Genomic DNA, 60948 nt, shown 5'->3' with positions numbered 1-60948 from the left:
TTAAAAAAGGTGTTTTACCAAACCGGTGATGAAGTGTAACGCACAGTGGTGCAGTGTTGTGCTTTGGAGTAAAGCGTCTCGAACGCAATGAACAGTGGCGCACGAGAGGATCAAGTGCAGGACTACAGTACGGTACGGTTCGCTTGCCCCAACAGTTAGGACGTACGCGACCCAAGATCAAGCCCCGTGAAGTGTCACGCAGAGAGTGTGCAGCGAAGGTCGAAGATTATCAGCAAAGTCGCGTCAGCATCAGCTGGGTGCTAGTGTATGCCTTAGTTGTGCTAAAACAAAAAAAAGGGAAACAAGGGGCCACAATCCAGGCAAACACTAAAAGAACCTCGAACAAACTGACGAAGTGTGCCACACTGCTTGCTGATAGCGCCAACAGTCCCCGGGCCAACCTTATCAGTCGGGGCCGACAAGAAAAAAAAGACAAGCAGTTCGCAAAAGCTTCGCTGGATTCACTGTTTGTCCGGTTCTTACGGTCACTCACAGTGGTGGTGTCCCACTGCTTCTATCTCTACCGCCGCGAAATTTTCCTTCGAGTAGCATCCAAAACCCCAACGGAAGGTTACCGTGCGGTCGCGAATTACAGTCGAGTTACAGTCGAGTTGCAGCCCAAATATTCAAAGTGACGAACAATCAGTAAGAAAAAAAAACCTTTGGAACCCGCGATTAAATCAGCAATTGGAATTGCATTGAAGACAAACAAATCGTACCACCTCCGCAATTCATCTTTTTTGTTTTTGCTTTGTGGTGAGGAGATAATTAAAGCAACAGCAAAAAAAAACACCATACGCGATCGAAGTGAAAGGTGAAATAACAACGTTCTCCACCCCGTCGTTAGTGAGCCAGCCAGCGGTGGGTTTTAGTGCTTTGGTTGCGCGCGTGCTTATCAGTTACTCCCGCGATTTGATAACGCATCCATTATACGGTCATCAACAACCATTCCACTCCTACACCCTTCCCAATCGCACCTTCTCCCTCACACCTACTACCACCAGCGTGCAAACGTAAACAAAACAAACACGCGCCCAGTATCGCCCAGTGCCGACCGAACAATAATGGCCTACGAAATGATGCTGTACCCGAAGGAAAAGGTAAGCGAAGATACCAAGCAAAGAAACAAACAAAACCCTCCAACCCTCCAGGCAGACAGCCTTTCTTTCTCTTTCTGCATTTTCCCTCCCCGAAACGGAGGTTTTTCCACGCCTGCTCGATCGATTACACCTGGGAAAACTGAAGCGTACACCAGCGGTGGGTGATGTAATTTTCACGCGCATCTTCAAACGCCGATGACGCACTTTTGCTCCAACCCCTTGCGCGGGTTGTGGCGTGGATGTGTACGTGCCATTTTTTTTCATTTTTCGTTTGTTTTATTTCGCGCCTCCACAGTTCAACTGACATGGGCAATCCACCGATTATCCAGCGTGTTGCGCTCCTTCACCTGCCTTCACCCGCGCAAGGCAATTAAAACGCATTTATTCCATGCGACTTTTGCGCACAAAAACGGAACGCGCACGCGCACACGCGCCTGGCGGAGAGCGGAATAGTTAATTTCGGTGCAAATACCTGCGAGATCCCACACACTTCTTGGTTGGTTTACCAATACAAAAAAAAAAACGCAAAACAACGTCAAAAAGCAACAAAAAAAAACCACGCCTGAAACAGGAACGTATCGACAATCCGCGGTTTTGCGGCGCATTACTTCCAAGCGATTGAAGCGCGGACGATTGTTTACCCAAAGCACCGAGCGCAAATCACAACACAAACATACACAGTTTGCTTTAAATGTACGCTTTGGTGAAGAGGAATTAAGGTGATTCCCCCTCAGCGCAATGCAGCAAAATCAATTTGATTGGCCTTTTTATGATGGTGCTAATGTACTTAGTACAGTCTGGCGTTGTTTGCCTTTTTTTTCACTCTACGCTGGAAGGTAGATTTGTGTGGTAGAATTAGCATGATTATTTCCTCCAACTATCACACACCAATGCTTTGAAGGGGTTAGAAAATGATTTAAGCCGGCTGCTGGAACGCTATGGCATGATTTGTGCTAATTGCTTTATTATTGTACTAAATTCGTTTTTAGTACAAAGGTGCCAATTAGCGTCTGCCATCGAGGCCAATGTTAAAACGATGAATTTAAACTGTTCTATCAGCTTGCTAAATGTTTATTAAATTTAAAAATCGTATCAGGTTTATTTCGAAGCCTAAAACGTTCAACATTCTTAAAATATAAAAGTGAATTTTACAAAAGACCATGCTGCTCCATCGACATTTGACATTTTGCAAGGATTTTGATTTTTTTTTTGGAATTATTTTTATTTTAAAAAGATGAAATAAAAAATTCGATATAAAAATGATTAATCAAGCTACTCGCATCCTTCACGATAATTTGACTCACATATAAACTTTGATGATTAAACAACTCATAACCACCTGGCTGTCGGACTGGCTGGCTTTTTTTTTAATAAAATCCCACCCGATCGTGGAATTAATTTTCATTCCCTTTTTGCGACTGAAGCTGCCTGTTCTGCAAAACCCTACCGAAGGTGAACCGACGGTATGGGAGACCGGTTTCGTGCGGACGTCATTAGACGGGTGGGCAATAGTTACTCACTCACCCGCAATTCATGTCCTGCCCGGTTTCGCGATCGACGGAGAGTCATGAGTGATATGCAAAAATGATTGCTACACCCTTGCTAAGGCCGCTTAGTCACGTCCAACGGTGGAAAAGCACCTTGAACGGATGGCGTCCATACTACCGTGGGCTTTCTACTAGCGATGGAATCCAGCAGAAAGGCAAAGGCAGGGATCTCGTCCGTTCGCCAGCAGGAATGTTACACCATTTCACCAGGTTTGTCCAAGTCATTAGCGACCGTGTGACGTTTGCAAAAGCACAAAACAAAATCATCTACAAACACCTGTCTTTTACACACGTGCATCGTGATCGTTATGGGACAGTTTCGTTGAAAGGAGGAAGAAAACTACTGGAACACTCGTGGAAGGGTGCGGATTCGTCAAGGGGAGGCTCTGTTAAGGGGGGATGGGAAGTGAATTCGCTAACGGGGTAAGATCGCCTACAACGTGCAACGTCTACAAGCACCGGGAGGCAGCTCACCAACACTACCGTACCATCCTAATCCAATATGGCCGCATGTCGCTTCGATGACATCATCCACGACGAATGGCCCTTTTTTTGCAGACTGTGTTGCTGTGTGTATGTGTGTTTTCGCTGACTGAGCGAGGCTGGTCAAAACACGTTAGCTCTAGTTCGGACGAACCCAAACCCGTCCATCGCGCTAAACATGCCACCTTTTCGAAATGTTAGCGCTCTTGGGCGAGTCTGTGTTTTTTTTTTGCTTGCTTCTGCACACACCGTCGACCTTCACAACACATTGTTCCGCCGCGTAATGACTTATTTATGATCGCTTGCCGCGCTACTTGCGCCGTGTAAATACAACAGCTTCTTACGCTTCTCTTGCGCTTGGGGTTGTAGCGCAGCATCGAGTCTTTTCCCCCGTACTCGACACGCGACGTAAAATTGCGACACCTTCCTTTTTCTCTCTCTCGGCCCGGGACACACCGGACTACAAACAAACTTTCACTTTTATCCGTTTTGCGTTGTTTATTGAACGAATTTACTGTTGATCTCTCCACCCGCAAAGTTGATTAGGGGAGGGATGTTGTTGGGAATTGAGGAGGTGGGAACCAAAAAGGAAAGCCCCGATGCGATGTTTCGCATACAAACAGGACGATTTGGCTTTGTTCTGTCCACTTTACTGAGGGTGAACAAAAAAAAAGAGAAACATCCAATCAAAGGATTTAACGATCGTACTAATTTGCATTTAATCCTCTAATTTATTTCTTCTTGAGGGGGAAAACAAAAAAACAACATCACAAACCAAGCAGACAGGTAGAGCTATTTTTAGCACCCTTTCCGTCCAGCAATGAACTTGAATGTTTGCTTTGCAAACATCGAAATTCTACCCGTCGGGATGAAGGGCGCACCACCACCAGAACGCGCGCACCTTTCGATCGTGCGTCAATCTACCGATCTGCGATAAAGATCGTATTTTGCGATCAATAATGAGCGAAGCTAAATATAGCAAAACGGAGGCCGCCACTACTAGGAAACGATCTGTTTTTTATTATTTATTATATCTTTTCACTCCAGCCAAACCCGTCTGTGTCGTGACACTTGCAATCGGTACGATCGTTTTATAAATCCGGCTTAGCGATGGTAATACACAGCGTGGACAATAGCAAGTCGCCACAAGACGCCAATGGGCCAATGGTAGTAGCTTAGCGTCGGTGAGACGTTACTAACGTTCTATCGAACGGCAGCTGTGGCGTTTGTAAAAGCTTAAGAACACACCTTTTTTCCCCCTGCTTTAAGGACTTCCACGTTTCCCTGATGAGAATTCTCCCATAAAGTCCACACAATACCAATCTAACACTGCCCCGGAGGGCATGCGGCGACCTTGAGAGTGGCGTTTTATGTAAAACATTCGATGTCGGCGGGCTACTTAAGTGCCTTCTGTAAGTCTACAGACTATTCTCCGTTCACTGGCTCAGAATACCGCGAAGTTTCATGCAAAACCCCTTCACAACAAGGTGCGAGACCGTGAGCTAGTAGAAGCATCAAGCACGGGAAGAATGGCATTCAGGCCACGGGTTTCCTGGATATCCTTGCCTACCCCGAATGGTTGATCGCATTTACACGGAACCGACAACATCGCAGTGGTTGAAGCATATCGCATATCGAGATTGCTCAATTCACAGGCAGCAAAACGAGTTCGTCGCTTGCGCGTCGCTTCCATTGAGCAAGTCACTGACGACGAGTACACGGACTTCGTGACGACTCTCCCTTTTTGCGAACGGCACAGGGGGTTTTTCCTCCCCCAGTCATCTTAAGAAAGAGAATTAGCAACTCGTAGTTGAGATTGTTTCTTCATCGTTTTTCCTCTCCTCGCCTCGCGGGCTCCACCACAGCTCTCTGTGAGTTCAGTGGTGGTTCAGGTGGCCTTATGTAATTGCAGGAGGTTCTTGCAATGCGCAGCATCGGTATGTGGGTTTTGGGTTTTTCCTACCAATTCGACTCCGAAGGCGAGGCTGCTGCGCTTCATCGCTGAAGGTTAGATTCGCTGACGTACACCCGCGGCCCCGTTTGACTCACGCGTATGCGCCCGGCCAGCTTGTGCAATATCCAGCCGAACTGGCCGTGTCCGAATCTGATTCACTACCGTGCAGCGCTTTCAAATGTTTGACGTCACAGCATGGTGTGTTTGGTGTGTTTGCCGCCTTTCACTTTCACTTGCCCTGCGCGCAGGTTGTGTGCTCGGGCCGTCTCTACCCCACCGAACGGCGACGGCGAGTGACCCAAAAAATGCAGTTTGCTAAGCAAAAGCGACCGAAGCGAAAGCCTTACGAACGGTGCAAGGTAGTTGCGCAACTTAATCCAGTTGTGCGCCTTCCGTCCGTCGATCGTCCGCTTGATGCAGCCAACCAGGAAGATGCTGAACCACAGTCGTCAGTAATCCAGGAAGTTGTGCCCTGGTAGCTCCGGCTAAGCTCCGGGACAACACTTCATGCACACCAGCGACCGAACGGGGTACGGTACTCCGTATCTGTCAGCGACAAGCGTGACTTGTTCTAAAATCGAAAGTGTTGTTAGTTCGTTTTACCCGATTTAGTGCCCTTATTGCGCCGCTGAACACTGCAATGGCGTTGACTAGCCATTCTCGTCCAATAAATTCTCGCACAGCTAAACGGCGATCATGATCGTACCGAACCACCAGAAACACACAGAACCTGCTCAAACCGGTATTGGCGTTCTAAAGCGGCTTCTTCGCTTTGCAAATAGAACCTTCACACACACACACCCATTCGGAGGCACACAATAAGAAGAAATAAACACAAACCGGTAAACAAAATGGCAGCGACGGGATGGAACGAATAATGCTTCCGCGATCACAAATTCGCCAACCGACGGGCAGAACCGGTCGTCGATCGCAAACATTGTGCCAGGAGGGGAGTGGTGGGGGCGATTTTTTTTTATTCGCCAACAAGCGCGCTACATACACGAATTCTCGAACTTTTCTGGCCTGCCCAATTCGAGATGGAACATTGAATTTTTTTTCGTTACTACCACCGCTGTTGCTGCTGCTGCTGCGTGTCGAATGTCGACGAAATCCAGCTTGACGCCCCGATATCGGTAGTTAATTTTGCATAATGTTACCAGATTCCTGCATACTAATGGGTTGGCCAACCAATGGTTCGAAAGGTTACGCGGCTTGAGCTGGGCCGTTTGGTTTTTTGGATGTATTGTCCATTTCGCTCCACACGATGCGCGTAAAAGCTTTAAGCTTTAAAGTTGAGACCCTCTTGCAGATGGTAATTTGATAACCATCGCTTCGAAAGAAAAGAATGTAGCAGGCTTTGGTTTTTTTATGCGTTTCTAGTTGATGTTGTGTAATGTTTTTCCTTTCGGAAGCTAATTGTTGGAGTTTTAAAGGATATACTTGAACAAGTCCGACTAGAAGCGGGAGTTCTGACGAAGAACACATAAAAGTGACGTGACTTGGAAAGAGCGATCAAGATCAAGACCGTTCTCAGCGTTCCAATTAGATCCGTGTATTGAAAACCTCATCATAGTTAATGCAAAACGTATGCAAATGTATTTATTCTGATCTGCCATAGAGTAGTGCAAAAAAACAGCTGCTGACTAATCACAATGACATACCTTTTGTTCCACTTTGAGCTGCCTGGCAAAACATGACGCTGGGCAACAAAAAGCTCTGTAAAGGAGGTGGCATTTATGAAGGGGTTCTAAACCAAATATGCATGACTTTCATGACCGTAAATAAACAGAAGTTAAGTGAAGCCTGACCCGGTTTTTCCCCGAACTTCTCGCTCAAGAATGGATTGATCTTGATGTGACATAAGAGTTATGCCTTGTAGATACAAGGTGTCCTCTAATATCCTTGAGGAACTTTTGAGTTAATGATGAAAATGTTGAAGCCTCCCAAGAATATATTAGGAAGAAGAATTCAAGATGATATGATCACTAGGACACCCTTCGAATTCTATACACTTTCAACAATTAAAGTCCCATATCCACTTCCAAATGGTCCACTGGCCAGGTTCAACATAGTGTATAGGACCTACGTTCCAGGACATGAGAACCTTTGAAGGACCTGCGAATTGATGTTGAATTTAGGCTCACGTTTTTACATTTTAATGATGGAAATAAACATTTAACACTATTATAGCCGAAGAAGGGCGTCCCTGACCTGGTTTTTCCCCGAGCTTCTCACTCAAGAATGGATTGATCTTGATGTGACATAAGAGTTATGCCTTGTAGATACAAGGTGTCCTCTAATATCCTTGAGGAACTTTTGAGTTAATGATGAAAATGTTGAAGCCTCCCAAGAATATATTAGGAAGAAGAATTCAAGATGATATGATCACTAGGACACCCTTCGAATTCTATACACTTTCAACAATTAAAGTCTCATATACACTTCCATATGGTCCACCAGGACCAACATCGTCTATGGGACCTACCTTCCGGGACATGAGAACGTTTGAAGGACCTGAGAATTGATGTTGAATTTAGGCTCACGTTTTTACATTTTAATGATGGAAATAAACATTTAACACTATTATAGCTGAAGAAGGGCGACCCTGACCTGGTTTTTCCCCGAGCTTCACGCTCAAGAATGGATTGATCTTGATGTGACATAAGAGTTCTGCTTTATAGCTACAGGATGTCCTCTAATATCCTTGAGGAACTTTTGAGTTAATGATGAAAATGTTGAAGCCTCCCAAGAATATATTAGGAAGAAGATTTCAAGATGAATTCCATATGGTCCAACATCGTGTATAGGACCTACCTACCGGGACATGAAAACTTTCGAAAGACCTCAGAATTGATGTTGAATCAAGGACCTGAAGCTCAAATCTTTCCATTTTAAAGATGTAAACAAACATTTAACACTATTAAAGCCGAAGAAGAACGGCCCAGAGTCCCAGACAAATAGGGGACTCACTATGGGACAATATCTAGCCTGTCAGACTAGCAATAAGTAGGGTGTAGACGAAACCCGCCCAACCCAATCAATCGACACCACTGACCATATTGCACACAGCAGGTGTCCCCACATCTGTCCGTGTCGCAAGATCCCATTCATCATCTGCTGCCCCCTCCCATACATGGTCCGATTGAAGCCGAGAGTTACTTCCGCAGTGTTCAGGAATGGTACGGCCGCACCATAACCCAACCAATCGCATAAGGGAATCGGGGACTTGGGTCTAGTTTAATTGCTCCAGATCGGTTTCCAGTTGCACGCGGCCTGGCAGCAGGGAAAGTTGAACACCGCACCCAAAGAAGACCTTGGGAAACTGGACGACCAGAACCAGTCCCGGCCATACCGAGGCCCATGGCCAGCCACATTCTACTGGATGCGATTCTAGCGCATCGCATCGCACCTGGGACACTTTCTTCGCTGCGTACTTTTGCCCTTATCGGGGGGGTAACACGGCGCAGCATCATTCTGGTCGCGGGTCGCGATTGCCTTTAATTAGAAACGGTAAGCTACGGCACAGGTACAGTAAGGGACGCACCTCTGTGCGTGCTGGAACTACCGAAAGCCGGGGGGGTGGCCGTTTGTCGAAAGTGTGCAAAATGGTTTATTGCCGCTTTTTAGCTTCATTAGATTTCTGCGTGCGTGCTGCCCCCACAGGACGGGAACAGAAAGTTGGTCGCTTCTTCAGAAAGTCCATCCAAAGCGCAGTCAGACAGGCGGGCAGAAAAAAACGCCAGTAGGTAAATTTGTTTTCTGCTCTTGCTGCGCTCTGTTCGAATGCAAACAGTGTGTTGTGCTGAAATGCACCCTTTTGAAGCCATCGGGCGAAATCGGCCACCGTCGCCGGTGTGTGTCTGACGCTGACATAAATATTTATGGTGTCGCGTACACCGCACCTTGCGTACCCCTGAGCTGGTGCATGTCACGCTCGTTGCTGTTACTTGCATAAACAATCGGCCAACTTTAAGGTGTGCCAGCAATAGAACAATCGCTACGTGCAGTGAGCGTTCCCCCTTCGGGGTAGATGGAGCAAAATTTGCAATGCATACATTTTCACTCTGTCAATACGGTGCGCGAAGGCGTTCAGCGTCAACAATATCAATGATCCGTTTTCGAGTCAAGCGCGAACATCATCATCTCGCATGCAAACACGCATGCAGCGGCACATGACTTCACTGGAAATTGTACTAAATTAACACAGACAGAAAGAGAGACGCTGACCCAGCAGGTCTGAGAACAGCAGGTCAGTTTCCTCGAATTCGCCATAATATAACCGCACGGAAAAACGTCATTCTAGCGTTTACGATTTTCCCACCGAACTTAAATCACCCAACAATGCCTTCCACAATGCTTTGCCTCGCATGGGGGTTTACTGTAAACGATTTCGCCGTAATCGACACGGCATGATCTAGCCCAGCATCCTCAGATGCGCACAGTACTTTTCCAAACCTCGTCACTACCGATCAATGAAGCTCAACACTGACGTCAAGCGGAGCCCGGCGAACGATATTGGACGACGACAAAATGGCCACCACGATCACATGACGTGATCGATCGATCCAGGTGTGCAGTTTACGCTCATTTTCGCTCAACAAAAATCGCGCTGGAGGCGGAATACCGATCGTTACCGATCGAAAGATCAGTAGCAGTAGTACGCACGCTGGACAGCCGATGAGGATGATGATGATGATGATTGTGCGATTATTTGACGTGCCGTGCCCCGGTTGCCGGAGTACGCGAGCTAAATTTAGATCATTACGTTACCAAAACCGCTCGAAGCTTGGCGAAACAAGTTTGCACGGTGGTACACACGCGATCGACCTTTTTGCCGTTGATTGGCTAGCCATCGGGGGTTGCCTCGCTGTACCGAGGCTCCATCGGAAATTCTAGCCCGCCCCCTTTGGTTCCGATTGGTCCGTTTCCTGTGCGGACCAATCGTCACAATTAAGGTGTTACATAATTATGACCGCCTCTTCCAGGTGCAGCAACAAAGTAGGCAGTGCCAGGACTATTCCACGAACGTCTTATCAGCCACACGAAAACCCCACATGTGTGTTCGGGAGTCATTTATTTAATAGATCCCGACAGCCGAACCTCTCCGATACCGATCGGATGTCTCGGTGGTATCGAAGTACCCCCCCGAAAAAACAAAAAATCCCATGCCCGATAACGGATACATGGGGCTGATAATGGTCGATTAGATGTTTTGATTAGTGACAGTCAGTGGTTTTTGCTATAAAAGGCACTGCCACCACTGGGTGGGTTGAAGCTAAACAGTTCACTGCAGCAGTTCACTGTGATACGTCCAAGCGTGCGTGGTACTATGCCGCATCGAACTTGCCACGGTGCGAAGCGAGAAACGACCGCCATGGTGGAGCAACTGGCACGCGTTGCCGAGCAGCTTCTGGGCGAGATACTGAGACAGGTGAGGAACTGCGAAATGTTGCCTAGAATTTTGGCCAGTGTTCTTGGAGTGTTCCACCAGAGTTGTTATGTCGGACGTCAGCTTCCTGAGCTTTATTCGCGTGTGTCAATCGCCAGTGAAGCGTGTAGACCTTGAGCAGCGTGCGGTGATGGCAGTTTGGCGTGTACTAATGAAACGTGTGCTCAAGCTCCATAATGTTAGGCAGCGCTGTGTTCTGCCAGGCTCGTGATGACGCAGACCGTACGGATGCTAGAACGCCGGAACTCCACGAGTGGCCTAGTGGGATAACTGTCATCATCACACAGCTCCACCAAGTCACCGCGTATCCGAAAGCTCCCAAGCTCCAAACGTTGTAGAATACGCAATTTGTTTGCAAAACCTACGCCCCACAGCCTGGGGGAGCTGTGGTTTTTGGGAGGGAAACAGGCGGGATACCGGTTGTACGATCGGTAGCAGAGCCGTAGTGCCATGAGAACAAGACGCGCGACCATTCACGCAAGCCTTGAGAAGGTGGAAAGCGAAGTGGGTACGGGAAAAAAACGTGACAGAGAACGGCAGAGAGCAGGAAATGGCAGTACAGCGAAACGATGGCGTAGTAGCATGTTTATACCTAGGCCAAGTAGTACACTCGTCCATTTTATTGGCCTGCGTTAGAACCCGTTTGCGTGTGTGTGTATGTGAGAGTTTTTTTTGTTGCTCAGTATTACCTGTGCTGACGTTCCTAGCGACGTCAACGATGCTGACTGTATAAAGCTCCTCCAGGGAATCAAACCAATTCGGGGGAGGGGACGGAGATGGCTGAGGGGAATGTTGCGCAGATGGAATTCGCGTAAAACTCAGCTTCACAGCGTGCTAGCGTGTGTGTGTTGGTGTTGGTGTGTATGGCGGGGATGGGTCGAATAGAATCTAGAATCGCCACCGGCTACGCTTTGCTGTGCCTTGTTCTAGGTCTAGCAGCGTGTGTCAGTCTGTGATATGTTTCGGAGGACACGATACACGCTACCCGCGGGCGCGTGCAAGATCGTCTGTCTGATCTAGTTTTGTAGTGAGTGTCATCATGCATCGTGCTCGTTTGCCGTGAAACTAAAAGTCGCTTTTTCTTTGCCTTGTTGTTTCTCTACTATAGACGCCCCAGACCGTACCGGCCGGGAACTATACGTCGGACGTGTACGCATCGTACGCGGAACTGTTCGATCTGTCGGTGCTACCGAACGACGGTGAGGTCCCACTGAGTCCCCAGTCACAGCAGCAGCAGCAGCAACAGCAGCAGCACGGTTACGGTGGCCCAGCCCAAAGCCCGGAGTACATTCCGGCCACGATCTTTCACGACGTGCCGACTGGGGGTGGGCCGATGCAGCCGATGAAACAGGAGCACCCGTCGACGACCTGGTCGGACAGTTGGAGCAGCAGCAGCGGTTACAGCAGCTGCGGCAGCGTCATCAGCAGCAATCCCGCCTCCCCGGAATCGACCGCCTCGTCCTACGGATTGCTGGACCATCCCCATCAGCAGCCGCTGGGCAGCCGTAGCACACTGTCCCCGTACCACGGTATCGGTTTGCTGGACCAGCCGATCAAAACGGAGTACGATTCCGGTGCGGAAACCAGCATCGATCTGGAGTCGCTGCTCGGTGACGCATCGCCGTACCACCCGTCCCAGGGCCCGACGTCGCCGGCGTACGTGAAGGTGGAGCAGAGCTACGGGCAGCTGGAGCAGCCCCAGGCACCCAAACCGCCCGGTGGTGGTTTCCAGATACTGCGGGAACATCTGCAGGACACCAGCTTCCAGCGGCGCCACAATCTGAAACCGTTAGAGCTGGATTCGCTGATCGGAGGGCTCACGACCCATGCCGATATCGGGCCGGTGTTTGAGTTCGCGCTGCAGGAGATGAAGAACGGGGTGCAGGCGACCTGTACCGAGCTGAGCATCTCCTCCGGTAAGTGATCAGGATTGCGCCGTAGTAACACCCGACCTGCCCTCACTAAACACACTGTGTTTCTTCCAAATCCCCATTACAGATCCCAAACAGTGGACAACGGCAAAGGTTCACCAATGGTTGGAGCTGGCGATGGGCAAATATTTCCTGCCCCGGCTGGACAACTTGCCGGTTCTGTTCCCGGAGAATGGCGCCCAGCTGGCGGCACTACCGCTGGAAGAGTTCGTGCGCCGTATACCGCAGGTAAGCGAAATCAAAACAGCACCACAAAATGGTGTTACCGAACCGCGTTCAGTTCGTCGATGACGTCAGCCTCCAACACACACAGTTCACAGTCGGAGGCCGATCGTGAGAAGGCCAAACGCACACAACGAACGTGCTTCCATCTGGAGAACTTGTGCTTCGTGTGTGCGCCCAAAAATCTTGGCTTGTGTGTGCTGTGTTTGTTTGTTTTTTTCCCTCCAGTTTTTTTTGTTTCGTTGGATGGAGATCGTTTCCATCCATCCTCCAGCGGAACTGGTTCTCGCCATGAGACGCAGACGCAGTAACCGCAGCACCGTTGCCATTTTAACAGCCCTCTCCCCCTCTGTACATTCGCTACACACCGGGCGGCTTTTCACTTTCACCGCGATTTTATGTATTTGTAACGCCATCGAAGTTGGCGTTGTCTCGAAGTCGTAACACCTTCCTCACCGTATGTAACCACCACCAACGGGTCTGTCTCGAAACACAGCAAACCAGTCTATATCTCCGCTCCGGCAGACGAGACTGCCAGCTCGTTCAGATGTCTGCAACATTCCATTCAAATGAAACTTCAGCGAACTCTTCTAGACAACTCCATTGGAGGAGTTTTGAAACTATCTTAGTCTTAGTAATATGTTATAAGAACAATTATTCCTTCATCCAGTAACGCAACATCTTCTTCGTCTCCGTATCGTATCTTTGTCAGGGTGGTGATAAGCTACACGGCTACCTGGAGCTGTGGAAACAGATCCACCGGCTGATGGTGGGCGATAATGCGTCCGTCGACAGTATGGTCACCGAAAGTCTGACCGGCGCTGGTGTGATCTCCTCGATGGGATGTGGCGGTGGTGGTAATAGCAGCTTTGCTGGTACATTGCCTGTGGACAGCATGCCTGGAGGAGTCATGATGTCCGGTAGTGCTGGAAGTAGCATCAGCAATGTCACTCCCGGTCCCAGCTCAAGCCCTTCGATGGTGGATAACTTCGACAGTGACTCCATGAACGGAGACATCAGCGATGGTAAGTTCTGCGCTCATTACCTTTTGGATCATTCTTCTTCTCGGTCACCGGGGCGCAACAACTCTCAAAAGATCTAGAGGTCTCTGTTTATTTACCCTTTAGCTGGATAGATATTACTACGTACGGGAGTTTTTGGTTCCGGATGGGATTTTGGACCGGTCATGTCGTGTGAAGACCGACCCTCACTACCAATCGGGCCGCCTCGATAATGATGAATCATTATCGCTAAATCTACTAGCTCCCAATTTTTTTTGGTTCCAAATAGTGTTGTGCTTAATGAATCTTTTGCGAAGAATCATTCATATGCATGTTTAACGAAGAGTCATTCGAATCATGAGCCGATTCACAAAAGATTGATGAATCCTCGAGATTCCTCGACATTTATGAATCCTCAGAGATTCACTAGTCTTCGAGATTCCTAGAGAATCCTCAGAGATTCATGAATCCTCAGAGATTCATGAATCTATTCTTTCTGAATTACCCAACACTAATTCCAAACAGCGGACCAAGATGTAGTTGTTAGCCTCAGTTGTCAGCTGCAACCATTTAACAACCAGTATGCAAACTTAAGGGCCCAAAAACAAAAAACAAAACCTTTCACAAAGCCTCCAAAGCAAACACAACCACATGGTGGTGGTGGGCAACAAACGGTGCGTCGCCTAGCAGAGTAGCCCGCTTCACCACATGGCCTCCTCACTCGATCATCACTCTCGATCGCTCGCTCTGGACTTTCTCTGGTGAAATTGATTTTATGTAGCGTTGGGTACACAACACCACAAACTCCCTTCGCACCGAAAACCCTTGCGTCCCGCGCTACCAGAAACATTGGAACACAAACACATGGACGCCCATTTCGCCTTGGAACGACCTTCGGAATAACGATTCCGAGCAAACAAACAAGCAAAAGGTCTTGCTGCTCTGGTGGTGTTTTGTTGCCTTATGTCTGGAGCATTTTTCTTGCCGGGGAGGTTTTTTTTTTGTCGTTGGCGATTGGTTTTCTTCTGGTTCTTCTGTATTTTTTGGATTGTATGTTGGGGGAGAGACTTGGGTTTCGCAAAGCGGCAAAGATTACACCAGGCAGGCAGGGGGAGAAGCAGCAGGTTTTGAATGGGGCAAAATGGCGAAAAAGGAAAGACAGTTGTAGTTATGATACACGAACGTTAAAAAACCCGTTTTGGGCTAAATATTTTTTGTAGCAGAGCTTACAATATTGGAGAATGTCTCATTGGAGAAGACGTCATTCCCTTTTAGTTAACTCACCGTCAAGATGTTTGTAGTCTTGGGACAAGAAAACCACACTTTTACCCTGAGGTAAATTGTAAACAATTATTTTCTCCCTGTTTGTTTGACCGTGTGTTTGCAAAAACAGATCGTTACAACTCGCAGTTGATCACTCTCGTCGAAGGGAGCGCGAACAGCGCATTCGCATCCCCAAAAACACGCAACAGCGCACGCAGCTCTTTCGCTCTCTTCACGTAACTCTTTTGTGTGCTGTTGGTTGCTGTCTGATTCAGTCGATTTCTCGCACACCAAACGAACCTTTCCCACCCCGTTTTGGGGCCGGTTGTTACCCCGATACGGACGACCATCTCCACCTGAAATCCCCTCAAATCTTCCACTACTCGCATCCACGCACACGCACGCACAGGGTGAGCTTTTGTTTCGGGTTGTTTTTGTTTTTCTGCAACCGAATAAAACCAACAGTGCAATCGCAAAAAAATTCACCAATCACACAAACTTTACGCAGTGCGACGAACAAAACCGCCACCGAAGAAAGTGTGCTGGAACAAACTCCCAGCGATGGTGATTGTACCCGGGGGTGTGAGAGAGAAAATGGCTCCATCATCACAACGGTCTCCTTCCCCCCCAAAAGGGGGCTGGAAGTTGCACTGCTGCTGGTCACCATCTGAACTTGCGCCTTTTTGCATTACACTTGGTCTCTTTCACTTCTCCAAAGGTTGTGCGATCACCCGCGATCACCGAACGAAACCTGGAACAAGCTCGCCTTCATGCCATACATAACCTCCACGTCGAACGTCCTTGAGGTTTTTGCCTTTATCGCTTGATTGAACGATACGAAGCAACGGCAGAGGTAGACGAGTGAAAGATCACGATCACGGCAGAGCGGAAAAAGGGAGCGAAAGGGAAGCGATCTTACGCCTTTTCTCCGAAGGAAACCCTTGAAAACCGTCTGCACCCCCGTAGTGCGATTGCTTTCTCTGCCGTTTTCGATGACGGGCACACACACACATCGCGCGCTTGCGTTGCCAAACCGGCCCCATGGTTAATTTCTTTCACACCCTCTGCCCTGTTTGTCCCGTGTCCCACACCCCTGTGTGCAGTGCTGTGTGCCCGAAAGGGGAAAGCTTACCAGTGATTATAAGATCCATCTCAAATGGCCGAGCCGTTTATTAGCCGGAGCCGGATAAGACAACATCGGTGATGGAGGTATTGATTTTGCTTTTTTAATCTCACATTTTATTTGCCACTAGTTATTATGTGTGTGTGTGTGTGTGTCCTCCACACAATGGCATACTGGCAAGAGCAAGATCGCTATAAATTGTACGATCACGTGCACAATCACAAGACTTATTTTGTTTGTCGTGTATTTATTTCGGTTTTCCTGCACCGAATGCCTGACACGGTCAGCTCCTTTCAGTTTTGCATACGATTATGGTAATTATGGTGTCTGTCGAGCGTTTCTTTGTCTTTGACTTTCCCCTTCTGTACTGTACGCACGAGCTTCAGCTCGCAGTTCGCTACCAGTGACACAAGCGTTCCGGAATGTGTCTGAACCCGTTTTGACATTTAACGCCACTTACGAGTAGCGGCGAGCTCGCGAGGGCTTACTCGTAATTTCTTTGACTCGCACTAAAGCTGGTTATGGTCCGTGCAGATGTCCGAGTTCCTTGGAAGATTGGTGCCTTGATCTAATGTTAATACACCGAAGGTCGGAGATCGAGTTTCATCTGAGCAAACGCTTTAACGTCTTTAAGTGCTCAGAATTGCTTAACTCTCCAAAAGTCAAACAAGATCATCAAGATCAAAGGAGTTTTGAAAGTCACTGGTAGAGTTGGTACAATTTTTAGAACCTTCCTTGAATATTCCGCTTCAACCTTCAGAAAGCCCTCCAATATCCCAAGGAATGTGATTAGCAAAGCGATACCAAAAATCCTTGGCATTGTGGTCTAATACCTCTTAACTTGTCAGATTAAAGCTTGTCATGCATGTCTGTGAAGATGTCCGAACTCCTTGGAAGTTTGATGCGATGATCTAGTGTTAATATCCACCGAAGGAAGTGGATCGAATTTTATCTGCGTAGATGCCAAAACTGCTAAGAACTCCTTTTAAACAGGAACAGGAGCATCGCATCATCTTTATATGAAAGTGATTGGTTAAGTTGCTACCATTTATAGAATCTTTCCACCATATTCCAAGTGAAAGTTGAATCACAAAAGAATCCAGTCTTGACTCCAACAATCTCACTACGACTCCAAAAGCCCCACCAATATCCCATTAAATGTGACTCATTCACGATAATGAAATCCTTGGTGTTGTGGATTTATACCTCTTTCGTAAGATGCTACGGTAACGGATGTATCACCAAAGACCCTCATCAAACAAATCAGGTGAAGGCCGTTTACCTGTCTCGTTTTTTACACTTAACGTTCGGTGCCAATTTTCGATGATTTCGTAGAAAATTTCCCTCGTTGTGAAATGCTTAATCTTGCATCATCTTATTCATCTTCTGTATCTCGCTCTATAAAACACTCCATTCACCTTCTTTGGTTGTTGTTTCTCCTTCCTTTTCAGATGACGATGAAGATATGCCCCTGGAAAGCCCTGGAAGCTCGTCCTCGGCTGGTGCGTCCACAACCACCGCGACCGGTACCTCCGGCACCGGTCAACCCGGTGGTCCAACGCCGAAAGCACGCCACGGCGGCTCCCACATCCATCTGTGGCAGTTTCTGAAGGAGCTGCTGGCCTGCCCGGAACAGCACCAGAACGCAATCCGCTGGATCGACCGGTCGAAGGGTGTGTTTAAGATCGAGGATTCGGTGCGCGTTGCACGGTTGTGGGGTCGGCGCAAGAACCGGCCCGCCATGAATTACGACAAGCTGTCGCGCTCGATACGGCAGTACTATAAGAAGGGTATCATGCAGAAAACCGAACGTTCCCAGCGGCTCGTCTACCAGTTCTGCAGCCCGTACGCACTGTAAAGCGCGACCAGTGTGCTTTCGAATGGAGAAGAGGATAGAATTTTAAGCTTCCCTAGAGTCCCCCCGTACATTCCTTCACTCCATAACGCAGTAACTCTGTTAGGATACGCTATTTATGACGTTTAATTTATTGTTCCAGCAAAAGCGCCTAGCGCCTTCGCAGATCTAGACATTTAAGCACACCTTTACCAACCCCCGTCAGGTGTCCAAAAACCATCCATTGCACGGCAATCAGCCAACTCCACTTGTCTAACCTATGCTAGCGCCTGATAAGTTTAGGTTAGAATGGCACAAGCCTCTCGCAATGATGATGTGCACCAGAGTGTCTGCAAGTGTAATCACTCTTTTGTATTATCACACGGGCATGATCATTCCGGAGTGTGTGTGTTTGTGTCGATCGCGGTCCCACTCTAAGTGTTGGGTAGTATTAACCCAAACGAGTTACCGCAGCTGACAGCACAGACCAGCTCGGATGATATGAGCTTTAGGATAATATTCTTTAAAAATGATGTGATTACTTACCGTCCTTCTGGTCCTGAGAGTGACCACTGCGAGAACACTGCCGTTGATGCTCATGCCTCCACAAGCTGCTGAGCCGCCAGTCGCGCAGTCTCCGGCTCGATAAGTTCTCGTACAAAATCACCAACAACGGCAAACCTTTTCTGCTCTTCCTCTTCCTCCGATTGATGATGAGGAACCAGAACCACTGTTTGACAGTTCGCGGACATCTTGCACCGTATGCTGATCCAGTCGCTAGTCGACAGTTAACGCTGAGCAGGTACATACACCTACACTCCGTTCGTCGGCACTGCGACAACATGGCGGTACAAAAAAGCCGCGCAGCGCGATGCGCGTGTCCACCTAATATCGTTTACTTTTTAACGTATTGCTTACCGTTCTGCTGCTTTGCTGGTTTCCGGGCGCACCGGGTATTACGGGTGCCTGGCCGCAATGGCAGAATCGGTAATTTCGGTCCCATATATCTATGATATATTTTTACTGTAAGTTCTATGAACATTACATGTTTAGGTAGCATTCACGATCGTTAACTAGGTGTAGTTGAACCCGTACGGATAGGATTAAGGGCATAGACACAACCCGCACCCTCTCCCGGGGGTGCGAGTATTGTTCTGTGCGTAGTAGATTTTTTTTTAGTAAGACGTCTTCTCTATTCTGTCCTGTTGTCCCCACTATCACTTATCTTCGTGTGTTCTACACACTTTCCTGCTACATCTCACTTTTCGAAACGGAAGCTTCGGCACCATAGCTCTACGCAGAAGCTATGATGCAAGGCGTTTAGACATTTAAGGCAAATAAAAACAAAACGGTTCATCTCACGAACCTGAATGTCGCATGCGCATGTGACGAAACTAGGCTATCGTTGCAATATTTGAAGTAGCATTAAGCGTGCAGAAACAAACAAACAACTGAAGCAGGGATACATAATCCCGATTGTTGCTTTGTTGCTAGTGAGTTAAGAGGAAAGCGAGCCATAGTGAGTTGTTGGGTGACGCAAACTGATCAAGAGTCGTCGATGAGAAACATAGAGCTCACTTTCTCATCGTAGACTTTTCAACGGTTACTAGAGCGCGTCAGGTAGTAGTGGTAAAGGATCGTCATGGCAATCAACCGCCAGAAGGGCTTCATCTAGTAAACGTTGAATCTTCACTTACGTGTGGTAATGCATATTAAGTTAAGCAATCGTCCGACACGTTCAAGCCACGTGCCTTCTGTTAGGAGGGACACCGTTCCCATTAGACTGTAGCGCTATAGCGATTAACCAGCCGATTAAACGTAACACCTAAAAATGTACTACCTTCTTACAGCAAACCTTCGTTTTGTCTCACATAATTCTACCATTCTGGGTGTTTGGGTAGCTCCAACGTGGAGCATAATTTGGTAGGATGTAAGTTTTGCAAAGCAGCAATGAAAATCTACAAATAACTATATGTGATTTAAGTGCCTTCTAAAAAAAAAACACACACACACGTAATGTGTATAACCACAATAATATTTTATCATCATCGATCGATCGATTAGATTAGAAGGGAAAGTTAATACCACAGTTTTAGATACTGCAATGCGCAACGCACACATCAGAGATCTTATACTGCAACTTTTGCGTCAGAATGTCGTTTGCACTGTAAAATGTAATGTGAATTTATTTGTACAATAAACTAGAACTAAACAAACCCAATGTACGCCCTTTGTTTTCCGATATTCCAGAAATCGTTTTGCGTGGACATCTTCAAACTGTTGTAATAATATATGAATTCCGATGAAGCCCCTTCTTCAGAAGTCTGTTCAAGACTACTGAAAGGTATTTCTCACGAGTATAACTGGATGAAGTTTGCCGATGTACTCACAGCAAGGAGTTCTGAATAGCTCAGATTTGTTACCATAGGCCATACAGAAAACTCCATCTGCACCTCATATAGGCTCCAGAGGGAACAGAGTCTGTTGTGGTCTGAGGACTGAACACACTACCTTGAGGCTACCTTGAGGCCGACAAGCAGATTAAACTTCGGGTCAAGCCGGTTCCAAGTTTCACTCTACATGAGCGGTCTTTTAAATAAGAGGATAGCCAACCTACAATCGAACTACTAAAACCTAGTTTGAGTATTTTTGCCAGAAGGAGATCGTAAGAAATACTATCAAAGGCTGCACGAAAGTCTATGTAAATCGCCTCCACTAGTGAGCCAGCCTCGAAATTACGACACACTGTGAAAAAGTAAAGACAAGTTGTAGTAGAACGACCAGGCATAAATCCATGTTGATTTAAGCTGATAGCAGAGCTACAGCAAAAGTGAAGGCTTTGATGAATAGAGATCTCAAGCGCTTGTTTGAGTAATATCACGGTAATTAGAAATTAAATTCCGGGCGTCTTTTTTGAAGATCGGGAAAAGCCGGCAGGGTTTCCAGATAGCAGGAAATACTTCAGTCGATAGTGATAAATTAAACATTTTAGCAAGGTATGGAGAGAGGCTTTTACGGCAATTAGATCAACACTGAAGCTGGTGTACCATCTGGGCCCGGAGAAAAAGACGGTTTAAGTTTGGACAACGCATCGTTAACCATCTCAATACGCATGGAAAGGCTAACTAGATTGCCGGGTGTATTTTCCAACGGCAAGTATAAAATTGTTTGTATCACTGATCGGATCCTCAAACATAGTAGAAAAATGATCCTCAAACACCTCAAAGATATCAGCTTGGCAAGAAACAGCATTACAATGGGCAAAGCATTACAGTTTCTACGAGATTTATTGAACTTCCAGAAGGAACGGGGGTGAGAGAGGAAACGCAACTGAATTCTACGCAAATAGGAATCATACCGGGCTCTATTATATTTAACCGATAAGCCAAGGCTGCGAATTTAAAAATGCGTAGAGTAAAGTTGGAAGGGAATCGGCGATAGGCACGTAGATATTTCCTCCTGTCTTTTTTCAAATGGCGGAGAGTATTGTTTGCGCACGGAGGATGTAATGTAGGACAGCAGGATTGCTCTCCAACAACAAGATGAAACAAGGGCATTGATAGACAGCACAACCTCGTCGAGCTTACACCTACTGAGCCTACATACGAATCGATCCGAACCTACTCGGGTTCCGAACTACGGCCCTTGAGAGCCTTCAGTGCGGCCGGCGACGCTATTGCTAAATCTAAGAACAAATGAACCTGGCTTATTGAATATTTTCTAGCCGTTCATCTATTAATGATTATTTAAGTTAGTAAAATTGAGAGGCCTAATTGAGAGCGCCATATCTCTTTGCTTAGCCTGCAAGTTTGCCGAGTATTTGGCCCATCGATACGGTAGTTTTAATCAATGCGGCCCTCGGACTGACCAGTTTGACACCTCTGGTATAGAAGATAAATTATATCATTGTTTATCTAACCGAAATGATTTCGGTGGCTCCATCGGCCGCTCTTTTTGTAGTTATCACTAAATTTGTTTGCCTATCATACAACACCTTATCATAGAAATGCAAAACATGCGTGACGTAGAACAGAAAAAAAAAACAAATTAAATCATGCCGTAAAGAAAAGGGTGTGATCGCACTTCTTGTTTGATTGATAACGCATCTGGGAAACAAAACTTTATCGATAGTTCCAGGTTCCATACCATCTCGGATATTTGGAGATAGAGTTTTACGCGATAGCTCGCGCCTTAGTGGCTCTGTAACATGTTCAATGATAAGATAACGCAGGAAAAGTACTCGGTGAAATTGAATTGCTGGGAGAACAATCAGTTCCATTCGTACACCTGCTTTTCTACGAATCGTTTGATAGTCATTGGTAAACCAGGTACATATCACTAATTATACTAATTAACACCTTCGTTAACATCGACCGTTGAGAACTAGAGTTTGGGAAATCGTTAGAATTTTAGCAAACTGGTTCGTTCGTTGTAAGGAACTGAACGAACCTTTCGTTCTGCTGTCTATCATAAAATATGTGACATCATTTCGCACGTTCATATTGTTCGCTCAACCTACCGTGCTAGGTAACACGCCATTTTGTTCCTAACTATACTATTGTGCGTTACGGGCAATAACAAGCGGATCAACGTACAACATTCAAAATGTTACTTTTCGCTTAATAACGTTTACATTGCAAGAATAATTCAACTGACCTGTTCATTCTGCGGAATATTCGCGAACTGCAGTAACGTAATTAGCCAAATCAAGTTCGCATGTTCGCTTAAAAGAATTGATCGAACTGATCCAATGTCCGATTTCAAGATTCCGATTCAGAACTGTTTCAATCGGAATCTTACGAGTACTATAATCAACAACTTCGACTTCTTCTCGGTTCTTTTAACCCGGGTGTGACATTCCGTCTGACACCGAATTATCCCTTCCAGGCCACAGTTTTACGCAATTTCTCAATTTCTCTTTCACCGCAAGATTCTGAAATCACGCTGAAACCACTCGCTCATAATGCTTGTAAGTATAATGTACGTCCTAGAGCTTTGTTTTGCAATATATTGGTTTATGGTTTACTCTGTTGTCACTGCTCTTACCTTATGAATGTTTACTCCACCCTACAGTGCGTGCGTTACGTGCTCGATCTCCATCAGATCGGAACAGATCTCCTCGATGCGGGTGCCGATCTTTTTCGCAACCTCGTGCTTTTCGTTCGCCGGCAGCTCCAGAAAGCTCCACACCAGATCCCCGTCCACCACGCACCGGCTCGGATTGATCGGCAGCTTGCGCGTTTGCTTGATCGTACGGTACGCCTTTGGATTTAACCCACCCATGTGGGGACTGTGCGTCAGCAGTACGTTCTGCAACATGAACAACCGCCGGTACGTTTTCTCTGGCAGCGGTAACACAAACCCAATGCCACCGTCGAGCGTTGCGAAGAAGGTTGTGTGCTTGTTGTCGTAGTTGAGCGTCCGCTTCATCACATCCGACTCGTGGAAATCGCACTGCACCCGGAACATGGCGTTCACCTGCTGGCCAAGATGGTAGTCACTTTTGCGCAGCAACCGCTGCCCACCGAACGATTCGCGCGATTCCGGCTGATACATGTACGTGATCAAGTTGCTCTGATCGTCCGACACCAGGAACCCGAGATTGGAGTTGTCGACCACGTACTCCACCTGATACACGTTCAGCGGATGGTAATCGCGCGATACGACCGACAGCGTTCGGTACTCTTCCTGGAACCGCAACAAGCTGATCGATTTGTACACGTCCGCGACCAGGATGAGGGACTTTATCGACACCATCTGGTGCACGAAGATGTTCGTGTCGATGAACGCCACGCCAACGAGATCGTCGTCCTTCATCTGCCACAGGTACACCTTCTGGCCAACGGCACCGACCAAAAATCCGCACACGTGCGAGATGGCCGACACCGGTCCCTTTTGATCCTTGATGATCACCTCCTTAAATTTGTGCTTCGTCAGGGGTTTGCCAGGTTCCGGTACGACCTCGATGATGTCGTACAGCAGTAACCGGCCACGCGACGTTATGTCCTCGCTGTAGTTAAAGTTCGTACCGACCGCAATGTACTCCTTCAGCCCCGAGCGGGCGCCTTCGTACGTAAGGCTGACATTCTTCAGCGCTATCACGTGCTCCCACTCCTCCAGATTTATCGACGTCTCGGGGACAACTTCCCAGGCAGCCGGGGTAACGAGCACCACCGAAAACCGGTGCCCCATCGGGTAGAGGAACCGTTCACCCTTGTTCTCCTCCGTCAGCTCCTTATCCTCACCGTTAAACCGGTAGTACTTGTTGCAGATCTCTTCCGCATCCATCACCACACAGTACACCTTGTTCTCCCGATGGTACACGATCTGTTTCGGCGAGCTGCGCAGCGGAATCTTACGCACCGGCCACACAGAATCGTACGACAGGTAGGTGGGAAAGATGGAAATTTTCAGCTCGTACTGCTCGTCGAAGTACAGGAACCCGTTCGGGCAGTTGACGTTGTTGAACGGTGCGAACGCTTTCATAACCGTGCGCGCGTACAGCCGGTGCGAACGCAGCTCACCGTGCGCGGTCAGGAACAGGAAGTAGGGTTTCTCACCACACACCGCCACCCCCGCATACCCGGACACGTTGGCAAAGTAGCGAATCATCGAAATGTTCTCGTACAGTACCTTCGTGGCAAGTTCGTTCGACTTTGCGGCATCGCTGGTCGCATCATCGGCACCCGCATCCCCCGTCACAGTTGGCTCGAGGTTGGCGAACCGTGCGGGAACGGTTTTAAACATTGGGCACGTAACACTGGTCGATAGGCGCTTGAAGCGCAACTTCAAATGGCCCTTCGAGTAGCGAAACACGCGGTAAATCAACAGATCGTGCTCGAGACGGATGAACAGCAGCGGACGGGAGCCGTAATTGCCCAACGCCACCATAAGGATCTCCTTCGGCAGCAGTGACGCCGACACACCGAACGTCGTCCCGAACGCGCTGGTGGCGTCCTCCTGCATCGCACCCTTTCCCATCGGCAGCGGTACAAACTCCATCGAATCGGACAGCACCTTATTACCGTTCCCGACGTTGGTAATCAAGTACACAAGCTTCAGATCGGGCATTGAGTAGATTTCCAGCGTTCCATTTTCCCGTGCCGCAAACAACCAATAGGTCGGCTTTACCTGCTGCATGTACTTCATCCAGAAGTCCGCATTGCCTCCACTTTTGCCCGCGATCGCCATATCGGCCATGGACGTCATCTTGAACGAGCGTCCCGATTCACCGTACAGCAGATCCTCCTCGTCCTCGATCTTCATGTGCGGTTCCGGTTTCATCGATCCGAACCCGCTCGAGTAAGCGGACGCACCGCCACCCTTGCTGAGATCATACACGTCCTCGATCTTCTTGGTGAACAGCCCGGATACGTCCCGGTACGCACTGATCGATACCACCGCCGGCGTTGGGCTGATTGTGTTTTTGTTCACCGCCAACCGGGGCGTTCCTTTGCCTTCGCGCAACGCAAGCGTTATGACACGACCCTCCGACGATCGTACGCACACGTACGGGTCGACGATCGAGACCGATGCAAGCGGACATCCGAGATCGATCGGAATGTTTTGGAGCAGGCGCGTTCCCTGCAGCAATCGGATCGATTTTGTCGTCACCTGAACGATGAACCGGTTCGAACCGATGTTTCCCACGTGGATCGTCGGCACGTTAGTGGCAAAGCCCGTATTTTCTATCTCATTAATCTCTTCGCCCGTTTGCAGCACCATCGTACCGCCTTCCTGCGACAGTATCATAAAGGCGTGCGTTGAAGGGCCGTCTTCTGCCTTCCGCGCAACCGCTTCATCAAACACCGTCCATACGTCGAGACAACCGGACAATCCGAAGCTTGTGATCACCTGTGGTTTGATGGAACTTTGCAGCACACAGAGTGCCCCGTTCTTCCCATGTCCGCTCGATGTAACCACCTCGATATCGAGCTTGTTCGATGCAATCTGCACTTCGGGTGGATTTTCTACGTCCTCCTCCGGGATGCGTTCACCCACCGCCATATGGGCGATCGGTCCAATATTAAGCACATTGTCGCACACCTCGAAAATGTAGCTCGTTAGCTGGACGGACGTTTTGTACTCGCTGCCATACACCTCCAGCTCCTCCTCCTCCAGCCGTGGGCGTTTCGGTTCCTTCTCGACCGCCCCACTATCGTCGATCGTAATTACCAAGCTTTCGTCCTTCTCTTTGAACCTTAGCAGAAGCGAATTACCCAACCGGGACCCGAGAAACAGATACTCATCCTCACAAACGCAGATCTGCAAACAGAATGTCAGTAACATTAGGCTTCCGAATGTATCTTTTGCACACGGTCGTACTTACGCAACTCGTTAGAACACTGGCGGCCGCTTTGTTGAAGTGGAAATTCCTTACACTACGCATCGAATCAGCACACAGTGTCAGCACGTACAGTTCACCACCTTTTAGGGAAAGCACCAGCTTCTCCGGTTCAATAAAACACACCTGCGCCGCATCCAGACTCATCCGAACGCCGTCTTGTGGTTCTGTTTGAATGTGAAATAAGATTTCGTTATGAAGTTATGTGTTATGGTAGTGCTACTTATTAATATTTACTCAAGGGAAAACTAGTGCTGTGATCCGCACTGCTGTTCAAACTAACACCGTACGGTGGTACACTCTGGTTGAGGTAGATCAGTGAGTTGACGCACATTATCAAGCAACCTCCGATCGGTTTATTGATCGGTATCGCCTGTATACAATCGAACGGCAGGCTGTTAACCGTCCAAATAACCGGATGTACACGCTGTTGAATGTTTAGCGATAGTGCTACCATTGTGCAGGTATCCGACCGGACAGCGATTCGACTTTGGAAAGAGAAACGATGTTTTACTAATGTTTTACATTTAAGACAGTAAAATCTCGAGAAACTTACCCTGGGAACGTTCGAACAGGCTCATATAGAATTAGCAACGTAGGCTCGTAGTATCCGTGCAGAAACTGTATATCGATTACGTTATCAATCTTCTCGTCTAAATCCTTCAACTCGATAATGTACGACGCCAGGATGGGTGTTTTCGCCACCAGCTGTATCGGCGCTTTCTTTATCGGCTTCACATCCTGCAGCTCAATTTCATCCAGTGAACTGTCCTTCCGAAATGGCAGCACCACAAGCTTCCGCCCGTATACCAACATCACCGCACACCGATTGTCCGGATCGACACGTACCATCGGTATGTGATAGTGACCGGTCCAACCGCCCCGAATGTCTTCATCCTCGAAGTAATGCAACGAAAGCGTCTTGAGATCGAAATTGTCCGGATCGAACTGGACCACCGAGAGTTTGGCATCCGGGAAACTGATCAACAGTGCATCGCGCAACGAACCGGCTAAAGAAACTGATTGCATGCTCTTGATGTTACCGTACAGACGGTACGAAGCCATACATTCGAGCTTCATGTTTGGTGGTCGTGCAGCTGAAAAAAAAACGATAACATTCCGGATTAAGGCCTACGACGCGCTACATGTTTTGGTAGATGCATTTTGCTTTTGCTTACCGGTATACTTGTCCCTCGTTGCCGGATCGGCATCCGGGATGACACGGTACACCTTGAGCACGTTAGCACCACCGGTAACGAGCGATTTTTCATTATGGTTGAAGAAATGGCACGTTAACGAAAACTCCACTGCCGTCGCTTCGTGCGGTTGCTTGCACAGTGAAAACATGCTGACACTTTGCACAATTCTCACCAAGCATCAAGTTGCTACAGTACTCTCTGCCCGTTTATATCATTCCCACGAATCTTACACACGCTGATAGAGAATAGGAATGGGTGGGAAGGCAAAGCACTCACGTTGTTGTGTGAATTCGTTCGTGGATGTAGCAAATATGTTTTCTAATTTTACGAAAAAACAACAAAAGCCGGCGTGTGTTTTTGACAGGCGTGTATGCAGCGAGCTGTCAGCTCATCCCTCTGGGAACGTTGGTTAGGCGGCAACTGCTTTTATAGCACCGACGTGCGCATCACAATGATCGCGTGGATGACAATTTTGAAATGCACGTCTGATGAACCTAAGCGTTTAGGAGTTTGTAACTTATTTATTCCGCAAATAAATAACGGCTATTTCTAAATCGATGGGGCCACTGTGGACTGTGGCGCGGTTTTGACGTTTACAAACGTCATAATCAAACTAAGTAAACAGTTTAGTGATTATTTCGTGCGAGTAAAAGTTACGCCACGACAAAGTTATTCTGCTGCATGACAATGCTCGGCCCCATGTTGCCCAACCTGTAAAAAACTACGTTAATTCCCTCAAATGGGATGTTTTACCGCACCCGCCATATTCACTGGATCTGGCACCATCAGATTTCCATCTGTTCCGTTCCATGGCACATGGATTGGCTGACCAGAAGTTCTCCTCCTATGAACAGAACCAGAATTGGTTGGATACCTGGATTGCGTCGAAAAACGTATCATTTTTCCGAAAAGGAATCCGCGATTTACCCGAAAGGAGGAAGAAAGTAATAAATAATAATGGCCAATACTTTGATTGACCCAATTTCTTCAAAAAAAAATTACACGAGTAAAAATAAACTAAAAAAAAATAAAATAAAAATAAAACGGCCGTTATTTATTTGCGCACCTAATACTTATTGTCCTATCGACGGACTGCTCTTTCCCTTTATACTCTTTAGCATAAGCTGCACAATTTGGCTTCACAACAATAGATAGTTAAGCACACAACTACTACGTCGCAATTAACTGGGTAAAACCGTGCAACAAACATTGATTACAAACCTCCAAACATATTCATTCATTGTGATATTATCCTTTATCGATTTAATACAATAGTGAAAAAATAACAGCAGCAATGTTCCATTAGTGGCAAATTCGGTATGCCATTTTGCAAATATATTAAAACATTCTTTCGTACTTCCTTAATTGGCATGGTGTACAAATACCGGTAATAGTAATAGTGTTGTGTTGTGTGTTGCATTTGTTTGTGTGTCTGCCTATACGTGTAATAGTGATTAATATGTACATAATATATTTATAATCATCATCTTCCGCACCATCTAATCGTAAAATAATAGGATAAAGGGAAAGGGGAGGGAGAGATATACCTTTTTCATAAAAAGAAAAACAATAGCAATAACGTTTTGTTTCTTTACAATAATAATGCTTCCACTTCCGCCCTCCAGTTCATCTTAGCACCTATGCTTGCCACCGTTCTTCTACGTCGGCTGATATATCGTGATGATCGAAATGAGAAAAACCGGGACCGCCTTATTTAAACACTACTGGCTAGAATGTTGTGTTTTGCATATTTTTTCGGATCAAGTTTCTGTTTACCTTTTTTTTGTTTGTTTTACTTTTTTTTCTTTTCAATGTATATTTTCTTAGCCTACGCTCCCGCATGTGTGTGTGTTTAAAGTCTATATATTTATTATATAGTATCGTATCGCTTTATGTTTTAAAGTTAACTTACGCACTTTAGAGCCCAGTTTCGAATTGTTTTTTTTTTTTATTTATTTCTCTAGGAGTACCAATTTCTTCCTCATCCCCCTCAGTGGTTTCATTTCTCACGTGAATCAATTTTTAATTGTTTCCTCTAACGAATGTGCGCGCGCCTTTGTTAGTTTATGTGCTTTTAAATGGTCTTCGCATAACCATCCTTGCTTCCTTTTTTTTACACGCTAAATCAGTAACAAACACAGTAAAATAGATAAATACAACTCCTAGAACAGAGTCAGCTTAAATAAATTCACCAAACACAAAAAAACGAAAAACTAAAAAGATTATCCGCGGATATTGGACTTCCATATTGCTTCCTCATAATTTATCCCTACGCTAATGTGCTTAATAGTGATAACAAAATTAAAACGCCAAACTAGATAGAATACTTTCCTTTGAAATCTTAAATTTACCCCCCCCACATACATGCAGAACAAAAAAAATCAACAGCTTCATTTCAACAGCAGCACCTTCTTTCCTTTATGATTTGTTGCGCCGCCTATTATTGGTCGTTATTTCATTTGCTTTCCTGTCTTTTACGCAAAACTGACGCGAAGTTATGGAGATGTTTCGGTGTCTTGTCCTATCACCCTCCACTACAAAAAGGCCCCCTCCCTGTACGCCTCTTTCTAATGCCAGACGATTACACACGTTAATTATGAGGAGTAGCGAGCGATAGAAACAGCAGTAGTAGCAGCAGTTCGTTTTATGATGAGTTGCATAAACCAAAAATAGAGGCATAAGGCAAAAAACAGAGAAGGGGCGGACGCGGCCACTATTTCTTGGGCTTGTTAGGTTAAGTGGCATGTTGCTGGTGCTGCTGCTGCACACCATGATACAACAAAACGCGGAACACATTACGAACAGACCGGGGCCGGTTTCGGGTGGTGAGAAATGTTACCCCGCGCGCTGGCATGTGTTGCGCAATATCGATAGGAGAGCAGCACCGAGCGAGCACCGTAGCCCCAAAACCGAACTCCGTACTAATCCCTGGCCCGGATGATTGGATCCTTCGTTTTGCCTTCTGTCCCCCTCCCTTCCCCCCTCACAACAAACCCAATCGATCGATTGATCGCGTGTTTGCGATTGTATAAAAGTAGTTACACCCGAATCGAACTGTTACGGAATCATATCCCTTGCGCACCGTCTACAACACTCGCGCGAAAAAAAAACTCCCCTCAATGGGGGGGACACACGCAAAAAACAAACGGGGTGGGAAAAATCCATTCCATTACATCTATCCCTTCCTCGTTAAATGTGCATCCAAAAAAAAAAACGGCAAGTGTCTTATGATTTAGAAGGGTTGGGGGGGGGGCGCATGGTGGTGACGATCAAGACACTCCTCTCCCCCCTCAAAGTGGGGGTGGTGGTGAATGATGGAATTAAGGGTTTTCTAGTGGACCAGCGCATTTATGTAAACTTTCACTTTTTTGCCCCACACCACACACACACACACACACGCATCGCGCACACATAATTCTTCTTGTGGCACCGAAAGAAAAGATGGCGAAATGCGCAAAATTTCGTATCACAATTCAACCGAAAATGACACATGAGAGGGGAGGATGGGGTGGGAGGGTAGGCCACAGGGAGGCCAAAGAGGGTTGTAAAATCATCATCTGTCCGTTTGGTGGTATCCACGCGATGGGAGCGCGATCGGCTGGCGCGCAAAGTTCATTGACACACACACACACACACGGTTCGGTACGATCGGTTGTTCGCCAGTCCTCCGGGTGGTGGAAGGTTATACGATCACCTTCGAATAATTGCTTTCAATTTTTGCTTTACCCCCCCTTGTTGTTATTGTTGTGCGAGAATGGGAACATAACTAACACATTTTCCATACCTAATTTGCATTGATTTTGGAAACGACTGATTTAAAAATCTGACAGTTTATAGCACAGCTGCATTATAGCAAATTGCAGCAAAAAAATGTAAACAAAGCAGCCAGGCTTGGATTCAATAAATTTGTTAATGCTTTTTGTTGACTGAATAAATCATAATGAAACATTAGATTAAACACATCAGAATAAACATTTATTCCTGCCAAAAGAGAGTAACAATCTACAAACAAAAGATTGTTACAAAAAAACCTTTTAGAAAACAGCTAACATAAAAAAAAAACATAGTTTACATTCGCTGTCATCACTGATTGCAGTTATCAGTGCAAACTTTCATAAACATTTTTGCTAACCACACACATTTACGATCACTCTTCCTTTCTACTCAACCACCAACTGCCCCACCGTATCACCCGCCCTAACATAAACCACAATAAAATAACATCGCGCCTAAAATCAAACGTTCCATTTGAATGATTATGCCTCGCGAAAGCTAATCTCCCGCGCGCGCTCGCGTACAATAGTGTTTGCACAGCGAAGAAACAAAAACACACACACCGATCTAATCTTTTGTATGTGTGTCCGAAGAAAAACCCATCTTCAAACCAATAACAAAAAAAGCCCACCCCGTCATACTAATTTTCTCACAGCCAAACGGAAACAACTTTCAAAAACCTTCGACGCTTCGTGGTTCTTCTTCATACCGTCGTCGCCCCCATGCATTCCGGACTGTTTCTGGCGGGGTGGGCTTTTCTTCGCAAATCCAATCGAGTCATCGGCAAAGCGAGCATGATGATGAACACGAATGATGGCAAAAGCAGTGCTGCTTCTGCTTCAATGATCCATCAACATATTGACATTCCGCGATCGATGATGATCGTGCGGTGGGGGGTGAAGGTGATTTGGACCCAATAAACTAACTTTCATCTCCGTCTGTGGATTTCCACATACTACGCAACACAATGCACCGCTATTGCACATCATCTTGCTAATTTGCACAACCCTAAAGTTGCCCCCCCTTATATCAACGGTGGCGCTGCAAACCGGATCATCATCATCGGCCATCTTAAAACGCATCGGCCAGTTTCGTCGCATAACGCAAAAACCCATTTTACAAATTCATTTCACCCTTTCCCTTCTGCACTATTAGACATGAGAGTAAGGTGATCGTGATGGGTCTCTCTCTCTCTCCCTCTCTGTGTATGTAGAAGAGAAAACTGCAACTATTGCAACGGCGCGGACCCAAACTTTGAACCACGGACGGACCGACCCCCGCGAATAGACGACCTCACCGGGAATCTTAGATTTGAGCGTTGTTTTTCCCTTCTCTTTGCATGCTCGGTGGCGCATGTATTAGTGCAATTTTACAGCACCTTCAAAAGTACATCACGGATATTTGCAGTTGTCTGCTGCCCAACACACTCCGCACACGATGGACTCCGCGTTATGCTGCTGCTACCGGAGTGTTTAGTGGGGATGGAAGATCACAACACAGCGAACGGAACGATGCCTTCGATTGATAATGGGCAACACGATCTCCGGCTCCCTCCGGCTCGACGGAAGCGACGGAAAGTGGCGCACTCTTTGCGTGCCCCTTACCGCGTGACCCTTTATGCTTCTATGCGGAGTTATTATTGCCCATTTGCTCTCGCTCTACCGTTCTGTGGCGCTATGCTGCACACAAAACCCTGCACCGAAACATGGATCGAACCGTTTCTTTTCTCGGTGCTGGTCCTATTCCGTCTATTCCTTTCTCTTCTAGCCATATTTAAACATTTCTTCCCGACCGACCCGACTCGAAAGATGATGATGCTCTCTACTCTCGCACATACAGACGTGCGGGATTGGTGCCATTGTTTCATTCCTTCCAACGGACATCTCCACGCTCTCTACGCGTCACTTTTAGTAGCGGTTTTTTATTGTTGTGTTGTTCCCGTTTTGGCTGCCGCTTCTTCTCAGGTGGTAAAAGGAAATACACCCTTACAACACCCTTCTATCTGCCCAATCACCCGGAGTTCCTTCGCACGCTACGATCGCAGATCGACTGGTGAGAGGGAAGGTGAGCCACACACGACCTGCTTCTGTGCTTCCCAGCGAGGCTGGGGCCAGCCGTTCGATTCGCTAATGATCGCGATGTTTCGAATGCAAAGTACCGTTTTTGCCACAACACACCGGGGTGGTGGTGGTGGTGCTTGAACCGATCGCCCCTGCTGCTATCGACTACTCCGGTGTGTAAAAGGGTCAAAAGAGGAAACGCGCTCAAAGCTCTAACTCAAACTTCTCCGGACTCTCCCGGGGGTCAGTGGCTTTTCCCAGCCCGGAACCACAAGGAAGCAACATGGCGGAAAGATAAACGACGACGGGGGCATAAAACCTTAACCGTTCATGGGTGTCTATCATACCTTCAACTAGACGCTCTGTATGCGTATTGACATTTGGAGGCTTATCTGGTGTTATGCTTAGATTGTTTTCCCAATAAAAGGGTCGATCAGCTGCAGAATATGCTTATTTTTGCACGATATTCTCAGGAATAATCTTCAAGAAATTAGCGGGATATGGTCGATTAACGTAACAGTAGACGTGGCTGCCGAGAGCAGAACCGAACCGAATTCTTCAGCATTCTTCATCTCTGCGCTTTACTGCTCCCGGGTCCAATATTTGCTCCAGCTTTTGACTGATATCCCTTTTTCAGATATAAATATTCTAACTTCAGGTATGATAGACCCCAATACTCTGTTGAAGATAAAAAGAGCGACATGGGGGATCAGTTGATACTACTACTGTTATGAAGTAAGAGGCACTACCCGCGCGCACATTCCTAAACTTTATCCCTTTTCCCACCTGAATAGTACAACTCCGTCTGTCCACGGAAGATTTCGCGCTATTTCGAAATTCGACTACTCCACCTCCTGTACTTCTACTTCTACGCCTTTCACCCAATCATATATATCGCATTAGATCTACTATCACGTCCTTTTAGTCGGTGTTTTTTTCCCTTCTTTTCTTTTGTGTGTTTTGGCCCTGCCCACATAAACGTAACGTAACCAGTTCGTACTAGTACTCGAAGTAATTCCATCCACCGGCACCGTAATCGAGGGCCCGCAGCAGCATTAGTTATACGGTCATCGTCAGATAGCCGCGCTGTCCGTGATGCTGCAGCTGGCTGGTCAACAGCGAACCACCCGCATCCGGCCGGCTGTCCTTCTGGGCCTGGGCCGCACAGAAGTCGGGCGTCGACACGGACCGGGACAGATTGCCGAAGCTGAAGATCGAAACGAGTGATGTTATCCGGTCGATACTTTCCACCGACGGTGTGGGCGGTGCATCCGTGTCGGGCAGTTCCGGTTGCTCGACGGTGTGCGGTTGCAGCTCCGGTGACTTCGACCCGGAAGCGGGAAGGCTTGTGGTGGTGAGATTTTCCGCCTCAAGCTGCTGATTCACACACTCGGACAGGGTTTCCGCATCGCCCGCACAGATGGTTTCGTGCGGTGACGAATAGAACTGCGGTGGACTGGTATTACCGTGGCTGCTACTGTTGCATATGGCCGGCGTTAGGGGGCGTTGGGAATCACACGTCTTCATGCGCTTGGCTGAGAGTAGCGCTATCGGCAGGATGCGATCATCGTCCTCCACTGGGTGACCGCTGCCCGTTTCGCTGTTCGTCATAGCAAGCGACGCCTTGGACTCATCGGTCGTAGACGATCGGCGACGTTTCGCTGGCGTAGAAGTGGCATTGCTATCTAGAGGTTGTTGCTGCTGATGGTCACCCTCCGTGCGATGCCTACGGCGTCTGCGTTCGGGCCGGCCCACCGGTCGCCGATCGTCCAAATCGAAGTACCGCATAGCACCCTTCGATCGGACGGCCGATTCAAACTGCTTCACCAGTTCGGGCGTTTGCTCCTCCACTACTGCCGGCTTCCGCTGATGGCAGGACAGATCCTGGCAGGTGTTTTCTTCCTCCTCATCGTCCTCGTCTTCCGGCTCTTCCTCGTCTTCTTCGTCGTCGAATGGCGAGGACACTACGGATGGTAGGAATGGAAAGGATCCGCCGGAGCTAACGTTCTCCTTATTGTCTTCCGCGGCACCTATCCACGGTGCCAGTGCTGGCAGTAGGAACAGATGGGACACATCGTGTGGTGGCGAGGTGTGCTTCTCCTCATCATCTCCTCCCGGTCCCGTTTCTTCCTCCTCGTCTTCCTCTTCCGTGCCGGAAGAACCACCACCATTGCGGCACATGTTGAGCGGCTCGAGCGGTAGACCACCGATCGTAGTAGGCAGAATGGTACTGTCACAGTCGTACGATAAGCTCTCCCCAATAGCAGCACAGGACGAAGCAGACGTTTCATCTTCCTCGACCGGGTCGACCAGCTCGTCCTCCTGAGCAGTGCCTATCGTGTGCAGATGTGACCTCTCGTCCACCACACCGCACTTGCTGTTGCTGCACTCATCATCACAACTGTCATTTGATGAGCTGTCAGCTGACAAACTGTCACAGTGACCCGCCAGCAGATAGGCGGCATTCTGCTGCTCCTGCATCAGCTGATGATGGTGCTGCTGCTGCTGTTGCTGCTGCTGCTGCAAGTAGTGTCCGTGCACGATGTGGTACGCTTCCTCCATGAAGATGTAACGTGCCTTCTGGAGGACGGTCGCTACCAGCAGGTTCTTGTGGAGCGATACCCCACCACGGCACACCCTCGATTGGGCTATCTTCGCCAGCGATATCCCGATCAGTCGCTGGGCTTCCGCCATCGTTTCGAATTTGGACGCCGTCTTTGTTGTCGCTGCTATCGGGCCACTGTCGCCGTCGTCCGGTGCCGCACCGCAGACGGACGGTGGTTGATGATGGTGATGCTGCTCGCTGTGTCTCGCTGCCCGAGACACAATCGACACCGGGGCTTGCTTGGTTCGTATTTTGATGGCTTTTCCACACCACACGCGACGGAAAGTAAGGGGGCCGCACGCGCGCTTGTTTGATTGATTACGCAGTCGACGGGCACGGCTGCACAACACATGCACATATAGATTCTTGCTGCACCGTAACACAACGGAACGACTGGCTCTCTCGCAGGATAAATAGCGCAGTGATCGCTTATTTCCGATTCCGATATTGATTTGGCCTTTACAAAATGAGGTTTTTAACAAGGACGTACACAAACACACCGTTCCGGCGCGAGCCAAATCGATCGCTTATCTCGTAGCACACACTAAACGGACGGAACAACACCCGTCAAGGTCGTTCAGACGTACACGCCACGCGTTTTGTATCGAAGTATGCACACCGATCGTGCCACTCTACTATTCACACACATGCACTACACCTTGCAGGCAAGTTGGCACCGAATTTAGAATTAATAAAATCGCTACACTCGGTCACACACGGCCACGGTACGACGTTAATTGGTACGTACTACACACATTCCCCGGCCAAATGCACGTCACAAAAAGCTGCACTTTGCATACACGCACACGCACAGAGTTGCTCGCGCGCTATCATTCGATCATCCGCGAAGTGCGATGGACACGATGACCACACACGCACTTTAATGCACCAATTAACAAAAAACCAGCCCGTCAGCAGCCAGTGTGTAGCCCAGCCGTTAATAATCTGATCGGAATGACGCACAAAACGGGCCTGAGAAGGATGACATTTGCGATCTGTCGATCACATACACCCGCGTTCTCACTCTTTTGCTTCTCGTTCGTTCGCTCTCACTGCGCTCACTTGCTGGACACGTCACACACGGTCGAAGGTGAAGCTGGGGCTATATACACACACCGCAGCCGTTTTTTTTTTGATAGTATGTGCGCGCACCACCGGACATAAAAAAAACCGAAAAATCGGAGCAACCGTTGCGCTGTACGCGTGTGTGTGTGTGTGCGCATATATGTTACACCCAAGAAGCGCGTAATTATTATTCAGCCTCCTATATTATCCCGCGCGCCACTCACTCTCCCCGGCCGTTTTTAAACCGGACACACAAACGCGGCACGGGTTTCGATGATCGCTTTGCTCTTTCACACGTTTACACGGGGTTGATTGATTCCCCCACCGCTTCTTTCTCACGGCTCTCCCGGCGTCTCGCTCGCACTCCGCAACAAGTCAACGCATTCATCAACGGAAAAACAGATCAAGGAGGCGACGATGGTTGGCGACGAAATTACTGCGGCCACCAATCGAACAAAAAGGGAATTGGTGCTGTCGAATTACACATACACTGATCTTCCGACCGTCTTTGCTTATTGATTGTGTGCGCACTCTAATACATTCAACCAACTTTGGAGTTTAGGATAGGGAACTAATAATCGCGCACTGAAGATATTTCAATTGATTTATCTTTTCTTTTGGATTATTTTCACAATATCGCGCTTAATGCGAATAACTCATTCGTGAGTTTTTTTACTTTTCTTTTTCACCAAAAGTAGTTTAATAATCTTTCCTTTATTATCGCTCACTTTTTTGTTTAGGGATGAGTAGAGCAAATAGTTTACAAAACTATTTAATTTGCTTAGTTACGTGGGTGCACAATTCTCTCACTCTTGTCACAGTATTGGGTAACGGCGAGGTGTATTTTCCTGCCACACTCAATCGAGCATTAAATAAAACCAAACAAGCAGTGACAGCGCAAAGAAAACAACAGCAAACAAATAACGCCACAAATAAATCAACCACACAGGCGTCGGTTCGCGTACAAGTAACCTTTGCACGAGAATTGCAAAGCGCGCACACCGTCACGCGTGTTGTAGCTCCCTTTTTTCTACCGCTCCACGCTAAATGATTGGTCACTCACTCACACGTAGTTCGGCGACTGCGAGAGCACCGTCTGCACGTGTTCGAACGGTTCGGTTTCTGTTGCAAGACTGCGAGACTTTGATCCGTTTATCACGCGGAATACCCCTCTGGGCGCGCGCGATTCGGTGCATGCGGATGCCACACACCGTACGACGACGGCCGCTCAAAAGAAGAAGGAGCCCGCACAACACATCATCGTACCCCCTCTAACCCTCCGCAAAACCGCACAACTACGCACACTTCCGTTAACGCGCGCGGAGCAGCATTTGCTACTGCTGGCTACAATAGCAATAACAACAACAACAACACAACCAAGCAACGTCGCCGCCGCCGTCGCCGGACGATGAGCTTTGATGAGTGTTTTTTTGTCTCCCGAGCCGCAGCTCTTTCTCGCTCTACCCTCGTCTTTTACGCTCTCTTCGTTTCTTTTTTTGCACTCTTCTCACGTGCTACGCGAGCGAGCAGCGGTGCTTGGGAAGCTGCGGAGCGTAGGTGAGCGAGCAGGGATCAGGGAGAGGGATAGGAAACCCCTTAAGAGCGAGAGAGGAAGTGTAAGGAGAAAAGAGGGACGGTAAAAGGAGGGAAATATCACTCTCTTCCGTTTCACGAAAACGCAACCGTACACTTCAAGAGCTACCGTAGCTCTCACTCTCGCTGTCTGGGTTTGTCGTCTCGCTCGCACTCGCACCGGATATCGCACCGCTGCGGACTAACCTTTCCCAAATGAGCATACCACCACAACACCCCATTATTATAACCGCGCGCACCCGCTTTCTTGCTCATTGCTAGATTAATGCACTCTCGCACCCGTCTCTCGCTCGTCGCGTCTTTTGCATAGAGAAGAAATCTAGCCATTCGATTCCCTCCTTGTCTCCCTTCCAGGACACTTCTACGATTGAGGTGTTCTCTTTAAATTTGACTCTCGTTTGTGTACCCTAGCATAAAACAACCCACCAAACAAACATAGTCAGCATCACCCTCCCTTCCCTTCGCTGCATACATTCAGTTTGATGACGGCGGCTACCGACGACGACGATGATGACGATGATGCTGCCAGATGCGCTCTCTATCATTCCTTCTCTGTCTCACACGCGCTCTTTCTCTCCCTTTCATCCTCCAGTTCCAATATGTTGCCGGACCGCTTGGAATTGCCGCGTGCGGTGGGTGCACACAGCACCGCGAGAGCAACAGTCACTCACGCAGCAAACTGGTGCGGGTGAGTGTTGATTTGGTTGTGGCGCAGGGGGCAAGGTTGTTTGTTTACTCTCCGCTGTTTTGCTACCCTTCCGTACTGCGTTTGTAGTTTTTTTTTGCTTGTTAGTTGGTTGGTTGTATTGTGTATGTATGTTGAACTGCGTGCTCTCTCTCGCTCAACCTCACGACCATCACGTCCATCAATACCAGAGATTAGCGAAGATCGTGAGTGTTCGCGCCTCCACGTTGCCGTTTTATGTTGCTTGGTTTTTTTCTTCTCTCTTCCATTTTCGCTCTCGTTCTCACCTGCGACGGGGTAATCGTTCTCTTTTCCGCTCGCAAATGGCTTTTATCTTGTCGATTTTATTTTAATCGCTCTCGCTCTGGCTGCATAATTTACACCGAGAAAACTGACTTCCAATAATCGCTTGTTCGAGAAATTGTTTCTTGGGGATTTTGTTGTTGCTTTTTTTATGCTCATTTGTGTTTTTTTTTGTTATTGTTATATTTGGCAGAAGTAAAAAGAAAGGATTTATGTGAAGAAGCTATGATTACTGCGTTGTTTTATGATGTGGTCTGTTGGTTTGTTTCAGTGTGTGATTTTTGTTATTTTCTATTCAAAAATTTTTTATTCAAAAATTCACACACACGCCGACTTCTCAGGCATGATCCGATTGGATTTGAAAGAGTTTGACGCGCGGAACCCATGCAATACCGCGACGATTGCATTATTATATTTTTAAACTACCATAGTAACACGCGTTGACGTCACGGCCTACTTTAATACCTTCCCGTTCGCTTTTGTTTGGTTAAATTTTGTATCTCTTTATTTCTGCACGCACGCCTCCTTGGTGGTGGGGTGTCTCACCCTCCAAAACCACCCCAACCAGCGTGTCGCTCGCATATTGCATATTGCCCCGTGTTCGTGATGCACCATCGATGTCAAGTCGCAATTTTAAGTTCGCGTCTTTTCTTTCACTTCCATTCCACTTAGCTGCGCGCTCTTTTACACTAACGCACAACCGCAATCGATGGTTGCCGCATTTTGTCTCAAGGCAGTTTTGGGCGAAGGGACAATAAGGAATGCATGAGAGAATGGTAGCGGTGATGAAGCCTTTTTTCGGATCATGCTTCTTACGAGCGATTGAACAAAGTTTGGTCAAAGGAATGGAAAGGAGCAACGCAGCGGAGGTGGTGGCGAAGGTTTATGTTTCTGTACGACAAATACTACCTCACACACACATACAATCGTACTCTTGACGGAGTGGTACGATACGTTTTCCCACTGCGCGATGGTAAGCGAATTTCCAAGCGGTCGCAGTAGGTTGTGGAATGCATTTTTTTTTTGGGGGGTGAAATAGCGCACTCGACTCGAGGGTGGTGTCTTCTTTTTCGGTGGCACGCGACAATGCAAAATCACACACAAAGGATGGGGTGAGGGAGGGGGGGTAGGGTGGGAGTGCATTACGGTCGATCGATTTTTCGAAATTAATTGGCAAAACAAGAGCAACTAAAAAAAAACAGACACACACACCACCACCATTCACCACAAAGCGATCCTTTGCTGTTGGTGTTTGTGAGCGTTTTTGGGGGATGTTTTAAGGACCATTATAATGACGATGGTGTAGGTGTTATTTTACTGCTTGCAGAGCATCGTCCCAAAGCCAAAAAGAAACAAAATCCACTTAACCTTTTGCACTCGTACAGCATAATTTAATTTTATTCACCATATCGATCCAGTCCATTGCGTGTATTGGCAATATTTGTACATCATTACATATAATTAGGGCGAAATAACAAAACAGTGCGGTTATTCCCGTCTGGAAATACCCACGACGGTACTCTTTGTGTCACAATTGGGTGCTGTGAGAAGGAATTTACATAAAAACCCCAGTTGAAGGCGGATGCAGAAAGATGAATCACAAATGTGCATACGGACGTGTGCTTATTTATTTTAAATAAAATGATTAATGACTTAAATGATTCATGAGCTGAAATGCACGTAAATTTGGGAAATTCCATTATGTAGAATGGTTTTAAAGTTAATTATAATCATTAAATACAGTAAAGTACATTAGTTCAGGAGCTTACAATGGGTCTTGGTCTAATCATAATCTTCCCGGAGTCTTTTTCTTTATGGCGAGGCGAGATCACTCTTTCGGTCTGCAATTTCGTTACTTGTCAGTATGTTGACTGACAACGCAATTGGGTGATGCCTAGTTTGTCATCAACTTATATCCATAAGTTGATTCCACCAAACAAACCCAATTAAAGATTAGGGTTAGTAAAGATTCTGCGAGATTTAGAAGTCATGCAGACGAGCCACATTAATGATCCCTAGCATCACCTATAATCCCCGTCTAGACTTCTGTCTACCGTCTTTAACTTTTCAGCGTCATTTCCAAAAACCCGTCTTTCAAACGATTGATTACAAAAACTGCAGTGGCAATCAAATTTAGCAAAAAAGCAACAAAATATCTCATTTGTTGCAATTTAAAAATCAAAAAAATGACCTTTATCAGTAAGCCATCGTTGGCCTTGAACGTTCACAGGCGAGACACAGGGTGTCAACGCCTACTGTGATGTGTCGTTTTACAGCAACCAACGTAGCTAACGGCACTGCGTTGTTACATGAGCACCCTTCGATCCTGCACGGCAAATTAATGAATATTCAATTGGAGTTTTAGACACAAAAATACAACCCCATGCCAAACTGCCTAAATAAGCGAAGTGCAGCAGTTGAAAAGGCCATTTTGTTGTGCAGCGTGTGCGTGTATGGTGAGGACATACACATTTACTTTTCCTTCCGCCCTTCCGCCGATTCATCTGTCGCCATTAGGACAGTGCTGGTCGGTCGTAACTAACCAACCGTACCAACGACATCCAATACATGCAGGCCTCTGCAACACAGCCTCAGGTCGCGCACGCATTATTAGCCCCTTTGCCATATGCATCGCTACTCCGAAGTTCTACAACAAACACCACAATAAAACCCATAAGCATGGTGCCGCTGCTGGTGCCGATCTCGCTCCGTTTGCATTGTAACGTTCGAACCTAATTGACGATTGTGCGCGAAGTGAAGCGCGGGTCAAAATCGACTTCGCCTTCGCGCGATGACTAACAGCGCAGCACGACCCCCATCTAGGTCGTGCGTTCTCTCGATTAATTTATCTCGTTCGCTCTCGGCTGTAAGCTAACCCCCGTGCAAGTAAAACTCGGTAGCTAAAGCGATTGCTTCAGAAACAAATACGCATCTTGCGTGGTGGACGACATATTACCAGCATAAAATCACACACACACTCGTGCGTCCTTCCTAACGCTGCCCAGTTAAAATGCAGTGTTGCCAAATTTGATTAACTGTCGCTACTACGAGTGCTGAGATCGATCATATTCCGGTTATTTTATTCTTTTTTTCTTTTATGTTTGGAAGTGCGTGTGTGTGCCTGACGTCAGAATCACTTTTTTTATTATTTATAGAGGCTTTGAGTTTCCGAAACTACAGTCCGAAACACTCGTTGCGTTTTTTTCGATGTTTAACTCTGATTGTTTTGCAATTTCTTTTGATAACTTCCATCCGTGTATCTCCTTTACATCAGTGGTCAGCAAAGTACCTCTTGATGGCTACCTGCAATTCATTGACCCTTTTTCTGTGTGCTTCTGCGTCAAAATTGATCTAAAAAATTGCAGATATTTTTGCCACAAAAGAAGTATTAGTCTCTAACGGTGAATAATACAGTAGAATTTCTGGATTTTTGGTTCACTTTTGGCAACTCTTTTGACCGTTAAAATAGGGAACAGCACTTGGGAAGTCTGACATCATCCCGCTAGCATTATAACGATCACACCATTAGAGCTAAAACCAAAGCAATATTTTTACCATAATTTTCCATGAGTTTACGCAGGATGAAGTTTTCATTTATGTGAAAAATAAAATAATTGACAAATTTTCGAATGACAAAAGTATAAATGACAGAAAAGTTGTGTAGAAATTTTTTTAAATACGTTATCCTCAAACCAGGCTTTTTTTGAGTTTAAGGCTCGGTCGAAGATTTGAGCCCAGATTTTTAATGTATAAGAATTATCTGAAGCCTTCTTCTTCATCTCCTCCTCAATGAATTCATTATTTTCATATTTGTGATAATTGGCTCTTTACTCGGAGAAGTTTGCCGATCACTGCCTCATACAAATCACGGCACAACAGCAGGCATCACCATGATCATCATCATCGCCGGTCGACAGACGGAATTGGGAACGATTAAATTGTGTTTCTTCTCGTTTGCCTTGCTGTGTTTGCTCTTCCATTCGTGTCTTGCATCGGACGTCACGTCCGTACGGGAATTCATCTTCGTCTGGATGTTTGGCGTAGGAAAAACCCGCTTCCCGCCCGCCGGGCGACGCCCGCCTGTTCCGGACCTGTGATGCGCCTGATGTGTCGTGCATTTGCGTTGGTTTTCCAACTTCAACACATTCCTTTTGCCACTGCACAAGCAAAAACAAACAAACTTTCCAAACCGAAAACCGGCCATCTATACGCGAGCATGCATGTGACACCGCCTCCGGGCGGCGGTGAATTCCGCAATATGAAACCAGGTGAACCGGAGCAAAAGAGGGTGAGCAAAAAAGGAAAACGGCAACGGGAAATAAGGTAAAATAAAACAAATGGATTGGTAGGGTTAAGCGGCAGTACGTAAGCGCTGAAGGACGTCGGAAGGTAAACAGAGAAGGAGAGGGAGAGTGAGAGAGGATATAGATGACCGAATGAGCGACAAAGAGCGAGCAAAAATTAAAACAAACACAAGAATTAAAGAGAGAGAGAGAGAGCGTGAGAGAGAGAGTAAAAAGATGAACGGGAAGGGCATAATCGGTAACTTGGGTATCTTAATTATTTTTTCCCCGTCCATTAGTTTTGCATACGTGGCAGACTTTTCTTCTCGCCTACTGCGTTCGGAGAGATTTTCCAACCACGGAAATGACGTTGCAGTGAGTGTGTGTACTTCACATCATCATATCGGCAAACAAAAAAAAGGCACACATACAAACACAACATACTCCAGAGGTTACTACACATCGCGGCCACCCCGAACCGAGAAGCCAACCCCAATAGCGGAGTCTATTGGGGGGTGTGGGGAAGATCAATAAATAGATAAAACCGTTACTATGCTTTTTAATGGTCGAACAACGCGGCCATCACCAACACACAGACGCAACTCGCAAATCGTTCCGTTGTCTTTTGTTTCTTGTGTGTTTTGTTTTTCGCTCTCTGCGTACGTGTTCCTTCCGGTGGAAGCAACAGAAACGCGTACCGCCCAACAAGAAAAACAACCACCCCAAAACAGGGCCGAGAACGTTGGCGATAATGCAAAAACAAAAATGTTCAGTGTGCATTAATTTTTAAAACGCATACGGAACGAAGATAACAATACGCCAACATAACTTGTCAATGCGTGTACGCATCGGATACAGTAAAAAATACAGCCCCATTAAACACGAGTTCATTTCAGAAATATGGCCAAAAAGGTAAGGCAATGGATTTATCAGGTGCGTACCATGGAAGTGGGGCCCGTTAAAATAACATTATGTCGGTGTGTTTATATACCGCACACAAGCACACCACTTTGCGCTTGCTTGGTCACTGTGCGCGGGGTTGTGCGTAGACATTGTGCAGGGGGAGGAGGGGGGGGCGTACAATGTGGATCGCTTACAAGGGGCAAAAGATGTGGCATACAAAGAAGGGCAAAAAAAGAAGCAGAGGAAGCACACATGTGTGCGTGTGTGTGTGTGTTTGCTTATGCTAATTTACATTCGAAGCAAAACGGGTCTCGATTCTAAGGGGTTAGGATTGAGGAAGAGAGAGATAAAGGGGGTGAGATGTAGAAGGACGGAACACCTCCAATCGTGCTCAAGAGAAGTTTTATCGCCCGTTTACGCAAATCTGCAAACGCATTATTTGACTCGGGCAGATGGTCGGTTTATTAAATTTCTACACTTTATTACAGCGCCATATGTATATGTGTGTGTGTTGAAGGAATGGTTTTAAAATATATGTGCGAATTTAAGTTTAATTATGCCATGCAAATGCTTACGTAGAAAACCTTGAAATAATGCGACAAACGAATTAAAAAAACCTCTTCAATGTACTTCGGAATTAGGGCTTCAAATGTTCCTATCATTGCAACAATTCAAAACATGCTCTAATGTATTTCCTTTCCGTAATCTTCACCGGAAGTTCATGAGACACGCCGTTCTAAAGCAGCATGCCGTTCAAGACAAAGAATTGTCACTGGATTCCAAGTTTTTTTTTTAGAACTCTAAAACGGGTTTCTCAAAGGTAGTTCGATTTAAATCTTTAAGTTCTGCACAAGTTTGTCTATCATCATACGTAGCTGTTTGGGTTTTCTCTTAAATAATGACTCTTCGATGCAAAATTTTTCGGTTAAACATTTCGCCCGACAACTTGATCTCATTTATATTAAATAAAGAACTAATTAAAATATCATATTTTCAACACAATCAAAAGATCCTACGTACAATGATAGGAAAATTATTGGAAATGAGGAAAAATATATTGACTTTATTCTAGCTTTAACGGTGCGGTCTCTACAATGTCCGCCAAACAGGAAGATTACCGACAGAGGTCCAACAGTGCAGCTGATGAAGCAATCGAAGGGATTCCTCAATGTTTTTTTAGCTGGAAACTGACGAAACAAACAAAGGCATTCCTATTCTGTCATATATTCATAGCTATCATCAGAAAAATCCCCGAAAATCATCCCTTTTTGCATTATTCCCTTAAATAACCACCAACAAAACGCTGGTACTTTTGAAGTTAATAAACGTCAAAGATTGCGTCAAACCTGAGCATCCCCAGCACAATCGCTCACCATTAACCGCATGGTAAATTTCTTCGCTGCCTCACGCCAGATAAAGCGTACTACACGCGGATACACGTACGCGCTAATGGTAGTGCCACCCCCCCCCCCCCCCCCCCCCCACCCCCTCGGCAATACGCGTGTGTATGTGTGTTTGTGTCTCGAGTTGGTGTTTTTTTTTCTCTCATAACTACGTAACTAATAATATGCCCTCATTCGTGCGCCCTAGCAACAAAACGATTATCGTCTGGTCGTTTTACTGCCATGCCACACACTACACTATTCCCGATATTAATACACCCCTGCAGGACCGGGGGGAGGTTGTTCTGGAACTAACCACCAAGATAAGATGCCAAACGACGAATGACGCTCGCGTACGGCTGTGTGTGTGTGTTTGGTTCCATTTGATTTAACACACAGCATATGAATCATGGATTAGTTACATTTTCCTCGTGCCATACAGCGCATTACTCAGCCGAATTCTTGCCACCTGCCTTGGGTTTTACTGCACAGGTCCGTTTTTTATTGTTGCTGTGTCTATGCGTAAATAAATTATGGATCGAATCGAACAAGATGTCCACCTCCGAGTAGGTTGCGTCCAGGAAAAAGAAACAAAGCATCAACCGCCGTTGAGTCATTGCACTACAATGTCTGGCCGCAATCTGCGACGGGTGTGTCAGCATACTGGCAGGTGACATAATCATAGCATTCGGTTCCGTAACCTTAGCAACGAGCGGCAATCAAGAGGTAAGATGTAAGAAAGCCTCACCTTATCGCTCTACAGTGCTGTTCTCAAAATAAACGCTTACTAATGCGCCAAACTTCGGCATGGCATTGGCCAGAAGTGGAAGATTCTCGGAAGGTGCTAAATTAATCATATTGATCACGTCCTTACTTATTAGAGAGAATGGGAGGAGGGGTGAGAAAATGAGGTTTTTTTTGGTATCGTCTTACATTATTTGCCATTCGGATGAAAGATCTTTATCCACCGAAACCCCAAGATGCGAGAGACGCGCTTTGAATGGTTGGAATGGTAATTTAATTCCACACTCCACTCCAAATAAAACCTGTCCGCGGACATCGGCCCTGTACAAACACACAGCGCGCCGATGCTTTAGTGTGTTGGTGATACAGTGATTGGGTGGCTACACCGTGGTGACAGGCGCGCCACCCTGACGTACGGGGTAGAACAAAAACGTATCCGAAACTACGGTTTAAAAATCACAGCTCTTCCGTGAACGATCGAGAAACAAACAAGGTCGCGCGGGTGATGGTCATCGGGACAGAGACGGGCGACGCAATAATGGAATGGGACGAAACAGACGACACACAACAACGAAAAAAAAAACAACCCTCGAAACACACACATGCAAAACCCTACCCCCGCGGTGCTCTGGCCAAAACCCCGAACGGAAGCGTATCATCGTATACGCCGTGGTCAAAGAAATGCGGTTAAACAAAACGAAAAAGAAAAATACGCTGGGAAAAGGGCATCCCTCCACGTACGTAAAACAAGAGAAAATAAAGACGCACATCGATTCGGATCGGATATCACCCAGATCTCGTCATGAAACGTGGATAAAATTTAATACAAAAAACCACACACACACACATACATAAACACCACGCCACCCCCCCCCCCAATCCTCCACCCCCTGGATAGCAACCCCCTGTTAGTGGAGCGCATCTTATAAATCGCGTGAGAGTAACATTAAACCAAACCAAAGTGAGATGAAGCGAGAGAGGGAGAGAGAGAGTGAGAAAGACAAAGTGCAAAAGAGAATGCTTATGTCGTGTTCGAATTGAAATGATACGATGATTTGGTTGGGTAAAAGAAGAGGGAGGGTGTAAGAAGGGGGTGGGAATGGGCGACATTCCAAACATCAATCATTTCACCTTTTCGGTTTGGTCGAAGTAACCTGTGGAAACAGGGTTGCGTTGTACGGGGAGAGGGGAAAGCAAGGGTGAACGAGGGTAGCTAGTGGGGGATGAAGGGGATGCAGGAAAGATGGGGATGAGATTTAGCGATGGGCAATATCTGCGGTGACCATGAGAGAGAGAGAAAGAGAGCCGTACGGTTAGCACAATTGCTGGTTTAAGGAGCTGGCTGGTTTGCGTGCAGGTGCCTGACAACCTGGGGACGGCAGGTTACCCCTACGAGCAAATTTACGGCGGGAAGATTTGCGTAGTAAACAGTGTGGTGCTAGTTTTCGCAACACGGACTTTTGCTTTGCCAGCTTTCCTGTGCTGCTGGAATCTCCAACAAACTTCTAACCTGAGTAGCTGGGAATTGTAAAATTACTAGACTTTAGTAATTAATTTCCTTTTTTATTGATTATTTTCTTAAAATAATTAGTCAATAGGTGTTTTTAAATCCTCAAAATCTTTTTAAATGTGAACTATTTTTTACACTTGTTTAATATCCGTTACCACTCATAAGAACTAATTTAAGCAAATTGATTCACTACTTCGGCTTGTTCTCGCCTTGAACTCATCTTTAATAACTATTAGGAGCCCAGTAAACCAATTCTAGTACCAACTACCAACCGGCTACCAACTCCTCGTGGAGATGGTACCATAAAGAACGATTAACTTCGTAATATAAATATATTGTAAATGTAGCATTTTGCAAGCCTTTTCCGCTCTAGTTCTAATCAAAAATATAATAAGGAAGAAAGTCTCTAGTAATGTGTCCCCTATCAATGTAAATTCTACTATAGATTAAGTTACCAATAGTTATGCTATAAATTGTGCTATAATAATTAATTTTATAAGAATTAATAAAAGATATTAAAAATCGCGACTCTATGCTGAGAAAAGATTAAAAAATTACATTATTATTGACTTCGTACCCATCTGTTCCCTTGTCTGTAGCCAAAAGCGGGCACCTACTGTAGCAAGGCAGCAGTGGCTGCTAAGTTGTCATAACATATAGCGGCATAACTCTTCGCTTCTCGGTTATGTCTGCCCCTTCCCCTTCCCAGCCCAGAAAGCAAACTAAAAAAAACCACCCCTTCGCCATCGCCGCCACCTACCCCACCCACCCCAACAATAGCAGCGGGACATGTCGGCCGGGAGAGGAAAATCAATGTTTGCTCCCGCTTCACAATCGGGTCCCAAAACCTTGTCACGGATATACATACCAACTGCTGCTTCCTCCGGTTTCGCATGGGTGGGGAATGGGAAAAGAATATCGAAACCAGCCACCTCCCCGTTTCCTTTTCAACCCCTCCGGATGGGGGTTCGCTGGCATCAGTCATCCAACCAACACACACACACACACACACACACACACACACACACGCACATGGTTGGGAGATTCCCACCACCCCACGTCCCTTCCCTTTCCTCGCCCACTTCCATCCAGTGTACTTTTCCTTCCCTTTTCTTCCCTCCCACCGAACTACCCCATTAAACACATTGACAAAGTAGTTTCGCAACCCCGTTTTCTCCATCGGGCTTTGGTACCGCACGGACTGATGCTCAGCAGGCCAGCATTTTTGTTGTTGTTTTTTCTTTGGTTAGTCGGATTCGTTTACCTCCGGTCGGTGTGTGGCGGCCACGACAAAAAAAAAAGACAGACAGGTCCAAGTTCTTTCGGTAGCTTTTGTTTGTCCCTACGGTGGGGTTGTTTAAAAGATGGAGTGAAAGGAAGGGGAGGAGGGGAGAAAGGGAGCAGCGGAATTTGCGAGAAACTTGCGGAAAATGAGTGGGGGCGCGAGCATAAGATGGAGCGGGGTTAAATTTAATGCGACCACCCTTCGCCTGAGCACAGTTGAACGTTGTCCATCTCTTTTACTCCACACTCGGAGACCTTCCCCTCCCTTCCCCACCTCCCCCTATCTTTTTCTGCTACCCCTTTTCAAATGCAAGTGTGACCGTTTGCCTCTCCAACAATCTCGCCCTTGCAAACACCGTCGAAGATATGCACGAAGGGGAGGGTGAAGAAAAGGGGCGTGAGAGAGAGAGAATGAGAGAGTGAGAGACGTATAATGCACGTGCTAAGGAATAGCAAATTGGGGCCAGGCTAAGAAATTGAAGGTGGCGCACAGCTCTCGTGCCGATTGTATGGCAGTGTCGTATCCGTTTTCCGATCATGTTTCCCATCACCGTTATGCGCATGAGAGGGGAAAAAAGGGGAGTGTGGGGTGTGGGGTGTGGGCTGGTGGGTAAGGTGTGTGCGCTCTTATGCTTTCCGGGGTGTGTGTCAACCATAACCTCAAAAATGCTCCAGAAACCATCAATCGCTCCTTTTCTCGTGCGCTCTTCCGTACGCGATTTGTATTTTTGAGAAACAGCGTGCACACACACACGCGCGCACACACTTCCGGAAGGTGCTCGGGTGTATTAAGGGGTGGCCGAATTGTTGGTTCATTTATTTATCTATTTATTTATGTACGCTCACTCTCTCTCTCTCTCTCTCTTTCGCTCTTTCACTCTCGCTCTTTACGTCTTCTTCGCACTACCGAGCAGGATTTTAAGTGACGAATAAAACGATTGGCATCAAAGGGGATGATGTGGGGGTGGTGGAAATGAAGGTGAGTGGGTGGAGGGTGAGTGAGTGAGTGAGGGTGGATGGTGGAAAAGTCTGGAGGAATAGGGTACGGTACACACATTTTTTTGGCAAAATTCGTTCTCGGCAGCGCATTAACGCGAATGCGCGAGGCGGTACACTTTTAATCATCATCCCCAGCACTCGTTGAAAATGGAACGGAGTGATTGTTGTTGTTTTATTTGTGGTTCGTTTCGTTTAGTGCTTTATGGAGTGAGTGGGGGCGGGGTGCGGCTGATTGGTATGGGGTTGTTCCTTTTTTTTCTTCTTTTCTTTGATGAATAAATGAGTTCTGTTGGTAAAAGTAATACCGAGACACTCACAATTGAAGGATAATTATAATTCCACTGGGTAAATTGTTCCAGATGCTATAATGCGCCATAATATCGCTACCATGTCTCATTTGCATCTCCGAACCGAAATGGTCCAATGTGACAGAAGAAGCGTGAAGCGGAAACTCCGTTTTTTTTTCTTGCTGCTTTGCATCGTCGCTCTGCTTCTTTGTTGACCTCTTGCCACCCCCTTTCGTACACCCCCATCCAGCCACCCTAACATTGCATTTTTTCCTAAAGCAATCTAGTTTAACCACTTTTCCAAAAACGCATTTCTCACTTCATCGCCCTCGTGTGCGCTCTCTTTCGCACTCACTCGCACCACTCTATCAACAGCGGCAGCAATTTAGCTGCCCGTTTTCCGAATGATGATGTTTTATACTTGCAGCAAAAATGACTCCACCACAGCACACACACACATCGACGACGACAACGATGATGATGGTGATGATGGTGATGATACCGCGGGCCCGTCTATGACCTTCTTCCGTTTTTTGGTTGAAGTTTGTGTAAAGTTTTTCTTTTCCACCAACAACCCCCTCCACCCCCACACTCCATCCCACCACCCCCTCCCCCTGTCAGTCGGTGATTCGTGCGTGATCGCATGAACATAATATTATATGCTCTTTTATTCCGATTCGCTCTATCTTGCTCACCTCTTCACCGCGGTTCACTCTCCCGCGTTTAACCTGCTCCGTCTCACGCTCATTATGCGCCCAACACAACCTTCTCACCTTCGCGCTGAGTAAGGGATGAGATGGGCCACTGTCCTGCTTTCGCTTTCCATTCCTTCTCGCTCTATCTCACCCTGCCCGTCGAGGGGTGCTTACTTCGATTGTTAAACACCCCTATTTGCTGCCCACTGGCATATCGGATGCGGAATGGATGGTGCGCGAATGCTTCTTTATTTTAATTTGATCGCTAACTTTTTTATCAAACCGCTCGCTCGCTCTTTCTGCATGCTTTCTCTTTCTTTCGCCTTTTGCGTTAACCCCTTTGCTGTTTCGTTGGCGAAAACACACCGAATGGGTCTAGGCATTAGTCAAACACCAGCAAATGGGCTATCGATTATTAACCGCACTGGGCGAGTTAGGAGTTAAAGTTACCATTTTACCACCCCGGTAATGCCCGGTGGTCGGCCATATTTGTTGGAAGGGAAAAAAACATAAAATTGGTACCCGTTGCGCACCAAAGGGACAGGAAGTAAACATTATGCTTACTAGATGTAAATTGCAAGAGGAAGCCCAGCTTTCCTACCTTGCTTGAATGTGCTGCAAAAGATAAAAAGGAACGTTGGTTAATTTTTATTACCGCACTTTCCCACCAAATGTCAAGCATGTGTGGTGGTGGCGGTGGAAAGTTTGGCGCCAAATGGAAGAACACGTGGCCAAGAAACAGGGGGACAGGAAAGGGAAACAAAATTCCACCCTCGGTCGGAAAATCCCATTTTATCTGGGACACATAAACACATACACGGACACACAGCCTAAAACCTGAAAGATGTGTGTCATAAAGAGCGCTCCGGTACTGAAGGGGACCCGGCGCCTATTCGCCCTCATCATCAGGATGGGAAAGTTTCTGGTCAAAAAAGCAAAACTGTGGGAAGTGAACTGGTGGGGTGAAACTGCAGAAAACCAATCACGTCAATTTTAGTGACTGGGAAAAACACACACACACTGTAACTTATAGGACGGAGGGGTTTTTTTTCTCCTGCGGGCGTCTGTTGTTTCGCATCACATTTTGGGAAGTTCCGTGTCTAGCTGCGCGTGATCTGTTTGCTGTCACTTCATTTGTTTTGTTGTGATCCATTTTACTTCTATTGATCGGGAATTGTCGTCCAACTGGGAAAGTTCCACTCTTGATGCATGTTCTTCAATATCTGGGGATATCCCTCAATATTCTTCAACTTCTAGGCTATTCTCTTGAGAAATTGGGGAATATCTCCAGATATTGAAGAAGTGGGTTCGGCCCGGTGGTGTATCCGGTAGCGGCGCCGAATTTCACACGACATTACCGGTCCATTGCTCCGTATGCAGGACTGACTGTCCGACTACGGGTAAATAAAGTCAAAGATATCTTCCTGTTATTATGTCGATTCTGGAATATCCCGCGAGAAATTGGGGAATATCTCCAGATATTGAAGAATATAGCCCAAGCGTGGAACTTTCCCAAATGAATGACACCCCGATCAATGGAAGCAGTAAAATAGTTGGGAAAGGGAGAAAATCAATTCCCAAACCCCCTATTCACTTTCCCAGTTAAGTGAGGTGGCGTGATTGTTATACGGGACCATCACCCTGCGCAAGATGGACGGATGCCCTTTTTTTCGATTCGTAGCGCATATCGAGAGGCGTTAGCTTTATATAATTTTCCACCACTTCTGTACAGAAAGCGGCGAGGGTCAGCGTATCGAATAAAAGGGGCAACACCGCAACTGGTGCGCGTGTGTGTGTGTGTGTGTTATGTTAGGATAGTTTTTTTAGATTATCTTTCCCATCCCTGACGTAAAGGTGCCGTTCATTTCCAGAGATACACGAACCACTATGCAAAAGAAGCACCAAAAGAGAAAAAGAAAGGTTACACGCTACCTTCGATATTATTATTTCTTGCTGTCCGAGCTGCAAGCATAGATGATTTAGTGTTTTGTGTCCCTATAGCTAGAGGAGGGGAGGAATGGGGGTAGAAAAGGTAGCAGCGGTGTAGCAGATGTTTGAACGTAGCGCAAGCGATGCCCCCTTGCTCCGGTGCAGAGCATTAAAAAGAAGCACCTGAAGTGAAGCAGCATAAGTGGATGCGAAATAGTTGGTGAGATCCGCTGGTCGATGTGCTTGTGTTTTTCAGACCGAACGGAAATGAAACCGTTTTTTAACAAGCGCGACGAAAACAGCAACAACAGCCCACCTCCGGCAACCGCCCATTGTTGTGCTAGAGCGAGAAAGGTGATTGTGTGAGCGTTGCAGCAAGATAAAGAAATTGGTTGTTGCAAGGTTTGCTTGGATGGTTTTACTAATGCGAGACTATTTTGCATTGGTACCCAGTTCAGTACACCAAAGTGGAAGCCAAACGGCAGTTTCAGATGGACGCTTGAATGGGAACACGCAGCAGGCGTCGACTACCCTACGACAGACATGTTTTTTTATCTTAAAATCCCTCTCTATTTGGAAGATGATTGAACATTGGGCACATAAAACACAAATTAATTTGAATTCCGAAACTCTTTCCACAGATTTAGCAAAAGAAAACATAAAACAGCATAAAAGAAAACGGGTTCGATTTGATTCGCCCGCCCAAGCGATGAGCGATGAATTCCCGCCAATTACGAGCGAGCGAGAAAAAGTGTGAAAAAGAGAGAGAGAGCGAGAAAAACATAGAGCCGATTGTACGTGGAAACGGGATAACGTTGATGTGAGTAAAAATATGCAAAATATCATTAAAACAATAACAACAACACTACTGGAGAATGAAGTTTTACGCTTCCTGTTTTTTTTTTGCTTCTTCGCTCTCTTTCTGGCTCTCATTCGCAATAGGGCCCAGTTTCGCGTGCCCTGTCTTCCATCTCTTTTGTCATCATCATCATCATCATCCTCATCGGCGCCGACGTCGGCGTTTTTTTTGTTGTTGCTGCTGGAATGGCTGATGTGGGGTGAGTTGATCGGTGAGGCCAGCAGCAGACAACCAAATCCGTCAACTCCATCAACCAACCACCCCAATGTCCCAGTGTTGTTAAGGAAGCGGCGAGAGTGCAGTTCGAACTTCAGTGCGTCTATTAGCGTGTACGGTATTATTTTAAATGGTGCGAAAGCGAGATGGACAACAATCGGTCAAATCCCCTATTTGGTTACAAAGCAAGGGTGAAACGGAAAGGAAAACACATCTCAACATCCTCTCGTGCGATGGGCGAAAGAGAGAAGGATTTTATCGATGTTGTACCGATGCACGGGCTACTACGCTGATGAAGATGAAAATGCGCGAACACCCAAAGATGTGTATAAATTGGGATATACCATACAACAGTGAGATATATGAGAGCAGACGCGAACGAGCAAAAGAAAGAGAAAAGGCCATGGGAACTTTTACGTCCATGGGGCAGTGCAATGAGAGTTTTTTGTTTGCTGGGATTCCAACCAGCTAACCCTTCAGTGCATGTGGCATGCATGTTGTCAAGTTTTCGTTCAAATAAAGTGGGTAGGAATGATTCTAATCCGTTCACCTCAATTCCTTGGCTTCGCCGATGACATTGACCTAATCGGACGGACATCTGCGGCAGTGTGTTAAGCGTACAAACGTGAAGTCTTAAGGATTTTATTGACGATTAATGCGACGTAGATAAAGTACCTGCTTGCCGGATGCTCGGACCGTGATAGAGCCCGAATGAGAAGCAAAGTATCGTTTGACGTCTGATCTGATCGTAATTTTGGATTACAACCTGAGCAATAGCTCCACAAAATCCTACGATCTAAAAGACTCCAACAAGACACATATACTCTACCCTAATAGTCCGGTAATCCTCTATGGCAGGGGTCTCCAAATTGCGGCCCTGGAGAGCCTCCAGCCTCTGCGTAAATGACCCCCAACTACGGTGGTTTCAACCAATGGGGTCCTTAGAGACCCCTGCTCTGCGGCAATGAGTTTTGAACAATACGAGCGAAGGACGCCAACACACTCTTCATTGTATTTGACAATGGGGTGTGTGGAGAAGGATAAAGAACCACGAGCTAGCTGAGTTGCTTGGTGGAGTTATCATCCTGACGGTGGTCAAGAAGGCCGGAAGGATAACTGGGCACGTAATGAGGATGCCGGACTCATGTCCTACGAGAAGAATGATTGTCAGCGACCCGTTCGGTATCAGGTAAGGAACTCGTATGAACAATCGCATAGAAATGTGTCCATTTTTGTAATACACATGCTAGGCTAAGAGAGGCCATTGAATCCCTTTGGAATCATCATCAATGGTTGAACTATGCATGAGAAGAGGATGAACCGATTATTATGAGCTGTATTGCTACTCAAGGGTTAACCCACCCTCGGACACCAAAGGATGGACCGTGGATGCGGGTGGGACACACATGATGCTAGGAAGAAAGACCAAAAAAACACTGAGGAAGCCAACATCTCTAATACCCACAGTCCGAAAATGAAGGCCCTCAACATATTCCGGATTCCGGAACCAGCCCAGGCTTGCCGACAGCGGGAAACCCTCCGACTGTGTGGAATGTGTAATGGGCGCATAGATTCGAACGGGAGAGTAGAACGGAAGATGTCCCAAACGGCGTGCACGCCGGGCAAGAAACGGTACGATTGCCCGTTCGTGCGGGCCATCGAGTTCTATTGTATCGTGCGCAACTGTACACACAGCACCATCCCCCGAAACATGAACGCCCGGAAGGGGTGGAGGGCGAGAGGGCAGCTGTGTGTGGAAAGTCATGTTTTTATTGAGCACCATTTATGCGCATTCGGATGTCATGTATGTGTCTGTGTGTGTGCGTGTGCGTGCGGCATCTTTTACTCGCTCTCACACACACAGCGCACTGCCGCATGCGATTTTGCCGCTTTGCTTTTGTATGGGAAATAAGAGTCGCTGCGAATTTGACGTGCGGCGCAATGAGAACAGTTTGTGTTTGCCGTATCGCCGCATACGACGTCCGCATCGAAGCCGCTGTGAGCATTTCGTTCGCGTTTGCTGTGCACAACAATGGTGCTGGACCACGTCAAGCTGATTTGCTTGGTGCGGGAAAAACGATGTTTGTGGTCTCGCAACGAACCGAACTATAAAGACAACAAGCACAAACAACTTCTTTGGGAAGACATTGGCCGCAAGCTTAATGTGCCGGGTGAGTATTAGCTATCAAACCTGCCTCAACCTGCCGGATTCCGGTGCTGCCTAGGTTATATTCGTACGGAATGTATTACACCGGGCCATTTAAGATCAATCGTTGGTTATTTTGGATTCAGGAATCGATTTGCCACCTTCTTGAGGGGAAACGCTTCAGGTTGTTGACAGCGGCTGAAGTGTAACCACTGCAAGTACGCAAAACAATTGCGGTCGGCATCAAATACCACAGAAATGTATTTGATGACTTCCAGAACAACAACAGGTAGCGCAATTTCAAGAGTCATTCAATACATTTCGTTTAGACGAAGAAGATTTTTTCGCGGCGTTAAATGTTTTTCGCCGTTTGTTTACATACAACTCATTAGGTTGTGGTTAAACTTCACCAGCTGTCAAATTGGTCCAGTTGGAACGAGAAAGATCTCTTTTCCGTGAAGACGGTCTCAGCAACCCAATGGCAGGGGTTGATCCCAATTAGCCGCAGAAACTTATGTACGAGGCGCGTTACTACCTGTGTTGGGTGAATCAGATTCAGGTTCATGCATTTGAATAAATCTTTGAACCGAATCAATACATCTGAATCTCTAATTCAAGGATGCTTGAATTCGCAAAAAGCCATGAATCATACAAGATTTATGACCTCCATGGAGATTGTTCGTCATGTATTAAACTCCCCCACTCCCCTTGGTCTTCAGTTGTCAAAAATGGGCCTCAATTGCCATTTCGCTGAAGGCCTTAAGTTGCTTGATTCACCACTACTCATAACGATTCATGAATACTACTGGAGTGGATTCTTGGTTTGAATGACTTCTTATGACACTTCTAGGACACATTGCGAAAAATAAATGGCGCAACCTGCGTGACACATTCGCGAAAAAATGCACTGCAATGAACCGGACGTACGGATCCGGTTATACACCTGTAAGGTGGAAGTATTACAAGCAAATGTTGTTTTTGAGAGATATGATGGAAACCCGCCCTCAACGTGTATCTTTCCCATCGGCTACAGGTAGTAGAAGTTGTCTAATCTTTACGGTGCGGTAAAGATTAATCCATTCTCAATATATTTGCCGAAGGAATTATGAAGTCGGAGAGTGTGGATCCCCTGGCAGGGATGCAAAGCAGTGATACTGAAGAACCAACGCCTACCGAACTCAATATACCTACGGTCTCACGGAAGCGACCCAAGGCAGTTGGGAATTCCCAATCATCTGTTGATCCCTTGGGATCGATCATGGAGCTGGAGCTGACGAACAACAACGAGATGTGGCGTGAGCACGAACTGCGGAACAGGGAAACAAGAAAATCCAGCAACTACTACTTCCTCAACAGTTTGGTGGACCAAATGGAAACGCTTCCGCTTGAAGTACAGCTCGATATCAAAGAACAGTACCTCAGTATAATGCACGCGGCATTACGAGCGAATAGCCAATCGGTGCATTCCGAAAATCATCAATAAAGTAAAAAAATCGGCCAACTTTGTGTCCCAATACCTAATGGTGTTTTTATTGTCTAAATAAAAGAAAAAAATCGTTACGGCACTCTGGTTTTCAGGAGATGTTTCAGAGAATTCAAGACCAATTATGCTCCAACTACCTGTGCTGGTTTTTTTTTCGTGGAGTTCTTCCAGTTCTGATGGTCGCATGGCTCACAAGAACTAAACCTGTTCGATCAGTCCTTTAAAGGGAACGAACGAACTCGCTCGTCAAACTCGCGTTTAGTCATCAGGTCGAACTATCTATGCAGACAGGTCTGGAGAACAATACTTTTAATGTAAAAATAACTAAATGAGCTGTGAAACAGGTTCATTGACGAACATTGAACGGCTCGTAACGCAAAAAAGAACGAAAGATCCGTACCGTTCGTTCAGTTCTTCAAATCGAACGAACCAGTTCGCTCAAGTTCATATGGAACTAATGATTTACCGAACCCTAGACGCATCCCAAGATGGCCTCATGACTTCTCATTGGAAGCGAACAACTCTGTTATCCGAAGGGGACTTTGTTAGGGGACAGTTAGCTAACTGTTTTGGGATTTGTTGCGGGATTATAGAACGCTCGAAGTGGCTGAGCGAGTAAAAGATGAGGTGTGGTAATAATGCCTCTTGTTACTTCTACGCCCCAGAGTTCCGAGAACGATTACATCCAGACGACATTTAAACCAATTTTGGAACTATTTTTCCCGCTCGTAAAGAGCAGCGTAATGATGGAGAACATTCCAGACCTTTTAACAACAAAAAAAACAGCAACTTCCTATCTTTTTTGACCTTCCCGTTTAGGTGGTGCGTGCATTCAATGGCCTGCTATGTGAAATGTTTTATTTTCTTCCGTTGTGTTCTGTTGCTGGTGTGGTGCAGTTGCTCTGTGTGTTGACATTCTTCGACATATTTATTTTTGCCTTCCCGTGTTGGCACGTTCGACCCTTGCCTTGCCAAGGTGGATTGCGCACAATTTTGTCAACAGCGCCACCGGTGACGTGTTGGTGGGTGGTGACGTAAATTATTTTCAACACATTTCACACCACATTATACGTACGTCGCAGTACGGCGAAAGCACGCGACGCGGTGTACATTTACATTTGGGTCGCCCTTGCCTCGGTAAGACCGGCGATAAGATGGAACGTGGCCTGCACCAGAGCAGTGACGTTGTTTGGGGATGGTATCACTGATAACGAACTCGTTTACGTTTCCCTTTTTTTGCCTCTTTGTTCTGACTCTTGTCGTAACCATCGACACACCGATGGGGCAATAGTTTACTATCTATCCCGTCAAGGTTAAGCACCGATCGACGCGGGTAATTCGTCGGGCAATTTGGCGTTGGCGCTCGCACTAGCAGTCGGTTGCCGGTTGGGGAAAACCTTTCGGGAAGTGTTTGCATTGCCTTTAGATAATAGATCGTATGATGTTATGATGTTTGCTTTCCGATTGAGTGTAAAGACCGATGTGTATTTTTATACTGCCCATCAGCATTGTGCGATGATAGGGTCTGGGGCTTTTGGCTTCTGTGCAGTGGGGATGTTTGCAGGGGTTTCCAAGTTCAAGCATTCGTTCGCAAACAGGGAAATTTGCTACGAATATTAGTTGGATTAAAAGATTTAAAGATTGCTCATTCCAATAATTATGTTACACAAATCTAATGAAGTTGAGCTATGACTTTTACAAACATTCCATTGTACAAACTCTTTGAAACATAAACCAGGCATTTGAGCCATGATTGAAGTGAGTAATGATTAAAGGACGTTGATAACGCTTGACAGTTCCAGTGTTCATGGAACTTAACAAAGCCAAATGTCTCAGCTTGCTTTTAATGGTATCAAATGCTAATTTAAGAGTGCTTTTAGTGCCAGGAACACTTCGTGAGTTAATTTTGGTCATTTATGTAGTATTTTGAGGTGTTCAAACTTATCCTAAAATTGATTATATTTGTGATGAAATGAAATATCATTAACCATTTGATTAATTGAGGCAGTAACCTAATACTGCTGATACAATTTTGCATGGATTTGTATATACAATAATAAATAGATGAAAAAATATCTGTTTATCCTTCAAAACTAATTCACTTACAACGCTTATTATCGCTAGTGAAAAGTTACGCGCAAAATTGCACGAATCCCCCTTTTTGCGCGCTCTTTAATCGCTGGCAAAAAATAGCGTGACTAGCAGGCCATGACAAAATAAAACCCGCAACACACTCACACACAGAACTGATATCCGTGAAGGGTTTTCCAAAACTGCCCACAATCGATGCCACGTCAATCCGATGGTTCGATGCTTCTTTGTTCATTTCGACGGTGTACGATTATGCCGAGAAAAGACGCGCACGTAGATCTACATTTACGAATCGATTCCACCAACCATCCATCTTTCCAACCCAAGCAGCATTCCAATACCACGCTTCTGTATGTGTCTGACAGTGAGCAACAGAGCGAGTGAGAGAGAGAGAGAGGGGGGGGAGTGATAGTGAGAAATAAGGGATGAGTGTGGAAATGCATTGGGGGTGGAGGAGAGGAAAAACAAAACAAAATCATCACGCGGCGAATAAAAAACTAACGACAATCCCAACAAAACGGGTTAAAAGGTGGTTTTAGAGGAGGGGTTGGGGAGGGATGATGGAAGGAGTGGTGTGTAAAGTGGGAGGTGGTGTCCGATCG

The 60948-nt window shown here is 46.6% G+C and overlaps 4 protein-coding genes across 6 annotated transcripts; 2 read left to right on the top strand and 2 right to left on the bottom strand.

Moving 5' to 3' along the window:
- The first annotated feature begins 623 nt into the window (after nucleotides 1-623).
- On the top strand, nucleotides 624-20118 carry LOC128309636 (DNA-binding protein D-ETS-4). Its single transcript, XM_053046069.1, has 5 exons — nucleotides 624-1100; nucleotides 11642-12449; nucleotides 12532-12692; nucleotides 13399-13711; nucleotides 17525-20118. Exons 1-5 carry the CDS (start codon nucleotides 1065-1067, stop codon nucleotides 17929-17931), a joined length of 1725 nt encoding a protein of 574 aa, XP_052902029.1. The 5' UTR covers nucleotides 624-1064; the 3' UTR covers nucleotides 17932-20118.
- Nucleotides 20119-22930: 2812 nt separating this feature from the next.
- On the bottom strand, nucleotides 22931-27700 carry LOC128309707 (cleavage and polyadenylation specificity factor subunit 1). 3 transcript variants are annotated; one of them, XM_053046160.1, is made up of 6 exons: nucleotides 27415-27700; nucleotides 26808-27342; nucleotides 26730-26739; nucleotides 26489-26624; nucleotides 26237-26418; nucleotides 22931-26172 (listed from the first exon to the last, which is right to left on the bottom strand). In XM_053046160.1, exons 1-6 carry the CDS (start codon nucleotides 27596-27598, stop codon nucleotides 22975-22977), a joined length of 4245 nt encoding a protein of 1414 aa, XP_052902120.1. In that variant the 5' UTR covers nucleotides 27599-27700; the 3' UTR covers nucleotides 22931-22974. The 3 variants fall into 3 exon arrangements, with proteins under 3 accessions (XP_052902120.1, XP_052902119.1, XP_052902118.1); XM_053046159.1 differs by having other exon boundaries at nucleotides 26489-26739; XM_053046158.1 differs by having other exon boundaries at nucleotides 26489-26739; nucleotides 26808-27348; nucleotides 27430-27700.
- A 2981-nt stretch (nucleotides 27701-30681) lies between these two features.
- LOC128310756 (uncharacterized) lies at nucleotides 30682-36398 on the bottom strand. The gene has a single exon (XM_053047473.1). The coding sequence runs from the start codon at nucleotides 35976-35978 to the stop codon at nucleotides 34344-34346; it is 1635 nt and encodes a 544-aa protein (XP_052903433.1). The 5' UTR covers nucleotides 35979-36398; the 3' UTR covers nucleotides 30682-34343.
- A 20260-nt stretch (nucleotides 36399-56658) lies between these two features.
- On the top strand, nucleotides 56659-58264 carry LOC128299191 (uncharacterized). Its single transcript, XM_053035083.1, has 3 exons — nucleotides 56659-56797; nucleotides 57623-57805; nucleotides 57873-58264. The coding sequence occupies exons 1-3, from the start codon at nucleotides 56659-56661 to the stop codon at nucleotides 58253-58255; spliced, it is 705 nt and encodes a 234-aa protein (XP_052891043.1). The 3' UTR covers nucleotides 58256-58264.
- The last annotated feature ends 2684 nt before the right edge of the window (nucleotides 58265-60948 follow it).

This window comes from Anopheles moucheti, chromosome 2 (genome assembly GCF_943734755.1).
Source record: "Anopheles moucheti chromosome 2, idAnoMoucSN_F20_07, whole genome shotgun sequence".
Lineage (NCBI taxonomy): Eukaryota > Metazoa > Arthropoda > Insecta > Diptera > Culicidae > Anopheles > Anopheles moucheti.
This window is presented reverse-complemented; position numbering and strand designations above follow the sequence as displayed.

Bases quoted from the DNA above. Each gene is read 5' to 3' on its own strand.
- LOC128309636 (XM_053046069.1), top strand. From the start codon at position 1,065: ATGGCCTACGAAATGATGCTGTACCCGAAGGAAAAG. The intron at 12,693-13,398 runs GTAAGCGAAATC...TATCTTTGTCAG, and splicing joins TCGTGCGCCGTATACCGCAG to GGTGGTGATAAGCTACACGG. The intron at 13,712-17,524 runs GTAAGTTCTGCG...CTTCCTTTTCAG, and splicing joins GAACGGAGACATCAGCGATG to ATGACGATGAAGATATGCCC.
- LOC128299191 (XM_053035083.1), top strand. From the start codon at position 56,659: ATGGTGCTGGACCACGTCAAGCTGATTTGCTTGGTGCGGGAAAAACGA. The intron at 56,798-57,622 runs GTGAGTATTAGC...TGACACTTCTAG, and splicing joins CCGCAAGCTTAATGTGCCGG to GACACATTGCGAAAAATAAA. The intron at 57,806-57,872 runs GTAGTAGAAGTT...TATTTGCCGAAG, and splicing joins ATCTTTCCCATCGGCTACAG to GAATTATGAAGTCGGAGAGT.
- LOC128309707 (XM_053046159.1), bottom strand. From the start codon at position 27,598: ATGTTTTCACTGTGCAAGCAACCGCACGAAGCGACGGCAGTGGAGTTT. The intron at 27,343-27,414 runs ATGCATCTACCA...TTTCAGCTGCAC, and splicing joins TACCGGTAAGCAAAAGCAAA to GACCACCAAACATGAAGCTC. The intron at 26,740-26,807 runs GTAAGTTTCTCG...CTCTTTCCAAAG, and splicing joins CCTGTTCGAACGTTCCCAGG to TCGAATCGCTGTCCGGTCGG.
- LOC128310756 (XM_053047473.1), bottom strand. From the start codon at position 35,978: ATGGCGGAAGCCCAGCGACTGATCGGGATATCGCTGGCGAAGATAGCC.